The following is a 72,089-nucleotide window of genomic DNA, read 5'->3' as shown; positions in this document are numbered from 1 at the left end:
GGTGCCTGATTGTGTCCCTAGAATTGATTAGGTGTGGGCGCATCACTAGACGGTGCACGACTACCTCGTGCCATGTGGCTAGGTCTACCACATTGGTAACAGACAACAGCTCTAACTCGGAAATCACCCTAATGCCTTTGGTAACACCTGGGACAAGGAGGGCTTGATGGATTCCCCTAAGAAACTCAATGTCCAACTTTCTGTCAGTGGCCCACATTGCCTCTCCCCCACTGACTTAACTGGTACCTGCCTGAAAACCAAGAGGCATGGGCCTTTTCCTCTGACTCTACAACTCTGTCCTTCTCTGCCAACTTGTCTAGCTACAGTGGTTTTATCCACCAACTTTAAAAAATCCCAAACTTGTAAGATTGCCACCTGCTCGTAGATCTACTGTCTCATGTCCTTCTCAAACCTCTGCACCTTTTTTGCCTCATTTGGCACCATATATGGGGCAAAACAGGACAACTCAACAAATTTAGCCAGATATTTTTGGACTGTCAGGTGTCCCTAGGTCAAACTCAGAAATTCCTCTGTTTTAGCATCTCTAGTGGAGGCGGGCAAATACTGATCATATAAGATCTCTTTGAAGCAATCACAGGTCAGTGTTGCAGGTACGAGCCTCTACTTCTCCAGTAGCTTCGTAGCTAACTACCACTGCCCTGCCTCTCCTGTTATCTTAATGGCATAGAGAACTTTTTGCTCATCAGTGCAATGCAGCACTGCCAGTATCTTCTCAATCTCATGCACCCAATTCTTTGCAATAAATGGGTCGGCTCCTCTTGAGAAAGCTGGGGGATTCATCTGGGTAAACTACTCTATGGTGCAGCCCTGATCTGCGGGTGGGCAATCCTGCCCCCAGGAGTTCCATGCAATCTCCGCCATAACTTTCTAGGCTACACTACACAACACTGCATTAGAATCACTGCCATCCGCATTGGAGGTCCCCACATTGCTACTACCTCTAGAATTTGTGCTATTACCCCCATGATCCATCCTGAAAATAGGACAGAAAACAATCTTGGAACCCTATATCATAACATGATTGGTATAATTACTTAACTAAGAAACTATAAAACATACTACATCCTCATACACCAACCTGTCAACTTAACGTCCATGATCCCAATTTAGGGTTCAGTCTTACCACTCAAAAACAAAAATTGACAATAGTTTGTCATGGCTTTCCTGAAATCGTCATTTCATGAAAATCACTGAAACCTTCATAGAATTCCTACCTCTAGGCTGCAAGACAAAACCCCAAATTCCACTTTGATCTCCAATAATGACTTACTAGATTCCTAATTTACCCATTTCCTACTCTCATCAGAATTCATTCCTATAGTCTAGTATTGCTATCCGCTAGAGTGTGCATAACCTAGCAACCTAGGCTTTGATACCAAACTTGCAACGACCCAAAATTCTAATAATAAAAATAATAAAGATAATAAATACAAGCTTTGATATCACAATTGTAGCGCCTCGAATTCAGTGGGGGCCCGGAGAACTATTCTCTATGCGTACATCTCTGATTCCAATTTATACATCCCGAAACCCAAAGAGGGCATCAGTCACACCTGTCCATAACTCAATATAATAAGTGCAGCGGAAAACATAAATACTATAATTGCTATACCAGAGTTCTAATACCACCATAATAACATATATACACCTCAAAATCCAGAGTATTTACATCCTAATTGGTCAAAAACATATCTACCTATGCATATCAGTATCTCACTAAAACTTACCTACTTAACACTAATTAATCCCTCCCTTAGGCTCCCTGGCCTTGGTTCCTGGTACTTCCTGAAAATGTTAAAATATTGGGGTAGACACTTCTCAGTAAGGTGGAATAAATTATTATCAATGTGTGGCAATATGAGTTTTAAAGTGGTATAAGCTCATCATTTAAATAATTAACTTCAACTGATAAATATCATATAATTCTTTACTCACACTTATACGTTTGAAAACACATATTTTCCTTTCTAAAGATGCTTTATCATAATAAATATTTCTCTGCATATGTAAATCATCATATATATATATATATATATATATATATATATATATATATATATATACATGAGAAATTTTCCCTTGAATGGACAATTGTATTCCATCATGTAATAACCCCATATAATCAGGTTGTGTGGCCCGAAGGCGAGACTTAGTCATGGCTGGCCTACCAGTAGGCTAAGTCAAAATTCCTTATATGCAATACGATTTGCCTACTGCATCCTGGTCCGGACTCCAGGGGTGGTCAACATCTCTTCACAGGTCAAATCAACTTCCATTACCAACACTTCGCAATACAGTGTAGTTGCACTGACTATATCAATCTAGCTACGGTACTGTGCTCTGAATCATATACTAGTCCATCAGGGTTCTGCTACTATATAATACAATTCATATAGTAAAACAATATAATGATCACATTTCCATAAATATGTCATATCATATTTCTAATAAAACTGTTATTTCATAACTCGGCACACAACCGTCTAGAATCGGCATATAGTCATTTGAAATCGACACACAGCCGTATGAACTTGACACACATCCATCTGAACTGTCATTTCATTATTCCACATTATTCCTAACATTTTCTGAAATCATTATAAAATCATACTTGTTCTATATTATCATAGAATGTTCTAACATGCTTATTTTTACAATAAAAACAATCTACTCATGCCATACAATTTGAGTGATAATTCATAATATTATAACTGCCTAGAATGAATATATATATATATATATATATATATATATTGTTGAGAATTAAACTTATAGTTATTTCTAGAATTTGCTTGAACTCAAATACCTGGTTTTACCCAAATACACACATATATATAGTAAATCAAATTAACATTTTCATATGCTTGATTATTTAGAAAATCATATATAATACTTCTATAATCATCATTTTAATCGGCTGAATTCTTAAAAATACCTAACATAATCTATTTCCCTTACCTTGTTCCTAGAGTAGTGCCTAAGATCTCCAAACAAGAAATTTGCTCTGGTTAAACTGCTAAGGATTGTCACTGGGATCCTAGGATGGTGTTTATCCTTCAATTCGGGTTGGAATTGGGTGAGAAATTGAGGAGAGAGAATGGGAGAATTGCAGCCCTAAGGGGGGGGGGGGGGAGAGAGAGAGAGAGAGGGAGAGAGAAATTTCCAAAAAAAAAAAAAAAAATTAGCTTAAGTCTATTTATAGGTTGTTGTCCCTGGACAAAACCGTCGGCGATTTTCTCTGCGTTCTCCAAACCGTCGACGATTTGCCTTTGCACCAAACCAATTTCCCTTTTTCTTTATTATTTTTATTACTTCTATTTTCTGGGCCTCTACAATTATTATTATTATTATTATTATTATTATTATTATTATTATTATTATTATTATTATGGGGGCCCTTATTGCATTATAAACATTAAAGAAATTAAAATTTTAAAAAAAAATTGCAAAAAAATCTAAAGATTCTTGAGTTGCTTTCTAGGGCTTCTAAGGTTTTACTTTCATGTTTGCACAATATTAGGGTTTAAATTTGATAAAATAAAAAAATTTTAATATTTAAAAAATATAAAAGAAAAGGGTTCTCTGTCTCTTTGCTCTTTCTTGCTTTAGAAAATATTAGAATCATTTATGTAGGTGTTTGGTAAACTATATTTTCTGAGGTTGCATTGGTGTGCGGAATATTAGTTTCCTTTTTATAATATGGTATTGCACTAGCTTTTTGCTAATATGATTTCCTTTTGGGAGCTTCAAGCTAAGATGAATGTCTTTATTTGATTAAAGGATTTTGTTTGCTACATCTGTACAATGGTTCACTCTTTGTGCTTCCTTGATAGGTCTATCTTCATTATTTGATTTACTTTCACATGATTGCATCATATTTTTTCTTGAAAACTCTAATTTAGTTATTGGTACGATGGAATTCGAAGATGGTGACAATGGCCTTGTAGGATCCTTGAGGTAAGAGAGGTCTTATGCTGTTGACCGGATGCTAGATGATCATCGGGTGGATCAACATTTAATGGGATGATAACCTAAAATTCATAATGAAGAATTGAAGTGCATGCTTGATTTATGTTCGGAAAATTTTGAAGTTTTTATTGTTCATGGAACGAGTATGTTGGTATTTGGTAGATTTTGGTGCAAAAACACTTTAATAAGGTTGGTGATGGTGAAGAGATGGTGTTTAAATGTCGAGTTATGGAAGGATGGTGAAATTTGGATCTTTTGCCTACCTCCTAGAGGTATAGGGATATGCTCTTACTAAACAAGGGCATGCCTTGTGAAATGGGTTATGAAGAGTCATAAAAGAATAAAAATCATAGAAGAAGGTGGAGAAAGTAAGAAGGTGAGCATACTTAGATTAGAAGAGATAAAATAGTGAGGAGAGGCATAAAGAGAATTTGTGTGTGTGTGTGTGTGTGTGTGTGAAAGAGAGAGAGAGAGAGAGAGAGAGAGAGAGAGAGAGAGAGAGAGAGAGAGAGAGAGAGAGGTAAATGGCATCCATGGGGGAGATTGTATTAGCACTGAGCTAATAGTAATATGGTTGAACGATTTTTTACAAAATTGTTACCAACTTACCATGGTCATTTATACTCTTCCTAGGTTAACCCTTTAGATTACAAATTCCTCTTGATTGACTTTTATTGCATAAATGATTGCAATTTCAAAAACCTTCCCAAGAAAGATTCCCTAGATACCACTATTTGTAGCCTTAACCATTTCTAAAATCTTTTTAGGTGGCACCTTTCTTTTGGAGACTATGCATAGTTAACTTCCTCTTATTTATTTTGTTTGCAAGTTGTGATCATGCAGAGTCAAGATTTTAGAATAGTGACCCTTTTATTGAAGTCACTTCTAATCTCTACTTAGTTGACCTATCTTCCTTTGGATGACCTTAGTGTAGGTCTTTCATGGGTGACTCAACTGCATGTCGATGCTCCTTTGGGTTCCCTTGCAAAACATCATCTCTTCCATTATCGTGTATAATGGTGAGCCCTTACTTGTTAGTCTTCCACGATTGATTCACAACAGTTCCTTGAGAAGGGTGTATAAAGATTGTACAAACTACGCCCCTCACAACCACTTGTTTTGGAGAAATCATTTCTTATAAATAGGCCGTCACCACTTGAAATTGGTACCTTAAACCATAGGGCCCATCACTAGCCATGTAACTTGGGAGATCATTAATATTCCCTCTGGGTATCATGCCATTGCAGATGCTAGGCGTTGTGCATCCATACCCCTAGAGGTTGCATCTCTTGGATTTCTCATGGAAGTTAATTATTGAGGTTGTCTTTCTCCCTAAAATTTGCAAACCTTCAAAGCCTATTTAAAGGTTTCTTCTTCTCCATTTTCTCTTCTTACATTTCTTAGGTGCCATTGACACCCATTCCCAAGCTTATCATGCTTCCATATTTTGTGCAACAAATACTTGTTTTACCTCTTTTTCCTACTCTTTTTTCCATGATTTTCTCTCTCTCTCTCTCTCTCTCTCTCTCTCTCTCTCTCTCTCTCTCTCTCTCTTCATTGATTATTTTTTGAAGTCATTCATTTTCATCTTTTGCTACAACTATGGCTTTCAAAGGTAAAACTCTCATTTTTGATAGTTTAAAGGATTCCACTCCAACTTAGAAAGGAGCCTCCTCTTATATGACTGAGGATCTAGGATGGAACCCCATAGTGATAGTGTTTGAATTCAAAGAGAGGAATCCAAAGACAAAAGACTCACACTAGCCTTACTATGGAGGTAAGGTCATTCATCTTATTTTCTTTCCTTAGATGACTTCCTTTGTCCAAATTTATGAAGTACATCTTGCGTTAGAAACAAGTCATCTCTTTGGCCATGGACAACAATGCCTAATGAATATCTCCAATGGATGGATTGTGTGCAGGTTCCCTAGTGAGGGATTAGTGGAAAGAGACTGGTATTTATGTCTTGATTTAGTTTACCAGGACTTACATTCATTGCTTTCTCGAAGTCATGGGTTTGCTGTCCGATTTTTGGTCGGACATCACCAACACCTTAATCTTTTGGTTTGCCTACTTGACCTTGTCCCTTCTAGATTTGACTAAACTTTAGGCTTTTGCCCTCATGGGAAAAACATTTGTGCCTTGATTGAGCTCAAGGTTAAGGTAGAGCTCTCCTCCTTGAACACCTTGTACTTGGGCTTTCTAGCCTCCCATGTAGGCAAAATAGACTTGGTGAGTGATAGAGCACATAACCTTCCTCCTATACTACCTGTACAAGTTTTTCTTTTTCTTGACATCTAAAAGAATTGTTAAGGCTTGTGAGAACTTAGCCATTTTCCTAATTGAGGATCAGGAGATTGGTTTTGGCCCTCAAGTGCTTTACCACCTTTATCAAGGTTTGGTTGATCTAGTGGCTCCTTTTCACTATCTTTCTTGCAATTGTGGTTTTTCTCATATTTCTAACATTATCTTATAAATTTCCAACACCTTTGGCCATTTGATCTACTCCCATCTACGCTTACTCCTCCTTCCCTATTGCCCTCAATTTGAAGGAAAAATTTTAAAGCCTCTACAATTGGGAAGCTAAAGAAATTTTTATGTGGTGCCCCTCGCTTCCCTTCAGCTAGGCCTTGAATGGATCCAAGAAGCTAGCAAGGAGATCTGAGTGAGCATCTTGATAATCCAAGACCTACACTTTAGATAGTGATCATGAGATAAAAGAATAACAAATTTGCTAAGAGCTTTATAAGCGTCACCTAATTTTTAAAGATTTAACCGATATTGAGTGGCACCAATGCTTTCTTCCAAGCAAACTTCCACTTCCTGCTCTACGAGTTTCACTAGAGACCACCACCCTTTACAATAAGTGGTGGTCTTTCTAGGAAGTTAATTGGGGCCATTAATTAGTGTTAAACAAACTAAGCAAAATTTGTGTGTGTATGTGTGCGTGCGCGGAATCATAAGATGACATATCTAAAACATAATTGAGTGTTAGAATGGAAGATTAATATAAAAATACTTTCTTCCATGACATAAACAATACATGCTTTGATGCTTGTCCTAAGAGGTTTCTACGGATGTGAACATTTTAACTTTTTGGACAAATTGTTTCAACATATTCACAAAAAATATATATATAGTCATTGGAGTATCAACTGGCAAGGAAAATTATATTCACGAAATGTATTAGAACATGTCACTATTCATGCTCCTTCGATTTGAGGCAGTGGTGATTCTTTGATCTTGGAACATGTTCAAGTTGGGTGATAATAATTAAGTGAATTAGTAAAAAAACAAAAACAAAAAAAATAAAATTGTTTCATGAGAAGTAGTGAGTTCCCTTGGAAATCTCAATCTACATGATTTACTTATTCAAACATGTGGCACAAATTAGACATATTGTTAAACACATGGAATTGCAAGTCAAGAAAATGAATGCTAGTAAAACACTTGCAACAACACTAGCAAATTAAATGATCGCCCTATACAGACCTTAGTAGCCACCTTTGACTATCACAAAATTCACCAAATCTTTAAAGTGCTTTGTTATAATTTACTAACTATACAATCAATACACATTTAATTGTATTACATACAATTTAAATGTTTATGATGACTTCTCAATCATTTCTATCGATAGTCATTTTTACCGCACAAAACAAAGGTCAAGTTGAATATATGAAAAAAGTTAAGAAAAAAGTGCAAAAAGAAGAAAAAACAACTAATGTGGTCAACTAGCCACTTTAGGCAGTCGACTAGCCCTTTTTCCACCAAAACTGGCTAGTACCTTAACAAGCGATTGATTGACTTCTTCATACAGTCAATCAACCCATAAAAATTTAAAAATTTGAATTGTTTGCTTATGATTGGTTAGGAAATTTGGGTATGCCACATATCTCTTTAACTCCATATGTAAAGTAGTGACATTGTCAATTGGTAGTTGATCTTAATGTGATTTCAAGGCAAGTTTGTGGATCTCCCACCAAAAATCCACAAAAGTTTTCAAAATTTTTTTACAATAAAAATCATTCTTTCAAAGCAATCACCCATGAAGTGTCTTAAGGGTAGAAAAAAGTGATTTTCAAAGTGTTTAAATTGATTTCAATATTTGTTCTTTTACAAAGCATTATTGAAAATTTGATTTTCTAACCAAAGGATAAAATATTTTTCAGTATGGTTTCAAGTATCTACAAGAGCTTTCAAGTAATTTTAAATAGATTTTTTTTTTCAAAAACATTCACCAAAAATATTTTTAAAAACTTGTTTTGAAAACGTTTTTGGAACTACAAGTACCTTGATTCCTCCAATGGAGGATAATGTAGGCAATCTACCTTGATAGATTAAGTTAGAACAAAAAAAAATCCTTGTTTTTCTTTATTCACTTTATCTTCTCTTTTTTCTTTCTTTGTTAATTTCATTTGGGGGTTTGTTACAACATTAGTAGTTGAATTCACATTGGCTTTACGCTTCTGTATAAATTCTATGAAAGTCTCTTCAAATAGGATAAAGAGATGAGAATCTTGAAGTTGTTAAAAGAAAAAAAAAAAAACAGCAAAGGCTAATTGACTGTTTTCTACGAACAATTGACCGCCTAATGTTGCAAGCAAAAATTTGGGCTATTTTTTAACCCTTTATTCAAAATCCTCATTTTCAAATTGAAGAGATTTGAAAGCCTACCTTCCCTATTTACAATGGTACTCTTGAACTAGAACTTTGAAATTTTTCTTTTTATAAGTCACCAAATTTTGGCAACCTAAAATGGGTCTCACAACTCAATGTCGACAATTTCAAATGATTGTAAATTTTGAAATTATTTCCAAACAACAATAATAATGACAAAACCAAGCCTTAAACCTCACTAGTTGAGGTCGGTTAATCATTTTTCACTAATTTGTACGATCATAAGCAATTTCCACCAACAATTTAAGGGCTATTAAATCCTTATTCATTGTCTTATTTCAAATTAATTTAGGTCTACCTTTATCCCTTCCGTTGCCATTAGTACTATCTCAATCCTCCTTATTGGTGAGCTAGCCTATGTTACAGATGTCAAAACCATCTAAGTCACCCCTCCTCTATTTTATCTTTTACATGTGTCAATGCCTAACTATATTTTCAAATTATTCCCTAACAATAATAATAATGACAAAACCAATCTTAAGCTCACTAAGTGAGGTTAATTACATGAATTCTTTTTTGCTAATTTATACAATGGGGAGTAATTTCCTTTGACAATTTTAGGCTATTAAATCTCTATACTTTATCTCATTCAAATTAATTTAGGTCTACCTTTACCTCTTCTAGTGTCATTAATAGTAACTAGCTCAGTCATCTTTATTGATGCACTAGCTTATGTCGCAGATGTCCAAACCATTTAAGTCACCCCTTCCTTTATCTTATCTTCTACAAGTGTCATGCCAAACTGACTATGGATATGTCCTTCCTTTTTTTTTTTTTTTTTTATCTTTTAATCTTCTAATGTTATATCACACATCCACCTTAACATTTTTATATCAACTTTTACTTTTTGGAAATGTTCTTTCTTAGTTCAACATTCTATTTATGATCACACAACACACCCTTTACCTACCCTATTTGAACTTTATAATTAACATTTTCTTCGATTTCTCCTTCAACTTGCATCATAAATCTAAGGTATCAAAATCTATTAGTGCTGTTACTTTTTTTACCATCAAATTTAATCTTTTCTCCAATATTTCTCCCACCATAACTGAGATTACATTTAACATATTTTGTCTTATTTCTACTTATCTAAAACCTCTAATTTCTAAAACTTCTCTCCATAATTCTAAGATTCTACTCCATTCCTAGTTTCATTAATCAAGACAATATAATTAGCAAACAACTTGCACCATGCAACCTCTTTTCGAATACTTCAAGTAAGTTCATCTATCACTAATATAAAAAGATAATTGTTCAAAGCAAATCCTTGACGTATGCATATTACGATAAGAAATTCCCTATACTCTTTGTTTGTAGTCCTAACCCTAGTATTTCCTAATTATTCTAAAATGTCAAATTCTAACATTTTCTTGTATCCTTCCCTTGAGGTGCTCACCACTAAGTTGCTAGAGACTCATCCTTGTGGACGTGCTAGAGCCATTTCCCAATCAATACCAAAACTCTCAGCTATTGATATATTATAATTTTTCATATCGTTGCTTACAATATTCACACAAATACAAGTCGATTGATAGATCGAGTGGCTAAAGTGCTTTAGATTTGCGGAATGAAATTGACTAGAGTGCATAGTTGTATCTTAGAATTGATTATATGCATCATTAAAAATCTAAAAGGAAAACTAATTAAATGGATGTAAACAAATGCTAACCTAAATAATAACCCACTCTTAGAAAAAGTAAAAAAATTCTCTTAAAAAATATAATTACATAGAGAAAGACAACTCTGTGCATTAGCTAATCTTTTTGGATATGTTATATATAGAATGGTTTTCAAGGATTAAACTATTCACTCTCAAATTAAATGATACTTCAGAGCAAGCGTAATTTTCTTTTTAGCGTCCCACGGAATTCCACAATGCTTGACATTCAAAAATTTGCTCTAAAAACATTAGTTTAGGGATGAATGTGGTTTCAATAAAAATGATTGGAGATCTTAGATTAGGGTTGGATAAAAACACATTCCTTTGGTGTATTCAGAAGAGAAGATGTCATCTCTCATTCTTTCCTTTATACATGGATGATGCCTTTTTTACTTTGATAGAATTTCTATGTATTAGGAAAAAAATTGATAAAAAATAACAAGAAGTATTATTAAAAAATTTAGATTGATTTGTAGAATTTGATACTTAGATTTAGTCAAATCACAATGTATCCACAAAATATAATATCATAAATTTACTTGTTAAAATCAAATGATTTGTAAAAATTGCATATATAAAGGAGGAGTGGGTTTGAGACTTTGGAATAAAGAAGGGAAGGGAAGGAGATTTTGGTAAAATCGAGAAAATTCATGCTTGAAGTTAGGGCGGAGAGAGAGAGAGAGAGAGAGAGAGAGAGATTTATGTGACATGTATTGGACAATAACCAAAAAGTTTCAACCATTCAAAATTTTGTTTAAATTTTTTAAAATGTGAAATTAGGAATTGGATCTTGAATGGTCTTGATGCACGGGCGTTCTACCTTTTTTCTTTTCCTAGTATTATGAAATTGCAAAATAGAATCCGCCTAAGAAAAATTACGCCAAATTTGTTAGATTCAAAAAATAACTCAACTCAGATAATGATGTTACTTGTCTTGCAACATATCTAACATTAGTATGCAACTTTTGGTGAAATTAGTTTGCAAAATTTTGAACTTTAATTGCACTCATATAACAGTTTTATCTATCTTATATTAATAATATTTTATGTATTATTATGTTACCATATAATATAATTCAACATTATAACATAATAAATTATTATAATACATTTGGATTAATTAATTAACATTGTATGATGGTCAACATTTTATAAATAGCCACATGTATTTTTCATTTATTCGTAAAAAAAATCATACTTAACAAGTTTTTAATAAATATATGAAATTATAATTATTTTTTGAAAAAAATTAGACAATCATGTTATTTTTATTCAAAATAAACGTCCTTATATAGTGGCGGATTTAGGACCTATAGTTAGTGAGCTGTTGAGTCTCCCATACGCAAGGAACTTTTAACTTCCTATTTTATAATATTAAGTTTTTTCAATCATTCATAAATGATTATAAAGTATTCTAATAAATTTGGACATATCATTATAGTAAAAAACAGGATAGGGAAAAAAAAAATACACCTTATAATTGCCCTTTACAAGTTTTCATGTCTTGAAATCGTTCCATAATTAATTTATTTGTAATTGTTGTAATGATGATCGGATAAATGATGCACAACAGAATAAATAAAACAATAACAAGCAAATGAAACACAATCAATAAATGAGAAACAACAAGAATCAACATGAGAATTAACGTGGTTCGGCAAAACCTACATCCACAGAAGTATTTGACACAATAATTTTACTAAGATATGTCAAAGTATACAAGGCACTTCACAATGATCTCTCTCTCCAGTCAATACACGCCCAGAAGAACATAAATAAGACTCCCTCAGAAGTTTCCCTCCGAATTCCCAACCACCCCAACGTTCCAATTCAAAATTCAAATATTTTCTCGCAGCCCATTGCACTCGTCTACAAGAATAGGGCACTCGTCAACGAGCCAGAGAATGACACTCGTCGACTAGTACAACCACTCGTCGACGACCCCATTTTTCTACTCTTAGTATCTTAGAAACTCTGAACTTTTGGGTCTCTCGGTATCTATTCGTCGACGAGGACAGGGCACTCGTCAACGAGTCCCTGCTGCGCTGCACCCTTATATTTTTCTTCCTTCCTTTGTATATGAAACCCCAAGTATAAGAGCCACACCATAAACAACAATCTCCACTTTGGCAATTATACGCCTCTTTGGAGAATCCGAAAAATATATCTAACTACTCCACCTTGAACTTGAAACGCTCTTTTGGGTTTGTCTCCCTTCTATCAATTGGAGACATAGAGTAAGTTCAAGCAAAGCTTGAACTTTTCACTAGTCACCGATTTTGTCAAAATATTCACTGCATTTTCAGATGTGTGAACCTTCTCTAATACGAGTTCACCCCATGTAATCAATTCCCGAACTCGGTGGAACCTCACACCAATATGTTTGGTTCTAGCGTGGTACACTTGATTCTCGCTAAGTAAATAGCACTCTGACTGTCACGTGCAGCACAACTCCATTTTGCTATAATCCCAGCTCTTTAACTAAACTGGTAAGCCATAAGGCTTCCTTTGCAGTTTCGGCAACTACTATATACTCAACTTCAGTCGTGGATAGTGCTACCAGAGATTGAACCATAGATCTCCAACATATAGGTCCTCCTACATTGTAGACCTTTTGTCATCCATATCTCCTACATAGCCAGAATCAATGAAACCCATAACTGAAGGACAACCCTATTACTTGCCGAACATGATGTCATATCCCGATGTACCCCGTAAGTATATGAATACTCATTTAAAGGCTTCCCAATGTTGTTTTCATGGATTAGAGAGAAACTAACTCACCACGCTTATAGCATGAGCCAAATCTGGTCTCATATACACCATGACATACATTAAACTCCCCACAGCACTAGCATAGGGGACCTTTGACATGTCCCAGATATCTTCATCCGTACTTGGGCAATCTGTAGTGGACAACTTAAAATGACTCGCTAGAGGTGTACACACTAGCTTGGAACTAGCCATGTTAAACCTTTCCAACACCTTCTATACATAATCGCCCTGAGATAACCATAACCTCCCTGCATTTCTGTCCCGGTGAATCTCCATCCCAAGTATTTTCTTGGTTGAACCAAGATCCTTTATGTCAAATTCCTCATGCAATAGTTTTTTTAAACTAATTCATCGTCATACAATAGCAAGAAAATAAGAGAACCGTCATCAAGCTTATTCACATATACGCAGTAGTCATACTCACACCTTTTGTAGCCAATCTTGATCATGTAGGAATCAAATCTTTTATACCGTTGCCTTGGAGACCATATTAACCCGTAAAGAGATTTCTTCAACTTGCAAACTAAGTTTTCTTTTCATGGTTCACTGAATGCCTTCGGTTGTATCATATAGATCTGTTTCTCCAAGTCATCGTGAAGAAACTATGTCTTCACATCCATTTGTTTCATATGAAGATTATAATGGGCTACTAACCCCAACACTATTCCGATCAAAGTGTGTTGGATCACAGGTGAAAAGATCTCATCATAGTCTACCCCCTTCTTCTGTGAGTACCCTTTTTCCACTAACCTTGCTTTGAATTTTTCTCATTCCTTTTGTGAAATTGCTTCCTTCTTCCTATATACCCATTTGCAACCTATCGATCTCTTCCCATCTAGAAGCTCCACCAATTCCCAAATTTGGTTCTTATGAAGTGATTCTGTCTCCTCAATAATTGCACCCATTCACCTACTTTTCTCATTACTGTACACTGCCTCTTGAAATGTAGTTAGATCATTGCAACTAGTAAGGAAAGCATAAGATACTAACTCTTCAAATCCATACCTTGGTGGAGGTCTGATAGTGCGTCTGGATCTTCGTATAGGAATATCGTCAACTTGCTGCTTTCCCGAACTAAAGCTCTATACAACCAAAGGACCATGATCATTGTCGTTGCCTTGAGCTTCCAACTCCACCTGCATAACATGTTCGTCACTACCCCAGCTTTCTGGCTCCTATTTTTGTTCATCAAAATCTTGAGTACGTTTCACTATAGTCTTTTCATCAAAGACTACATTTCTACTAATCACCACCTTGTTTGCCACTAGGTCTCATAGCTTGTACCCCTTCACACCCTTCAAATATCCCAAAAAGATGCAACGACTAGACTTCGGGTCAAGTTTAGACCTATCCTCACTAGACACGTGGACATAGGCTAGACATCCGAATACTTTCAATTCGAAGTAGTCTACTGCATTTCCTGTCTATACCTCTTATGCCACTTTACCCTCTAATGATTCCCTTGATAATCGGTTTATCAGAAAACAAGTCATACTAACTGTCTCGGCCTAGAAGTTCTTCGGTAGCCCTGCATTAAGCCTGAGACACCGAGCTCTTTCAACCAAATTCTGGTTCATCCTCTCTGCCACACTATTTTGCTGAGGTATCCCGCTGACGGTAAAGTGTCTCTTAATGCCCTACTGCTCACAAAAATTCATAAATCGAGAATCAGCGTACTCTGTCCCATTGTCCGACCTTAAGCATTTAATTCTCCTCCCCTTCTGGTTTTCCACTTCAGCCTTCCAAATCTTGAACATAGCAAACATATCAGACTTGTGCCACATAAAGTATACCTAGAATTTCCATGAGTAATTGTCAACAAAACTCACATAATACACATATCCACCCTTTGAAGCAACTGTAACCAGACCCCAAACATCAGAATGCACATAATCAAGAATACCTTTCTTCTTGTGTACAATTGGTTTGAATTTTTCTCTGTTTTTTTTTTTCCAAGAACATAAATCCTGCAAAAGTCCAGCTGACATGATTTCAAACCCTTCAAGAGTTTCCTCTCGTGTAATTCTTTCATACCTTGTTCCCCCATATACCCAAGACGCATATGCCACAAGACAGTTTCATTTGATTCAGCATCTACCGTTGCAGCTCCACCTGCAACAGTAGTTCCCTGCAATGTGTAGATACTCCCATCTAGTTTTTGCCATTTCATCATCGTTAGATTTCCTTTCCATACTTTCATATCTCCACCTTCAAACTTGTAATTGAAACCTTTACTTTCATAACTCCACCTTCAGACTTGTAATTGAAACCATGACAATCCAAGGTGCCTAGTAATATCAAACTCTTTCTTAACTCTGGAATATGCCTTACATTGCTCAAGGTTCTCATAGCACCATCAAACATTTTTATCTTAACATTTCCTATACCAATGATCTTACAAGAAACAGCTTTACCCATAAGAACTGAACCTGAATTCACTAACTTGTAAATGTTGAACCATTCCTTGTTTGGAGTCATATGGTAAGAACATGCCGAGTCAAGTATCCAGGTGTCCGTAAGGTTATCCAGAACATCACCATCACTACAAACTGAACCTCCTTCTTGAACAACATTCACTGATTTTGAAATCCCCTCTTGCTTTTCAACATTCCCTTTCTTCCAATCTGGACACTCCGATTTGACATGTCCCTTTTTACCGCATTTATAACACAAAATTTTCTTTTTCTTCTTGGATTGAGTGCGAGATTTCTAACTTGACCCACTTTTGAACTTTCCTTTGCCACACTTATTATTACCTTTTACCACAAGTCCTTCTCCTTCATCACATATTTTTCAGCCTTTGATGAAAATTCAGTAAGGCACTTGTTACCTCTTCTAGATCAAGAGTCTCTTTTCCCCACGTAAGGGTGGTAACTAGATTCTCATAGGTATGACTCAATGGTAAGGAATTTAGCAATATCAAAGTCTTATCATCTTCATCAAACTTAACATCAACTCTCATCAAAACACTTATGATTTGATTAAAGGCATTGATATGTTGATCTAAGTTTGACCCTTCAACCATCTTAAGCCAATAAAGATGCTGCTTAAGAAAAAGTTTATTATTGAGTGATTTGGACATGTGCCAGCTTTCTAACTTTCACCATATAGTCACTGGAGAATAATCCTCCATCACACAATAGAGCACTTCGTCAGCCAAACACAAGCGTATTGTAGAAGCGACCTTTCCTTGCAATTCTCCCCATGTTGCCTCATCTATTCCATCCGATTGGACGTCAAGTAAAGCCTTTCCTATTCCTTCGTTGCACAAGTATGTCCTTAACTCTCCTCTGCCATAAACCAAAATTTTCGATTCCATCGAATTTGACAATCTCAAATCTTGTAGAAAATGATCTTGATGCCATACCAATATATTGTAATAATGATCGGATAAAGGATGCACATCGGAATAAGTAAAAAACCAACAAGCAAATGAAACACAACCAATAAATGAGAAACAACAAGAATCAACATGAGAGTTAACATAGTTTGGAAAAGCCTACATCCATGGAAGCGATTGACACAATAATTTCACTAAGAAATATCAAAGTATACAATACACTTCACAATGATCTCTCTCTCCAGTCAATACATGCCCAGAAGAACATAAATGAGACTTCCTCTTAAGTTTCCCTTTGAATTCCCAACCACCCCAACATTCAAATTCAAAATTCAAATATTTTCTCGCAACCTAGAAGCACTCGTCTACAAGAATAGGGTAATCGTCAACGAGCCAGAAAAGGACACTCGTCGACTAGTACAACCATTCATCAACGACCCCATTTTCTGCTCTCGGTATCTCATAAACTCTGATCTTTTGGACTTGTTGACCTCATAGGTCACACTCGGTTTTGATAATGACAAATACTCAAGTATTTGATGACTATCTAGTTTATATACAGGTATATAATTAGCAAATCAAATTGATAGCACATGAAATAGAGCTTGAAGACCCTGAAGACTATATTTTGTTGTATTTCAATTCATTTCTTATTTGGGTCTGTAGTAGTAAATAGGAAATAATTTGTAATAATCAATGCATTACATGCATGATTAGATAGATAAGCTCAAAAAGACCTAGACTGACCTTAGGTCCCCTATGCATGCATAAAAGAGTGTCGTATTAAAATTAAGTTAATCATCATATGAATATGGACAACATTATAAAGAGAAAAAGGACTGAAAATGCCCAAATTGGCATGTTCAGTCGACCCAACTTAGTTACACTAAGATCTTCGGTCGACCGAACCCCCACCAGGTCAACAAGTTGACCCCTCGATTGACCGACCAGAAACATATAGGCAATGCCTTGATCAACCGAACCCCCACGTGGGAAATTCCAACTGCTTGGTCGACCGAACCCTTAAGTTAAAAACATCTCGGTCAACCAAAGTTCGACTAATTTGTTCAACTAAACTGAGTACGATCAACTGAACTGCGCGGATAAGAAAATCTCCTTCCACTTGGTCGGCCATATTTTCAGTTCAAAATACTCCCGGTCGACCAAACTCATACACTCGGTCAACCAAACCTTAAGTTCATTCGATTGGTGCTCTCAAGTTGGCGAATTTCACTGAGGTTAAAACACAGTTAAATTTTGTTAACCTCATTTAAACCTTTTCTAAAATGACCAATATGTCTTGAACGGTTATAATCTTAGGGAATTCTATATATACCCCCTTATTTGTAAAAATTAGTATGAGATTAGCAATCTTAATTAGCAAAAATCCTCTAAAACTCAAAAATTCCTACTCGCATTTTCAAGCATCCTACACTCATTCTTACTCACTCTTATTGCTAAAATCACTTTGTAAGTGTGCTTGAGTGTTCTTCTTATTAGGTTTACACTCTCACTTGTTTGGTGTTGATTGAAATTTCTTTATCTTGAGAGTAAGCCTTAAGTGTTTCTAGGAGACTTTGTTAATAAGTCTTCCTTAGGAATACTTCAGTGAGCTTTTGGGTTTTCCATTGTCATTGAAAATACTCAAGGAGTTCACATTGTGTTTTGGTTGCTAAAAATATTTTACAAATCATTTTCCAAATTTCTCTTTTTCTTATCTTTGAGAAATACATTTTGAGATACTTGCTTGAGTGCTGAAGATTTTTGTTGCTATATTTTTTATTGATATTATCATTTTGACACAAAGATCAAATAATTTTTACAAACTACTTTTGAATATCTTTTGTGGTTTATTTTGAGAAAAATATGTGTTGAGATATTTGAAGTGTGCTTGTGATCTTTGTTGCTACATTGTGATTGAGACTATTATTTTGACACAAAGATCCTATTACTTACACTCTCAAGTACTAATTGCAATATTTGCATAAATCTTTGAGAGTAGAAACTAAGACTACATTGAGCTTATCTTATTATATCATTCGGTAGTGTATTGATTACATTGGTACATAATCTGCTTAGTTGAGAAGCATATTGGTTGTATGCAAATTTTATTGTGAAATCTATTGTATTACGGGCGTAACCTGAGGGGGCAGTAATCCAGTCAGGTAAGGATTGTATGTAAAGGTTGAGGTCAGTCCTGTGCTAATTGACCTGATTGTTTAGGTGCCGCTCCACTCATTAAGTGAGTTTATAGTTGTAATCCTTGTGCTTGTTAGCCTAGGTGGGGACGTAAGCAGTTTGCCGAACCTCGATAATATTTTTGGTGTTGTCTCCTTTACTGCTTTATTGTGCATGCTTGGTTAATTTATTTGTGCAATTTAATTTTCGTTGTATATTTATCTTGATTTACTTTATCTGCACTAGATTGACCTTAGGCTTGTGTAATACTGCTGTTAGGGGATTGACCTAAGGGATAAAATTTGGTATTCCATTAAGATTACAATAAAGCTAACAATTGGTATCAGAGCCACGTAGCATAGACTTAATAGTTATTTTGCAAAAGATCTAGGATGGCTCATAGCACCATGACCCCTTTCCCTGAGGGACCCTTTTCCACACGACCTCCGGTTTTCAGTGGTGTTAATTACACTTTCTAGGAATAGAGGATGCACATCTACCTTTAAAATATAGATTGGAAGGTGTGGAGGGTTGTCTCTAAGGGAAATTATGTTCCTATGAAAACAGAGGGTGAGACTAGTGTTCCTAAAACTAAGAAAGTATATACTGATGATGACATAAAGGCCCTTAGTATTAATGCTACTGCTATGATAATTTGTATTGTGGTCTTGATGTAAATGAGTTTAATAAAGTAATAGCATGTTCTACTGCGAAAAAAATTTGGGACAAGTTAGAAGTCACATATGAAGGTACTAGGGATGTGAAGGATAGTAGGATAGATATGCTTACTAGTGAATATGAGGCTTTTAGGATGAATGCTAGTGAGTCTATTCAGAGTATGTACACTAGATTCACATACATTATAAACTCGCTGCATGCATTAGGAAAGACCTACCCCACATATGAGTTGATTAGGAAAGTCCTTAAAGGTTTGCTTCCTGTTTGGGAAGCAAAGGCTACGACCATTTCTGAGGGTAAAGACCTTAAGGCCATGATATTAGACAAATTAATAAGTTCACTAATTACCTATGAATTAGTGATAAATGAGAGATTCAATGAACATAATAAGACGAAAAAGGTGTCTGCATTAAAAACTTTCACTAATACATCTAGCGAATGCAGCGAACCTAATTATGAGGATGATATGGCCATGCTAACTAGAAAATTCAGTAGATTCTTCAGGAAGAATAGAAAGCCATACAAAAGATATAGGGAGTCCGCATCTGATAAGGGAGAGTTGAGTAAAAAGAAAGGAAAAGTCAAACACTCCTATGTGCCATAACTGCAACAAGGTTGGGCATATCAAGCCAAATTTCCCATTACTGAAAAAGGATACTAGGAAAAAGAAGAAAGCCATGAAAACAGGCACTTCATGGGATAAACTAAGTAGTAGTGACTCAGACTCGGACCACAGTGACTTAGAGGTTGCTAAATTGTGCTTGATGACATATGATGATGAGGTATCGTCTTCTTGCTCTTTATTTTCATATTATTCTTCTGATGATTGTGAATCTGATAGCATGCCTACTTTTTGAGAATTGCAATTTGAATATATTTGTATGTCTAAACTGTTGAATAAAATGACCAAGGAGAATGATGTTTTGTACAAGAAATGCGAGAATTGGTCAAAATTATTTGAAATGGAAAAAAATTCTTATACTTCGATTCTTAAAGAAAATGATTTGAAAATTGATAAGCTTGAAATAAAATTGGAGGATAGCTCCAAATTTGTTTTTAAATTCACCGAGGGCAAATGCAATTTTTAAAAACTACTTAGAGCCCAAAGAAATTCTCTTAGTAAGGAGGGTCTTGGTTTTAATGGCGTTGAGAATGTTAGACGACCTAATCTTTACTTGGGACATTTCACACGTGAATCAAAATCTCAAATCCCACCTAAAGATCCTAAGTGGAGAATGAAATTTTTCAAATGCAAGCAAATCGGTCATATTCAATTTGATTGCCCACTTAGAAATAGGCATGTAAAAATTAGAAAGGTGTGGGTAGTTAAGGGTGATCCTGTCACTAACTCCCATGGAACCAATAGAATTTGGGGACCATTGTTAGTCACTTAATATATCTTGCAGGTATATTTGAGATCGTCCTCCTCCAAGGATAGGTGGTACCTAGATAGCGGGTACTCATGGCACATGACCGGTGATAAGACAAAATTCGCTTCAATCACTCCCAAGGATGGAGGGTACGTGACGTTCGGCGACAATGCAAAGGGACGCATCATCGGCATAGGTAAGGTCAGTAAGTATTCTTCCCTGATTATTGATAATGTTCTATTAGTTGATGGTTTGAAGCATAATTTGTTGAGCATTAGTCAATTGTGTGATAAAGGATATAAGGTTTCATTTGAAAATGATAAATGCATAGTTGAAAGCAAATCATATCATAAAATTCTTTTCACTGCAGATCGCCATGAAAATGTATATACTACTCGTAATTCCCCGACCCGTTATATGACCCCAGAATGCTACTACACCTGTATATTACACTTGACACTGATAACATACATATACAACCCGCCCTGAATAGAGACATATGGGTATTTCATACTGATATGCAATTTCATGCACAGCGGAAAAATATAAACATCCATATGGGAATCTAAAAGACATACCAGAGTTTTCTAACTATATCCTCGTATACTTACATCCATACTTAAAACATAATCAATTCTTACAACCCCAAAAATGTTCTAAACTAGTCTGTAGCATATACAAAATAACTTACGTAAGCTAAAGACAAAGCAACCCTTTCGGGTTCCTCCAAAAACTAGGACCGACGCCCTGTAGGACCTAAAACAAAGGTTGTATGTTGGGGCGAGACACTTCTTAGTAAGGTGGAAGATATTACATCAGTGTGTGATCACATGCATTTATTCCAATTGAAAACGGATACATATAAGGAATATTCTCAATATTGTAATATAGGAGATATATAGACATAAACCCTATGATAGATGATTTAGCATCATAACAAGTGAGAGTTCCCGAGGTTAGAGTAAGGTACAAACCCATACACTGTACGATCTCTCCGCTAGGTACTCAAACCTGTGACTTTGCCCATTTTAGTTTTCAAATCATAAATATGCATATTTAGAACATTGTCCAACTTAGATACAATAATAACAATTGCCAACACATTACCCCTTAGCCTACAAGTTGTGCAATTTACTTTAGTCTGACTGGTACCACCTGGTCCATTAATCCACTAGTGGCCACTCCAATATCTAGCTAACTATCTCGATACCCACACTGAAAAGCATGTGTGGTTGCATTGTATCCAATATATATAAAGCAACGAAATCGTGCTTAACGTTGAGCTTTTTAAGGCTCTCTTACAACGCTGAGCTTTTTAGGGCTCTAATAGTAATAAGTTGCGGTTTCCAAATATCATATATACAATTTACTGTAAAAACGAATTAACTTGTTTCACATTCACAAATCACCTGTACAGTTCCAGTATTTTCACAAACTCATACAATCGTACTGTGGCATAAACCGGCAGACAACCACTCGGTTTAACCATTTTTATGTTTATAGATCGGTACATAACCGGCACCTATTTTCCATATTTTTCACATAGTAAAATGTAACTTTAGTTCCCGTAGTTCATATATATATTTAAACAGATTTACGTATTCCTTTTCATATCATATGTCACACTCGTTTAATAAAAAATTTACTATATAATATATAACTCAACAAATATCATTTAAATGGAAAATAAAGGGTTCAAACATCTCCTACGTTAAGATTTATGTAAATAAAGAAGTTTTGAAAAGTTTGGAAATCATATGTAAAAACCATCATTTTTACCAAAATCGTAAAATCGTAAAACCGGCATTTTTACTAGGTGAAACTTTGCAAATAAGCAGTCATATCATATGCATAAACATAAGCTAACTTTTTAGCGGTTTAGTTTTATAAAAAATCTGATGTAAACAAATCCCCTTACCTAAATCCCAAAAACAGAAACACGAACCAATCGGTCCAAAACAACGACCCGGGATCCCTGAAACCTAAAAACTAGAGAACGATACTTTACTATAATCTCGACTACTACATAACTACCAAATCAGAAACGAAATCAGATTCTTACCTCGATTTTAGGGACAATCCAGAAAATATTCAAAAACAATGATCTAATCCGCTACAACTATGGAGTTTCCTCCCCTGATCCACGCAGAAACCTCCGATCATAAAAACAGATGATGAACGGCCCAAAAATGATATTTATAGAGCCTTTGATCGAGTCAAATTCATTGACGAGGCGGCGCCTTCATCGACGAACCAACTACTCAATTTGTGGATGAAGCTCTACCTTCGTTGACGAACCCCATCCGGATATTTTCTTTGGCTCGTTTGGCACTTCTTCGTCGACGATGCTCTGAATTTCGGCAATGAAGAACTGAAGGGACTTCGTCGACAAACATACTGCCTTTATCAACGAACCCTGCTGTAATTCCCTTTTTACCTTTTTTTTTTTTATTTATTTTACTGGTTTGGGTCTCTACACTACTATTTTTGATAATTTAGCTTCACAAAAAGTAACTTGTTTTTCTGCAATAAATGAAGTTAGTTGGTTATGGCATAGGCGCTTAGGACACGCTAGCATGGACTTGTTGTCAAAACTAGTAAGGAAAGATTTAGTGAAAGACTTGCCTAAAACACCATTTGTGAAAAATAAAATCTGTGATGCATGTCAAATGGGTAAGAAAACAAAATCCAGCTTTAAGAAGAAGAAATTTATATCTACCACTAGACCACTTGAAATGCTTCACTTGGATTTGTTTGGTTCTAATTCTGTGCAAAGTCTTGGTGGAAAATCATATGCTTTTGTCATTGCTGATGACTATTCTAGGTTCACATGGGTGTTATTTCTCTCACATAAAAATGAATCATGTGAATAGTTTACTAAGCTTTGCAAGAGAATTCAAAATGAAAAAGGCTATAAGATAACTCACATAATAAGTGATAGAGGCACTTAATTTAAAAATGAAGGCATAGAAAATTATTGTGACCTAGAGGGTATATCACACAACTTTTTTGCACCTAGGACCCCTCAAAAAAATGGTGTGGTAGAAAGAAAGAATAGGTCATTGCAAGAAATGGGTAGGACCATGGTGAATGAACATAAGTTACCTAAATATTTTTGGGTTGAGGCTATAAATACTGCATGTTATGTCATGAATAATGTGTTGATTAAACCTCCACTTAATAAAACCCCTTATGAATTGTGGAACAACCATAGACCTAACATTTCATACTTTCATGTTTTTGGTTGTAAATGCTTTGTGCTTAGGGATAATGAACATCTAGGAAAATTTGATTCTAAATCTGATAAAGGCATTTTTCTAGGTTATTCTCTTAATAGTAAAGCATATAGAGTTTTCAATAAAAAACTTTAACTATCATTGAATCTATTCATGTTGTATTTGATGAATCTAATCCATTTTCTAAGAAAGATGATGAAGATGACATTGACATTAGAAAATTCTTAGACAAGTTGAAAACAATGCAAGTGAGAATTCAAAAATTAATGATAAATCATCTGAAGATAATAGCAATGACAATGAAATTCAGGAGTTGCCTAGGGATTGGAAATTCATTAGGAACCATCATATAGATCAAATCGTAGGTGAACATTCCTGTGATATAGCCACAAGATCTTCCTTGAAAAACCTAGTGAGTCATTCTGCTTTCTTGTCCCAAGAAGAGCCTAAAAATATTAAAGAAGCAATAGAGGATGAGTCTTAGGTGATGTCCCTGCAAGAAGAACTTAATCAATTTGAAAGAAGCAAAGTATGGACCCTAGTTCCTAGGCCTAATGATCATACAATTATAGGAACTAAATGGGTATATAGAAATAAGAAAGATGAGAATGAGGTAGTAACTAGGAATAAGGCTAGATTAGTTGCCCAGGATTATAATCAAGAAGAGGGAATTGATTTTGATGAAATCTATGCTCCTGTTGTTAGGATGGAAGCCATTTATATGCTACTTGCTTATATCGTTCTTAAAAACTTTAAATTGTTTCAAATGGATGTTAAAAGTGCTTTTCTTAATGGCTATATTAATGAAGAAGTGTATGTAGAACAACCACCCAGTTTTGAAAATCATAAATACCCAGATCATGTATACCGGTTGTCTAAAGCCTTGTATGGATTGAAGCAAGCTCCTAGAGCTTGGTATGAGAGACTTAGTGGTTTTCTACTAGAAAATAAGTTTTCCCATGGCAAAATTGACACTACACTTTTCATCAAATCTAAAAATGATGATATGTTTATTGTTTAAATTTATGTTGATGATATCATTTTTGGAGCCACTAATGATGAGATGTGTAATGAGTTTTCCAAATGTATGCAAAGTGAATTTGAAATGAGCATAATGGGTGAACTCAATTTCTTTTTAGGGTTGCAAATTAAACAAACTAAATATGGAACTTTCATATGCCAATCTAAATATGTCAGGGGCTTGCTAAAGAAATTTAATATAGAAGATAGTAAAATTCTTGGTACTCATATGAGTTCTTCCATCAAACTTGATAAAGATGACCAAGGAATCCCTATTGATGTGAAATTGTATTGTAGCATGATTGGGAGTCTTCTATATCTTACAACTAGTAGACTTGATATTATGTTTAGTGTGTGCATGTGTGCTAGGTTTCAGGCCGCTCCTAAGGAATCTCATTTATTAGCAGTTAAACGAATCCTTAGGTATCTAGTTGGAACCATAGAGCTAGGATTATGGTATCCTAAGCATACGATCTTTGAGATTGTTAGCTATACTGATGCTGACTTTGCCGATAGTAAGGTTGATAGGAAAAGCACTAGCGACACTTGTCATTATTTAGGACAATCTCTCGTTTCTTGGTTCTCCAAGAAACAAAACTCGGTTGCCTTATCCATAGCCGAAGCTGAATATATTGCAGACAAAAGTTGTTGTGCTCAAACCCTTTATATGAAACAACATCTTATGGATTTTGGATTGCACTATGATGCTATACCGATTAAATGTGATAATACTATTGCAATCAATATTTCGAAGAATCCTATCTCACATTCATGAACTAAACATATTGAGATTAGACATCATTTATTTCATGATCATGTGCAGAAAGGTGATGTGATACTTGAGTTTGTGTGCACAAATGAACAATGGGCAAACATTTTCACTAAACCACTTCCAAAGGATAGGTTCATACAAATTAGACGTGAACTAAGTCTCATGTATAGTATAGATGCCTCCTAGATATTTGATACATTACATAAACTTAGGGGGAGCTTTCTAATAAATCTTAAGTCTAACAATTAATATAACAATTAGTATCTTTCATTGGTTTAGACTTTATGGATTTGTTTGTGTTTTGCAATGTATAATTCTCATATCTACTACATGATGATGATTTTATTTATGTTTTACATCTTGATCATACTGGAACTGTTTGGGTTAAGTAGTTGTGGATAAACTGTTAATCTTAAAACTCAAAATAGGTCCTTTTTATATAGGTATTTTTGGAAAAATGTCCTATTTTCCCAAACTTATCTTGTGTATTAATGTATCATACCCAATGCCTATGGCTATTTATTTAATAACCTTTTTTGTTGTTGCCAAAAGGGGGAGATAGAGATGAGAGGCAAAAATTGGGTAGTAGTACTTAGTCCTTGAAAAATTATTTGCATTGAATTTTTTTTTTTTTTTTTTGCATTATGCATATTGTCAAGGGGAGTCTTTCAAAGCTATACCCACTTTTTGTATGGTGTATTTTTCATCATCAAAAAGGGGGAGAATGTTGACCTCATAGGTCATACTCGGTTTTGATAATGACAAATACTCAAGTATTTGATGGCTATCTAGTTTATGTGCAGGTATATAATTAGAAAATCAAATTGATGGCACATGAAGTAGAGTTTGAAGACCCTGAAGACTATATTTTGTTATATTTCAGTTCATTTCTTATTTGGGTCTGTAATAGTAAATAGAAAATAGTCTGTAATAATCAATGCATTACATGCATGATTAGATAGATAAGCTCAGAAAGACCTAAACTGACCTTAGGTTCCCCATGCATGCATAAAAGAGTGCCGTATTAAAATTAAGTTAATCATCATATGAACAGGGACAACATTATAAAGAGAAAATGACCGAAAATGCATAAATTGACATGTTCGATAGACTGAACTCAGTTACACTGAGATCTTCGGTCGGCCGACCAAAAATATATAGGCAACGCCCTGGTCGACCGAACCCCCGCATGGGAAATTCCAACTACCTAGTTTACCGAACCCTTAAGTTCAAAACATCTGAGTCAACCGAAGCTAGACCAGTTCGGTTAACCAAACTGAGTACGGTCGACTGAACCACGTAGATTAGTAAATTGCCTTCCACTTGGTCGACCATCTTTTTAGTTCAAAATACTCCTAGTCGACCAAACTCAGACACTCGATCAACCGAACCTTAAGTTCGGTCAACCGGTGCTCTCGGGTTGGTGAAATTCACCGAGGTTAAAACATGGTTAAATTTTACTAACCTCACTTAAGCCTTTTCTAAATGACCAATATGTCCTAAACGATAATAATCTTGGGGAATTCTATATATACCCCCTTATTTGTAAAAATTAGTATGAGATTGGCAATCTTAATTAGAAAAAATCCTCTGAAACTCAAAAATTTCTACTTTCATTTTCAATCATCTTACACTCATTCTTACCCACTCTTAATTGTTAAAATCACTTTGTAAGTGTGCTTGAGTGTTTTTCTCATTAGGCTTACGCTCTCATTTGTTTGGTGTTGATTGAAATTTCTTTATCTTGAGAGTAAGCCCTAAGTGTTTCTAGGAGACTTTGTTAATAAGTCTTCTTTAGGAATATTTCATTGAGCTTTTGGGTTTTCCATTGTCATTGAAAATACTCAAGGAGTTCATATTGTGTTTTGGTTGCTAAAAATATTTTACAAATCATTTTCAAAATATCTATTGTGCTTGTCTTTGAAAAATACATTTTGAGATATTTCCTTGAGTGCTGAAGATCTTTGTTGCTATATTTTTGATTGATATTATCATTTTTGACACAAAGATCAAATAATTTTTACAAACCATTTTTTAATATCTCTTGTGGTTTATTTTGAGAAAAGTATTTGTTGAGATATTTGAAGTGTGCTTGTGATCTTTGTTACTGCATTGTGATTGAGAACATTATTTTGACACAAAGATCCTATCACTTAAACTCTCATGTACTAATTGCAATATTTACATAAATATTTGAGAGTAGACACTAAGACTACATTGAGCTTATCTTATCATATCATTCGGTAGATCCTATCACTTATACTCTCACGTACTGATTGCAATATTTGCATAAATCTTTGAGAGTAGACACTACGACTACATCGAGCTTATCTTATCATATCATTCGGTAGTGTATTGATTACATTGGTACATAATATGCTTAGTTGAGAAGCATATTGGTTGTACGCAAATTTTATTGTGAAATTTGTTGTATTCTAGGCGTGGCCTGAGGGGGGGATAATTCATTCTGGTAAGGATAATATGTAAAGGTTGAGGTCAGCCCTATGCTAATTGACCTAGTTGTCTAGGTGCTGCTCCACCCGTTAAGTGAGCTTATAGTGGTAATGTAATGACCTACTTATCTAATCACATAATAAAACATAATAAGTAAAAAAGTCAACCCGAACCCGTGGGTAGCAGGGACACCTGTCATACACAACGAAACTTAGGTAACAGTAAATGTAAATCATCAACCTCATACCACAAAATACATAATACCAAAGTTAACGATAATCCAAAACATTGTGTTTATATACAATCTCCCAAAATATCCAAAAATACCAAAAGTATTTCCTAGGATCCTACAACAAGACCGTTGATCCTAGTTTAAACTTACCCTCCTGACGGGGTGGTACAATGGGCTCAACAGCGGCCACGACCCGCCGGTCCTTTTGGGTTTCTTAAAAATTATTTAAGTTCAGGGGTAAGACACTTTTTAGTAAGAGAAAATAAACTAAATACTGCTATGTGGCAACATGAATATTTAATGATAATATAGATATACAGTACATTCTTTATACGAGAAAACATTAATCATTTAATAACTGCATAAACGTATACCTTCATATTTTTAATAAATCATAATAATCATAACTGTCTGGTATAACTAATAATACTAAAAACATACCCAAGATGAATAGCTAGTTGATGTCATGTATTACCCCCCATGACTGGTTGAGCGGCCCGAAGGTGGGACCCGACAATGGCTAGCCGACCACCGCTGAATCAAAAATGTCTATAAGTACGATGGGCTCGCCACACCCTGGTCCGGACTGCCAGGTGGACGTTTACAACTCTACACTGAAAGCCACATCGACTATCCATCTCCCACCTCCTCGTGGGGTGGTTAGCACCAATCTAAACATAGATATATGATCTATATAGCTACGGTACCATGCTCCTGAAACTGAACTAAACTAACATCCGGGTTCTAATAACATATAATACATGATAATATAACGTTTAACATAAATGGATTGATAGCATTTTCTATAATTTCATAAATACGGCCTTGCGCCGAACATTTCATAGATACGGCCTTGCGCCAAAATCATACGTAAAACACGGCCTTGCGCCGACTATCAATCACAGCCTTGCGCCAAATATCTCATACATATCATTCTAATTAAATAAATTAATTATCATGTATTTTCAAAATCATAATGTACTGTATTATTTCATAATTCCTGAAAACATGTTTTACTTGTAAAATTTGCCATAACATAATACTTATCATGTAAAATAATATTCATGCCATACATTACAGAGTAAAAACATACATTTCATTCTAAAATCGTATTTCCTGTATAACAGCAGTATTTTCCCAAATGTGCATTTTCTCAATAATATTCAAATATAATACATGCTTCCCTGAAAATTAATTTGTTGATAATAATAATAATTCGCATGAAAAATAACTGCTTTAGTTTATTTCCTTACTTGACACTGGAAAGAAACTCCCCAAAAATTTCACTCGTCCTGCACCCGCAGGGTTCCCCGTTCAACATCCTAAATTCAACAACTCTCAGAACTAAATTTCAATATTTTCATGTGAATATCATTTCTTATAACAATGAAAATACCAAATTTGGCATAAAAGGTCATACCTCAACTCAGGGATGAATCTCTACTCGCTTCCACCCAGGAGCGTCATGGTCGCCTAAGATCGTCGATTCGGTGAACGGTAGAGCCGAAATCGAAGAGAGAGGAGAGAGAAATCGTAGAGAGGAGAGAAAGAGAGAGAGATTTCTACTGATTTTCTGTGTAAAAACTAAGTTTTAGGCTATTTATACTAGGGGTTTCGTTGACGAGCCACGCCATCTCATTGACGAGGTCAAAAGGAAATTAGTCAATGAACTTTCCCCTTTGTCGACGAAATTCAGAGTTGCCCAAAACAACCTCTCGATATCTTCTCATCGATTAGCCACGTCACCTCGTTGACAAGGTTAAGAGATAATTCATTGACGAACTTCCCCTTAGTCAACGAAGTCTGCTGCCACCTTCTATTTCCCTCTCTCTTTAATATTTAAATACCATTATTCTTCGGGTCATTACATTCTCCCCTCCTTATAAAATTTCGTCATCGAAATTTACTATTCATATAATTCATCATCCCTTAAAGGAAAAATGGTCTACTTATTTTATTACTTACCCTCACTTATGGTGGAGGAATATCGTGGTTACATTCCAAGTCCTGGGAGATTACATATACAAAAGAAAATTCCCCCAAAACTAAAATACCACTTACTAATTAGAGTATTACATGTACTTGCAAAAGAAATACTACATATTTACTTACATTTTCTAACTACATCTGAACTTTTTGGAACAATTGCGGGTACTTTTGTCTGATCTGTTCCTCGAGCTCCCAAGAAGCCTCTTCTACTGCATGATTCCTCCATAGGACCTTTACCAGAGGAATCTTCTTATTACGTAGTTCATGGTTTTTTCTATCCAGAATCTGCATGGGTACCTCCTCATAGACTAGTGAATCACTGAGCTTTAATTCACCATAACTGATAATATGAGAAGGGTCTGGGATGTATTTCCTCAACATAGAAACATGGAATACATTGTGCATCCTGGATAACGTAGGTGGTAAAGCTAACCTATAGGCAACCGGTCCCACTTTTTCTAGAATCTCAAACGGACCAATGAACCTAGGGCTAAGTTTACCCTTCCTTCCAAACCTCATAACCCCTTTTAACGAAACTATCCCCTTTTAATGAAACTATCTTCAGAAATACATGATCACCAATGTCAAATTCTAACTTCCTGTGCGATTATCAGCATAACTCTTCTGTCTGCTTTAAGCTGCACTGATTCTATCTCTGATGAGCCGAACCTTATCATACGCCTACTGCACAAGCTCTGGTCCCACAACTTGCCGCTCACCCATCTCATCCCAATATAACGGAGAACAGCATCTCTTACCGTACAAAGCCTCAAACGGGGCCATGCCAATGCTGGCCTGATAACTATTATTATATGCAAACTTTACCAGCGGCATGAACTGAGTCCAACTACCCCCAAAATTTAATATGCATGCGCGGAGCATATCTTCTAATATCTGTATCATCCTCTCAGTCTACCCATCCGACTGAGGATGGAATGTCGTGCTAAACGATAGCTAAGACCCTAAGGCTTCCTGCTAGCTTCTCCAAAATCGTGACATGAAACGCGAGTCTCGATCTAACACAATAAATACTGGCATCCCATGAGAACGAACTATCTCTTGAATGTAAATCTCCGTCAAATGATTAAAGGAATAGCTGATCTTGATAGGGAGAAAATGGGTGGTCTTAGTCAATCGATCTACTATCACCCAAATTGCATTCTGGCCATACGATGTCGACGGTAGCCCTGAAACAAAGTCCATAGATATATGATCTCATTTCCACTCTGGGATAAATAGCAGCTGCAATTGACCCACCGGCCTTTGGTGCTCAGCTTTTACCTGCTGGCACGTCAAACACTACACTACATTCTCGGCAATTTCTCTCTTCATACCACTCCACTAGTAAAACTCTCACAGATCCCTGTACATTTTCGTACTGCCGGGATAAATCATATACAAAAATCTGTGAGCCTCCTCCAAAATAATCTTCCTAATGTCAGCATCAGCAGGAATACATAATCTGGTACAGAACCGTAAAGCCCCATCATCTGAAATGTAGAATTCCTCTCCCTAACTAGTATGCACTCTATCTATCACCTCTGCTAATTCTAGATCTTCCTTTTGAGCAATTTTAATTCTTTCTTGCAGAGTAGGTTGCACTACTAAACTGACGATACATTCTAGAGGATTAGTTTCTACCAACTCTATGTCGAGTCTCTCAAGATCTATCATGATCAGATACTGGATCTCCATAGCTACCATCACTGGTCTCGCAGACTTCCTACTCAACGCATCAACTAACACATTTTCTTTTCCTGGGTGGTAACTGATTGTACAATCAAAATCTTTAATTAACTCTAACCACCTTCTCTATCTCATATTCAATTCCTTCTGAATAAAGAAATACTTTAAACTCTTGTGGTCGGAGAAAATCTCACACTGCTTGCCGTACAGGTAATGCCTCCAAATCTTCAATGTGTGTACCACTGCAGCCAATTCAAGATCATGGGTAGGGTAGTTCTTCTCATATTCTTTCAACTATTTGGACGCATACGACACCACCCTACCATGATGCATCAATACACAGCCAAGTCCCTTCAAGGATGCATCACTGTAAATAGTATAACCCTTACCCCCTGATGAGATGATCAATACAAGCGCTATGACTAGCCTCTGCTTCAGTTCCTGAAAACTCTGCTCACAGCTGTCATCCCATTCAAATCTGACATTCTTCTTAGTCAGTCATGTCAGGGGCCCTGATAAGGCTAAGAATCCCTCAACGAAACGACAGTAATAACCAGCTAACCCCAAGAAACTCCTGATCTCCTAGACGTTCTTAGGTCTAGCCCAATTCACTACTGCTTCAATCTTACTAGGATCCATAGAAATTCCATCTCCTGAGATAACATGCCCTAAAAACACAACTTTCTCGAGCCAGAAATTCACATTTACTGAACTTGGTGTAGAACTTATTTTCTCTAAGCGTCTTCAAAAATTGCCTTAAATGCACGTCATATTCCTCATAGCTCCTCGAATAGACCAGTACATCATTAATAAAAACAACAACAAACTGATCTAAATATAGATGGAAGGTCCTATTCATCAAATCCATAAATATTTCAGGAGCATTCTTCAGACCAAATGGTAGAACAAGGAACTCGTAATGCCCATATTTGGTCCTAAAAGTGGTCTTCAATACATCCTTTGCTCTCACCTTTACCTGATGGTAGCCTGATCTAAGGTCAATTTTAGAATATACCCGTGGAGCTGGTCAAATAGATCATCTATACAAGGTAGAGGATACTTGTTCTTGATTGTGACCTTGTTAATCTCCCTGTAATCTATGCACATCCTCATAGACCCATCCTTCTTCTTCACAAATAGTACTGGGGCTTCCCATGAAGATAAACTAGGTCGTATAAAGCCCTTATCAAGTAAATCCTACAACTGATCTTTCAATTCTGCCAACTCTGCCGGCGCCATTCGATACGGTGCTATAGAGATCAACGTTATACTCGGAAGTAGATTAATGGGAAAATCTACCTTACGATCAGGTGGTAAACCCGGTAATTCATCCGGAAACACATTAGTAAACTCCTTTACTACTGGCGTACTAGTGAGCTTTACTTCATTCCCTGTAGTTTCCTTCACGAAGGCCATCCCTGACAACCACTTAGAAGTAGCCTCCTCACCTGAACAGCTAAGACCATCTGATGTAGAGACTGCACTCGTGACCCTATAAATCTGAATTATGGTCTTCCTAGTGGTCTGAATATCACTTCTCTCGCACGACAATCTATACTGGCAAAATTAGTCGCTAGCCAATCCATGCCGAAGATGATGTCAAACCCATGCATATCTAGCACCACTAAGTCAGTAGATAAAATTCTCCTTGAACATCAACTGGACAACCACGAAGCATCCTACTACACCTCACTGCTGACCCGATCGGTGTAGCTACTAGAAGTTCAACATCTAATATTTGTGTGCCTACCTCACATAATTTAACACACTCCGAAGACATGAACGAGTGCGTGACACCTGAATCAAATAATGCAATAACTTTAAACATAAACATACTGACCATACCTGTTACCACGTCGCCGGCTGCCTCAGCATCACTCGGCGTCAGAGCGAAAACCCTTGTAGGAGCCATATTCCTCTGCTCGCCTCCACGTGGTGCCTGATAGCCTCCTCGAGCAAGTCTAGGAGCAGAAGCAGCACCAATCTGAGCTTAAAATTCCCTCATCATATGCCCTGGCTCCCCACACCGGTAGCAAACACCTCGCTCAACACGACACTCCCCCAGGTGTCTCTTCCCACAAGACGGGCAAACTAGAGATGGCTGCACACCCTGGAAACCGCGATTCTTAGTCTCCAGCCTCCAAACTCTGTAGTAGCCACCTCTTTTCCACGAACCACGGCCGACTCCCTACTGGGAGTCAGAAGGTGTAAATCTCTTCTTCTGTCTCTGCTCCTTAGCCTCTAACCGCTCTCCAATCTCTGTTATAGTCGCTCTATCAACCAGCTCGGCAAAATCCTGCAACTTCAGTATCGACACCTACTTATATATTTCTCTCCTCAGACCTCTCTCAAACTGCCACACCTTTTTCACCTCATTTAGTATAATGTACGGGGCGAAGCGAAATAGTTCAATGAACTTCGCCGCATTCTGCTGCACAGTCTGCTATCCCTGCTTCGGATTCAGGAACTCCTCTATCTTAACTTCCTTGGAGGAAGCCAGAAAATACATGTTGAAGAATATCTCCTTAAACCACTCTCATGTCATCTCCACAGATACTGTCCTCTACTGCTTAGGAGTTTCACCGCTGTCCACCACCTCTCAGCCTCTCCAGTCAATTTATATGTAGCGAATAGTACCCTTTGCTCCTTTGAACACTGCAGTACTGCAAACACTTTTTCTATCTCCTACACCCAGTTTTTAGCAACTGCAGGATCAGTTCCTCTTGAGAAAGCCGAAGGATTCATCTTAATGAATTTCTCGATCCAGTTACCGTGGCTTGCTAATGGACCACCATATTCCCTCGAGCTCCTGGCAATTTCAGCCATGACTTGTTGTGCTACGTTGCGCAAAATTGCATCTGAATCTCCACCCACAGCGCCTGAGGGTCCAGCTCCCTCATTCCCACTAGCATGGGCACTACTTGTAACGACCTGCTATTTAACTGGGTTTTTTTTTTAATTTTTTATACTATAACATTTATAATGTTCTAATACCAAACTAACAACCTAAGCAGCAAGAAGATGAGTTCATATAATCATATCTAAAATATACAATACCAAAGTGCTAAGATGTTCCTAAAATATACATGTACGGTTGTTTCCCAAAATACCCTCAACTAGGCTGGGGCTATACAGAAATACTCCAAAAACATACTGACTCTCTACTGACAGGGCAGTGCTGAGGCCCCTCTATCTACGAGTCTGGTCTGCTCGCCTACCTCAATCGCTTGAAAAATGTTAAAAGTAATGGGATGAGCCAATGCTTAGTAAGATGAAATATGCTATTGCTAGTGTATGGCAATTGAGTTACAATACTGTGAAAATCTATTACTATATAATCATGAATCACTAAAACTGTAAAATACAATACCAGTAATATAACCATTATTTTTCTCCTGTTGCTTAACATTTCTGTACTTTAGGTTTCTACTCAAAATACTTCTAATACATATATATATATATATATATATTGTCTTTGTAAATCTATATAAACATAGTAATAACTGAAAACTTCCCTGTAGATAATTGTGTATCATGATTTAACCCCTCATTATAGGGTTATGCGGCCCGAAGGCTGGATCTACCCTGGCTGGCCAACTAGGAATAAATCACTATACTCCATAGGTCTGATCAGCCCTCCTCAACCCATATATGATGGGGAGCCTGTCCACTCATGGGATCTATACAATCGACATTTATACCACGTATTATCTGAATAGGTGGTTGCACTCTATATACTGTATGTAGCTACAGTACCGTGTTCTGTAATTTGTAATGGTCCAACAGGGTCTAATACTATATAATACATCTCTATATATAACTATCTATTTTACCATGATTCTGTAATAACTATATAAACCATAATGCTGTGATAAACTATATCTGTATCAACTGTATTCTCTGAAATAAACTATATAACTGTATGTCATGGTACTGTAAATTGTATATGTATCAACTATATAATCATGGTATTCTTTAATTACTATAAAATATTTCCTCTGTCTGTATTTTTTATAAAACATAGCTCTAAAAAATACTGTAAAACATGTATCTGTACTATATTTATATTCTCAAGTCACACAGTAATTTAAAACATATTATACATAATGAATAAACTATAAAACTGTATTAATTTATGTTGTGAATAACAATCTGGTATAAAATATATATATTATATGGAAAATCATACTAAATTTGCCTAGCATAGCATATTTCCCTTACCTAACATCTGCTAAAATCCCCCTACTGAGACGGGTCCTACACCCGCACGGTTCTCCACTCAACACCCTGAAAACCATATGTCCCAGAACAAAATGTAACTATTTCTATGTCTACAGCATTTCCTACAACTTCTAAAAAATCAAATTTCGAATAAAAGACCTTACCCTAGATTTGGGATGAATTCCAACTTCGTCCCATCGACGATCCGCCCCAGCAGACTTGAAGAAAACTCCACCCGAAGAGTCGTGGTGGCCTCAGATCGTCGATCCGATGACTGACAAGGCTGAAATTGAAGAGAGATGGAGGAGGAGCCGTAGAGGAGAGAGAGAGAGGGTTGCAGCTGAAATTTCTGCAATTAAAATCAGTTTAGGGCTATTTATACTACGGGATTCGTCGATGAGTCACGTCACCTCATCGACGAGTCCTGCAAAAAGTTCGTCGACAAACCTACACCCTCATCGACGAATTTCAGACTTCCAAAAATCCTCTCTCGATATCTTCTTGTCAATGAAACTGGCCCTCGTCGACGAGACCCTTTTGTCCCCTCGTCGACGAATCCCCTGTGTTCATCGACGAATTCGTCGACGAGGCTATGAGAAAATCCCTATGTTATTATATTCAAAATGCAATTTCGTCGACAAACACGAAGCATTCATCGATGAAGTCGACTGCCTCCTTCTATTACTGTTTCCATTTCTCTTCCTCTTTATTATTTAAATACTATTATTCTTCGGGTCACTACATTCTCCCCTCCTTATAAAATTTCATCCTCGAAATTCATTTATTCATATGATCCTTCCTCCTCAAAGGTAAATGGTCCACTTATTTTATTACTTGCCTTTACTTATGGTGGAGGAATACGGTGGTTACATGGGTAGTCCTGGGAGATTACAACCATAAAAGAAAATTTCTCCCAAAACCAAAATACTACCTATCCTATACACTACATTACAATTCCACTATGTTAAACAAGATAAAATTACTATTACTTTATGTTGGCCTTACAAGGTTTAAAATCTTGTTATCTTATTTTGATACTAACAAACAAATGAAATTTAATGTATTTGTATGAGTAATGATATTTTAGGGCTCATATATGAGAAATCAAGGTTGAAGTGCTCACAAGGATCAAATGAAGCTTAAAAGAGTCAAAGCATGGATTTAAAGATGATATGTGAAACCTTGAAGAATATAAGGACATGAATGAGTTGTTGAAAGCCAAGGCATATTAAAGTCAAAAGAGCCAAAGAAAGGCAAAGTGAGAAAGCTCAAAGAATATGGAAGTTTGAAGAAAAGATGGACTCAATCTAAGGACAAAACATGAAGACTCAAGAACCTAGAATGAGAAAAGTTTTAGAAGTTTTCATGTAAGTACTTTGATGTTTAAAATCGTTTGAAATATTTTGAAGCTCTTAGGTTAACTTCTTGGACCTAGATACCTTTTAAAATATATGAAAAATATTTTTATAAGGTTAAAAATTATTTTAAAAAGTTTAGAATCATTTTTGGAATGAAAAGCATCAAAAAAAGTTTTCCCAAATGCTGTCAGTTTTTATATAGCCACATTGAGGTGAATTTTTCTCTATTACAATCTCATTATTTTAAAATGTGATCAACATAAAAGTTGTAGGATATTCTCTTAGATTTCTTTTGACACCAAGAACATCTACTTTGAAGTTATACAGAAACATTTATGGCCAAAACACTGAAGTAGGGTCACTACTGTCAAACATTTGAACACTGTTCACGGGAGGGACTTCAGATGACTGAACAAACGACCTCAAATGTCTGAAGATTAAGTTCAGATGTTTGAAGATTTTCTGGACAGAATATAAAGAAGGTAGTAGCAGTTCAGACGTCTGAACACTGTTCAACGGGCAAATTTTTTAAATTTTAATATTTTAAAATATAGCCGTTTGAGCTCTAAACTTTCTAAAATTTTGGGAAACACTTAAAGGAAACTTTTGCAACATGGAAACAAGTTTGAAAGCCTATAAATACATGGTTTTGAAAATCAAAATATATTCAAGAATTGAAAAATCTGTTTTGAGAAGCTGAAAGCACTCTTGTTCTTCCAAAGTTCTCTTACTTACTCATTAAAAAATTCTTTTACTGAGATATTCTGAAGTGCTAATCCTTCCTCCACTGAATTCCTACTACTAATCCTCATCTAAGAAGGATATTGGTGAATTCTACACTTGAACTTCATTGTATTTCATATTGATATTTTACAGTCAAGTATATAGTGCTAAAATTGTACTAACTTGCTCTTTGAGAGAGTATACTTGTACGTAGATTATACCTTGTTTTCTTGTAGTTTTTTTATGTTCCAAGGATTGTTTGGATCATTGGCTAAGCAAGGGGATATTGCTTAGAGAGGTGGGCTCTAGCCTATGTAAGGAGTGACCGAACGAGGGAATATCGTTTGGAGAAGGCGGGCTCTAGCCTTAACCAATGAGTGTTGTAAAGGTTTGTTCCACCCGTCAACGGAACAAGTTTAGTGAATCCTTTGATGGTTTGCCAAAGACGAGGACGTAGGCTACGTATAAGCTGAACCTCGTAAAAATCTTCGTCTCACTCTCTCTTTCCCTATTCTTTATTTTCAGTGCATATTTAAATTGCGTGGATGTTTAAATTTGAATATCATATAAACTACATATATTTGAAAATCAAACAAACTTAAGGTTTAATTTTGATTTGGGTTGTGGAAACCGAAAGGGAGTACGTTGGTTACACCATATCTTGCTGAAACTATACGGGAGTACGTTACTTGGTTAACATCCCAAAGATAAATTTACCAAGAGTTTATTTGAGTTCTAAATATTTGGAAAGAATGATTGGATTCATCTATACAGGGCTTTACATCAGCAAGCATAAATTCTCATTCAACTACAGGGCTTACAAATTCATAATCACAGGGCTTATATAAACAAACAAACTATCTCAAGATCTTATATTACCAAAGTGCTGAATACTTTATATCTTGGTTTGGTTGTTCGCTATTTAACTTGTACTTGACAAATAAATTGATTGTTTGGTTTGAAGATTGTGTTCAGTTGATTGGTTTGATTGAATGATTGGATGTTTGTATGTTTGTATGGTTAAGATTAAATAAAGAAACTAAGTTCTTAAGTGCTTAACAAATTAAACAAATAAGTCACGAATTGGTTAAAAGAAATAAAATAAGTTAAGAATTCTAAAAGGAACTAAAACGAAAGTTTTAAAAGCCAATTCACCCCCCCCCCTCTTGGGAAGCTATTCCAAATTTCACTTTAATTATACATTACTGCTATAATCCACTAAACAGGTGGGAGTATTTCTGTCTAATTTCATCTTCAAGCTTCCACGAAACTTCTTCTACCGCATGATTCCTCCACATGACTTTTACTAGTGATATTCTCTTACTGCGCAATTCCTGTTCTTTTCTATCTAAGATCTGTACTGGAGCTTCCTCATATGGTAGATCACCCCTGAATTCTAGTTTTGCATAGCTGATGATATGGGAAGGATCTGGGACATATTTCCTTAACATAGATACGTGAAACACGTCGTGAATTATGAATAGAGATTGTGGTAAAGCCAGCCGATAGGCAACTGACCCAATCTTCTCGAGTATCTCAAATGGGCCAATGAACCTAGGGCCCAACTTACCCTTCTTCCCAAACCTTATGATTCCTTTCAGCGGTGCTATTTTCAAAAATACATGATCACCTACTCCAAATTCTAGTTCCTAGCAGCGAGTATCTGCGTAGCTTTTCTGCTGACTCTGCATTGCACTGATTCTATCTCAAATGAGTTGGACTTTATCGTACGCCTGTTGTACTATCTCTGGTCCCAAAACTCGCCTCTCACTGACTTCATCCCAGAAAAGAGGAGATCGGCATCTCCTACCATAGAGTGCTTCATAGGGAGCCATGCTAATGCTAGCCTAGTAGCTGTTGTTGTAGGCAAATTCCACCAATGGCATGTACTGAGTCCAGCTACCCCCAAAATCTAATACACACGCTTGTAACACATCCTCAAGTACCTAAATCGTTCTCTCTGTCTGACCGTTAGTTTGAGAATGGAAAGCGGTGCTGAATGCTAGATGAGTCCCTAGTGCCTCCTATAAACTCCTCTAGAACTACGATGTGAAACATGGATCACAGTTTGAGACTATGGATACTGGCACTCCATGAGGTCGAACAATCTTCTGTATGTAAATCTCTGCTAACCTGTTTATAGGGCAGCTGATTTTAATGGGCAAAAAGTGCGTTGCCTTCGTCAACCTATCAACCACCACCCAAATGGCATTTTGACCATGAGGCGCTGGCGGCAGCCCAGTAACAAAATCCATGGATACATGATCCCATTTCCATTCGGGAATGAAAAGTGGTTGCAACTGACCAGCCGATCTCTGGTGCTCAGCTTTAACCTGCTGGCACGTCAAACACAGCTGCACAAATTATACTATTTCCCTTTTCATGCCACTCCACCAGAAATACTCCTGCAGATTCCTATACATTTTCGTATTGCCAAGATGAACTGTGTATAGAGATCTATGTGCCTCTTCTAGAATCGTCCTCCTGATACTGTTATCTACAGGCACACACAATCTAGTGCGAAATCTCAGAGCCCCATCATCAGAAAAGATGAATTCTTCCCCCTGACCATCCTATATTCTGGCTATCACTTCTACCAATTCTGAATCATCCCTCTAAGCAGTTTTAATTCTCTCATAAAGTGTAGGCTGTACAACCAGACTGGCAATAAGCACCTAAGGATCATCTTCCACTAATTCCACACCAAGTCTTTCCAAGTCCATCAAAAATGGGTGTTGAACTACTATGGCTAGCTATGCTATATTTTCTGATTTACGGCTCAGTGCATCAACTACCACATTTGCTTTACTTGGGTGGTAACTGACGGTACAGTCGTAATCCTTGATGAGTTCTAACCATCTCCTATGGGGCATATTCAACTCTTTCTGTGTAAAGAAGTACTTTAGGCTCTTGTGATCAGAGAATATCTCACACCTATCACCATAAAGGTAATGCCCCCAAATCTTCAGTGCATGGACAACCGCAGCCAATTCCAGATCGTGAGTAGGGTAGTTCTTTTCATACTCTTTCAACTACTTGGACGCATACGCCACCTCCCTACCATGCTGCATCAGTACATAACCAAACCCTTTCAAAGACATGCCACTATAAATCACATACCCATCACCTCCTGATGGAATCGTCAGCACTAGTGCAATGACGAGACACTGCTTTAGTTCCTGGAAGCTCTACTCGCATTCTTCATCCCACACAAATCTAGCATTTTTCCTAGTCAACCGCATGAGTAATCCTAACAAAGCCAAAAATCCCTCCAAAAATCGACAACAATAACTTGCGAGTCCCAAAACCTTACCCTGGATTTGGGATGAATTCCGACTTCATCCCACTGATGATTCGCCCCAGCAGACTTGAAGAGAACTCTGCCCGAAGCATCGTGGTGGCCTCAGATCATCGATCCGATGACTGATGGGGCCGAAATCGAAGAGAGATAGAGGAGGAGCCATAGAGGAGAGAGAGAGAGAGAGAGAGGGCCTCAGCTGAAATTTTAGCGATTAAAATCAGTTTAGGGCTATTTATACTGTGGGATTCGTCGACGAGCCACATCACCTCATCGAAGAGTCCTATAGAAAGTTCGTCGATGAACCTACACCCTCGTCGACGAATTTCAGACTTCCAAAATCCTCTCTTGGTATCTTCTCGTCGACGAAACTGGCCCTCGTCGACAAGACCCTCTTGTACCCTCATCGATGAATCCCCTATGTTCATCGAAGAGGCCATAAGAAAATCCCTGGGTTATTATATTCAAAATGCAATATCATCGACGAACGCGGAGCATTCGTCTACGAAGTTGACTGCCTCCTTCTATTACTGTTTCCATTTCTCTTCCTCTTTATTATTTAAATGCTATTATTCTTTGGGTCACTACACTACTGCCACTAGGGTCCATCCTGAAAAACAAATAACTTAACTTAGAATCCTTTCACTATACATATCATCCAACCAATATAATATATACTCTCAATTAATTCATCTCTCCTGATTTTAATTCAAGGTTCAATCCTGCAACCTAGACACCCAACCCAACGATAGTTTACCATGACTTTCCTGAAATCGTCACCCCAGGAAAATCACACAAACCACCACGAAAGTCTCGCATCTAAACTACAAAACCAGACCTCAAGCTCCCTTATCTTATACTCTGGTATTATTATTGCTGCATTCTAGAGTCTGCAGAACTGTAGGCTCTGATACCAAACTGTAACGACTTGCTTATCTAATCATATAATAAAACATAATAAGTTAAATAGTCAACCCGAACCCGTGGGTAGCGGGGACACTTGTCATACACAACAAAACTTAGGCAGCAGTAAATGCAAGTCATCAACCTCATTACCACAAAATACATAATACCAGAGTTAATGATAATCCAAAACACTGTATTTATATACAATCTCCCAAAATATCCAAAAATACCAAAAGTATTTCCTAGGATCCTACAACAAGACCATTGGTCCTAGTTTAAGCTTACCCTCCTAACGGGGTGGTACAACGGGCTCAACGGCGGCCACGACCAGCTGGTCCTTCTGGGTTTCCTGAAAATTATTTTAGTTCGGGGGTGAGACACTTCTCAGTAAGGGAAAATAAACTAAATAATGTTGTGTGACAACATAAATATTTAATGATAATATAGATATACAATACATTCTTCATACGAGAAAACATTAATCATTTAATAACTGCATAAACGTATACCTTCATATTTTTAATAAATCATACTAATCATAACTGTCTGGTATAACTAATAATACTAAAAACATACCCAAGATGAATAGCTAGTTGATGTCATGTATTACCCCCCATGACTGGTTGAGCGGCCCGAAGGTGGGACCCGACAATGGCTAGCCGACCACCGTTGAATCAAAAATGTCTATAAGTACGATGGGCTCGCCACACCCTGGTCCGAACTGCCAGGTGGACGTCTACAACTCTACACTGAAAGCCACATCGACTATCCATCTCCCACCTCCTCGTGGGGTGGTTAGCACCAATCTAAACATAGATATATGATCTATATAGTTACGGTACCGTGCTCCTGAAATTAAACTAAACTAACATCCAGGTTCTAATAACATATAATACATGATAATATAGCATTTTTAAATGGATTGATAGCATTTTCTATAATTTCATAAATATGACTTTGCGCTGAACATTTCATAGATACGCCTTTGCACCTAAATCATACGTAAAACACGACCTTGCACTGGCTATCAATCACGGTCTTGCGCTGAATATCTTATACATATCATTTTGATTAAATAAATTAATTATCATGTATTTTCAAAATAATAATGTGCTGTATTATTTCATAATTTCTGAAAACATGCTTTACTTGTAAAATTTGCCTTAACATAATACTTATCATGTAAAACAATATTCATGCCACACATTACTGAGTAAAATCATACATTTCATTCTAAAATCGTAATTCCTATATAACAGCAGTATTTTCCCAAATGTGCATTTTCTCAATAATATTCAAATATAATACATGCTTCCCTGAAAATTAATTTGCTGATAAATAATAATAATTCGCATGAAAAATAACTGCTTTAGTTTATTCTCTTACTTGACACTGGAAAGAAACCCCCCAAAAATTCCACTCGTCCTACACCCACAGGGTTCCCCGTTCAACACCCTGAATTCAACAACTCGCAGAACTAAATTTCAGTATTTTCATGTGAATATCATTTCCTATAACTATGAAAAGATCAAATTTGACATAAAAAGTCTTACCTCAACTCAGGGATGAATTTCTACTCACTTCCACCAACGATCCGCTCCGGCAGATTTGGAGAGAACTTCCTTAGGAGCGTTGTGGTGGCCTCAGATCGTCGATCCGGCGAACGACGGAATCGAAATCGAAGAGAGAGGAGAGAGAAATCGTAGGGAGGAGAGAGAGAGAGAGAAAGAGAGAGAGAGAGAGAGAGAGAGAGAGAGAGAGAGAGAGAGAGAGAGAGAGATTTCTGCTAATTTTTGCGTAAAAACTAAGTTTTAGGCTATTTATACTAGGGGTTTCATTGACGAGCCACGTCACCTCATCGACAAGGTCAAGAGAAAATTCGTCAACAAACTCTCCCATTCGTCGATGAAATTTAGAGTCACCCAAAACAACCTCTTGGTATCTTCTCGTCGACGAGCCACGTAACCTCGTCTATGAGGTTAAGAGATAATTCGTCGACAAACTTTCCATTCGTCGATGAAATTCGTAATTGCCCAAGTTGCCACGTCGTCGACTAACACAAAGCGTTCATCAATGAAGTTTGCTACCACCTTCCATTTCCCTCTCTCTTTAATATTTAAATACCATTATTCTTAGGATCATTACAGGTAATCCTCGTACTTGTTAGCCAAGCCGGGGACGTAGGCAGTTTGCCGAATCTCGATAACATTTTTGGTGTCGTCTCCTTTACTGCTTTATTCTGCATGCTTGGTTAATTTATTTGTGCAATTTATTTTTTGCTATATATTTATCTTGATTTACTTTATCTACACTAGATTGACCTTAGGTTTGTGTAATACTGCTGTTAGGGGATTGACCTAGGGGATAAAATTTGAAAATACCAATTCACCCCCCTCTTGGGATTACGATAAAGCTAACAGGGCCTCTCGGTATCTACTTGTCGACGAGGATAGTGCACTCGTCGATGAGTCCCTACTATGTAGTACCCTTATGTTTTTCTTCCTTCCTTTGTATATGAAACCCAAATATAACAACCACACCATAAACAACAGTAATGCTATTGAAAATTTCTCTCTCAACATAAGTGAAAAACAATCATTGATCCAACTATCTTCTATTCAATTATATAGTCGATTATTCATAAGTTTTATTTCCAAAAATGTCTTCTCTACACTTACTGTAACAACCTACTTAATTTATCATAAAATAAACATATTTAATACTAAAGACAACCCGAACCTGTGGGTAACGGCAATACCTGTCATACACAGCAAAACCTAGGCAGCAGTGAATATAAATCATCATTCTTATAACCACAAAATATATAATACTAGAGTTAACTATAAACCAAAACACTGCATTTATATACATCTCCCAAAAAAAAAATAATACAAAAATATATCTCTAGGATCCCACATCAAAACTTTTGATCCTAATCCAAACTTACCCTCATAGCGGGGTTGTATAATTGACTCAACGGCGGCCTCGATCCGCCGGTCTTTTTGGGTTTCCTGAAAATTATTTAAGTTCGGGGTGAGACACTTCTCAGTAAGGGAAAATAAACTAAATACAACTGTGTGACAACATGAATATTTAGTGATATAATACATATACAATATATTTCATATGTTGGAAAACATTCAACATATCGTATTGGAATAATCATACACTTTCATAATTTCTAGTAATTCATACTGATCATGAAATGTATGATATAACTGATAATACTGAAAATTCACCTAAGATGTATAACTAGCTGATGTCATGTATTACCCCCATGATAGGTTGTGTAGCCCAAAGGTAGGACACGATAATGGCTGGCCGATCACTGTCGAGTCAAAAACATGTCTGTAAGTACGATGAGCTTGCCACACCTTGGCCCGGACTGCTAGGTGGACGTCTACAACTCTACACTGAAAGCCACATCGACTATCCATCTCCCACCCCCTTGTGGGGTGGTTAGCACAAGTATGAATATAATATCTGATTTGTATAGCAACGGTACCATACTCCTGTAACTGAATTGAACTGTCATCCAGGTTCTGATAATACATAATACATGATGATATACAATTTAACGTAAATAAATTGATAGCATGTTCTTTAATAATGTAAAAATATACGACCTTGCGTCGTTTACTTTCATATCTGTGGCCTTGCGCCAAAATCATTCATACGGTCTTGCATCGAAATCATATATCATACATGGCCTTGCGCCGGCTATCAATCACGGCCTTGCGCTGAACATTTCATAAATTTCGTTCTGAATAAATAATTCATTTATCATGTATTTTGAAACCATAATGTACTGCATTGTCTCATAATCTGTAAAACGTGCTTTATTCATAAAATTTCCATAACATAATACTTTTCAGGTAAAATAATATTCATGTCACACAATGTTGAATAAACCGTACATTCCATTCTAAAAATCATATTTCCTGGTATATCATACTAATACATATGCATTTCAATATAATAGCATTATTTTCCCAAACATACATTATTACCAATCTCTTCATATATATTATACATGCTTCCTGAAAATAATTTGCTGATAAATAATAATAATAATATAATTTGCATGGAAAATAACTGTTTTAATTTATTCCCTTATCGGACACTAAGAAAAAACCCCCTAAAATTTCACTCATCCTGCTCCCGCAGGTTCCCCGTTCAACACTCTGAATCCAACAATTTCCAGAACAAAACTTCAATATTTCTCCATGAATAACCATTCCTATAACTATGGAAAGACCAGATTTTGTATAAAAAGTCTTACCTTAAACTAGGGATGAATTTCAACTCTGCCACACAAACGATCCGCTCTGGTAGATTTGGAGAGAACTTCCCCAGGAGCGTCGTGGCGTCCTTAGATTGTCGATTCGGCGAATAGCAGAGCTAAAATCGAAGAGAGAGGAGAGAGAAAGTGTAAGGAGGAGAGAGAGAGAGAGAGAGAGAGAGAGAGAGAGAGAGAGAGAGAGAGAGAGAGAGAGAGAGAGAGAGAGATTTATGCCGATTTTTCTGCGTAAAATCCTAGGTTTGGGCTATTTATACTAGGGGCTTTGTTGACGAGCCACATCACCTCGTTGACGAGGTCAAGAGGCAATTCGTCAACGAACTCTCCCCTTCATGGACGAAATTCAGAGTTGTCTAAAACCCCCTCTCAGTATCTTCTCGTTGATGAAGCGCACCTTCATCGACAAGCCCAATATACAATGTCGTCAACGAACGCAAAATTGTCACCCTTTTTCTAATTCCATTTTCCTCTCTCTCTTAATTATTATTTAAATATCATTATTCTTCAGGTCATTACACTTACAGTAGCAGTGGGTAAAGTCAATGTTAATTTCACAAGAAAATAAACTAATGGATAGAAAATATCTTTTCTTATCTCAACCAACTTTTTGTAATACTATCAATCCATTTTAAGTCACAAAATTTAGTGCTATTATGCATATCGAGGATGCAAGTCTTATGTTGAATATTAAGTGACTTGATGTTCACCAAAGAAAATTCAAGGGGGGTAAAATTGAGTAAAGCAAATCAACTTTTTATTATTAAAATAAAATAAGGAAATTCAATATATACCTTGCTAAAGTGATTATTACTCCGAAGTTGCATATCCTCAATAAAATAAAATAATTCAATGTAGCGATGTAGGTTGTAACATATCGAGTTTTATGTCATGCTCACCTGGTGATAACAAATATTTCATCCATGTCAATATCATGACAATTGCATAATAAGGATACTAATCTAATAAAGGTTCCCACTTTTTATCTCTAAACATCTGCGGTTGTTTCTTAGATATCTTAACTAGCTAGTTTCATAACATTGATGATGTATTTGTCTTTTTCTTTGTAAAGCTTGTGACACTTCATAAATCAAATAATTGTATTGAGTTTAACAAGTTACGAACTTTTTAGCCTTTTACTCAAAAGAAGAACCTTTTATGATAATTTCAACAACATTAATCATAGAAGAAAACGTGATGTTGATTTTTTGAGTCTGATCTCTGTTTTGATGCTGACAAAACACATGTTTCTTATGTGTGTATTTAGTATGTGAATAGGTTCATTAATTTAACACACACATAAGGAAACGGTGATAGAATCTTGCAAGTCTTAAAACCTATACGATCTAACGCATTTGATGAAGTCAAAAAAGCAAAAAGATGAAGAAGACATTTATTTCTCATTGTAATTGCATTTATTTTTATTATTTGGTCTGTAATAATGCATGCATCTACATGATATGGTTATTTGCGCAAACATAACCATAGATTGACCATAGGGAGTCATAGGACTGTAGAGTGACCTTAGGGTACTTCGATTGACCGACATCTGATTTTTGGGGTTAACTCAAAGATCATAGATCAATTATTAGGTCCCTTAATATCACTTAGAAAATCCCCCCAATCTTACAAATCATAATGATGCAATTAGAAGTAAAAATATGACTTAGGCTTTAAAATTGAAAGGGCTTCAAACGACCAAACTTGTGCGTTTAAAATGCCTCAGTTGACTGAATGTATGAAAAGTCAAAATTGTTGACCGAGCTCGGGTGACTGAACCAAAATGAACTAAACTTTCTCGGTCGACCGAACGTTTAATGCTGACTTTCTTACCTTCCCCGGGCACCCGAACTTCACGTTCATTTTTACCTCGAGCGACCAAAATGGCAAGTTTGGAAAACCGAACTTAGAACGGGGCGAACTGAACCTCAAACACTTTGAAAATCGCCTTGGTTCAGCCACCCGAACTCTTCACCGGGCACCCAAATGCATAAAATGCACTTTTCTTTCTATGAGTGTTCGGGCGACTGAAACTCTTGGGTTTGCCTATTTTTACCACGGGTTATTAAGGGTTAAACAAGTTTAATTTTTATTAAACATAATTAAACAATTCCCAAAATTTTCGTTATATCCCCAATGGTCATATTTTTCTCAATATCTATAAATACCTCCTCATAATTCTAGATTAGTAACTTTGATTAACTCTAAAATTCTCTCTAAACCTTTGTTAATCAAAGTTCCCTCAAACCAATTTTTATTAATAAAATCATTTCTTTGTGGCATATTTGTTATCAAAACTCTTCCACTCTTTTTTCACTTATTTATTTCAAAATCATTTTGAAAGAGAGCATATTTATTTTGGGCATTTATTTTACATTCATATACACTTACTCTCATTTGCATATTCACTTATTAAAATCATGTTTGAGAGTAGCCTTAACATTTCTTCCTATTATTTTTCTTAATAAACATTTTTGGAAGAAATCTTTTATTGCACAAATATTTTCTTGAGCTTAAATTCCTAGATTCTCCAAGTATTCTTTATTTGCAAAAATATTTATAAGAGAACAATAATATTTATTTTTCATATACATTTTATTTGTGTAAAATTATTTGATAGCACCCTTACTCTATTGAGCATAATGCATATCATTAGAGAGCACATTTATTTGAGTTTAAACGTGTACATTTTAACTTGTATTTTCAAAAGTATTATTTTGTACAAAAATAATTTTAATGTATCAGTTGGGTTTAGTCCGGAATTGAATTGGGGAGTCTTAACCCTGTAAGTGGGATCGATTTGGTTCAGTCCGAAAATTGAATCGGGGTTTTCCTCACCTTGTAAGAAGAGGATATAAACGGCTTCTGTTCGGTCCGTTTAAGTGAGCAGAGATAGTGTAATCCTTGGGGGGTATGCCCAAGGCAGGGAAGTAGGCTGGTTTGGCCGAACTTTGACAACAAATATTCTCTCTCTCTCTCTCTCTCTCTCTCTCTCTCACATTTAATTTCAGCACTTTAATTTCCATATGTGTATATCTGTTCATTTAAAGTTATAATTATTTGCATGTACATTTATTTTAAATAAGATACGCGTGTATGTCTGCACTGATAACTTAATCGTTTTACATACACGCTTTCAATATTGAATGAGATATGAACTGTGGTGAATCGACGAAACATTTAAATTAATCGAAAAATTTTAAAAACCCAATTCACCCCCCTCTTGGGATCATACCAATTTCAATATATGAGAATTAAGTTCATTATTGAATCATAATTTGATCCCAAATGCGTATCTTCAGGTTGTTTTAGGTCTTATCTCTTAATTCTAAGTCTCTTCCACTCAAAAGTTCTCTATTTCCCAATGTTCACTAAGCTTAGCAAGCTGCTTCTGTTGAAGGGTGTTGTGTTGTTTACATGAACATCCAACAATATATATATAAAAAAAAAGAAATAAAGTGAAAAAGTGAAGCAACATCACTGTGATTCTTTGCAGTGACAGTACTTATGAGTTGAAGTTGATGAGTAAAGCAATGGACAAAAAGTAAAGGGCTTTCTCTTAAAATAAAAATTCTAAGACCAGTAAATTCACCTTGCATATTTCTAGCACCATCATAACCTTATCCCAATATCCTTGATATACTCAGTTTATTTTTGTACAATAGTGACTCAATTCCCGTTGTAAGTGATATTTCTAACCTGTACAATTTCAAGGAAAAAGATAACAATATAAGGCTTACATCAAATTAGGATTGGTCGAGGGGAGAGTGTGGGGCAGTCGTTTACCATCAAAACAAGTCCTTCCTACTTTGTATTTAAAATTTTGAAACAAGCCCTTCAACATTGCTACTATATAGACTCTAATCTTTTGTTCGGAAGAGGCCTTAAATTTATAACATAAAGTTATATTAAATTTTGTTCAAATATACCTAAATTCAAATTTAAAGTTTAAAATTCATACCGCTAAACTCAGGATAAGGAGGAATTTTGTGAATTGAGTGGACCTATAGCCTATATTCATTTAGGATGGATCTATCATTGTCCTTGAATTTTTACAAAGTGTAAAAAATTACAAGTTACTTAATTTTAATTGACAAAAAAAAAAAAGATAAAACCAAATGTCCTTTCAATCAATCAATCAATTAAATGAGAATATTTAATTATTTGTAAATTTGATTACTATTTACACAAAGTTCATTGCTTCCTCTCTCACCATCAACAATCACATCAAATTAATACTTTAAAAATATCTACTTGTCAGCTTACTAGTGATGACATCGTCAATAATAACAGATATGTTTACGATAAGTAATTTAACAATAAAAGATTTACTAATAAAATGACGTCTATTTAAAATGCAACTAATAAAATGATGGGAGTGAAGAAGAGACATATAAAGATAACATAAATGTAATTAATTAATATTTTAATTTAATTAATTATTTTGTAAATATTTTAGTATTTTTAAACACCTTTGTTTAAGAAAATCAAGAAATTATAAACAAAATAAGATAAAAATAAAAATAATAACGCGCATACACATGGAAAATTACAAAAATCTCCTTCTTTGATTTGATTTACAAAAAAGAAAGAAAAAAAAGAAAAGAAAAAGAGAGAGAGTTACTTTGCGGTTTCATTATGACCACAAACCACATTTTATTATTTATTTATTGGATGAAAATGAAAATAGAAACTTTTGTTTGGACTTGCCCTTCCCCATACCCAAACGCTGTTCGTAGGTCGTAGAGATACTGCCTACAAATTCAGTTGGTTGGCCGTCACTGCTTCACGTCCCTTCTGTGCTTCCTCGCGCCTTTCGAAGAAGGTTGAGTCCGATTAGCGAGAGGCTAGGGTTTGAATTGCTATTGCCACTTTGGAAGGTATGTCGGGCTCTCTTCCTTCTCTTCTTCCCATCTCCCTCTTCCTCATTCTCGTTGTTGTTAATTAGGATGATAATCATGGTTTGCGTTACACTCTCATTGAATCGCAATCTAAAAGTGACTAATAACTCAAAAGGGTATCAGCATTACTGCATTGTTGTTATTTTTTACCCTTCCTTTGTGGATCAAGAAATCCAGATCATAGCCACTTTGTTCCACGAAGGTGTTTCGGTATATTCAGATTCTAAGTTGATTTTCTTTGGATAATGTGGGCGATAGCATAGTTTAATTTTGCTTTATTTTTCAGACGGTGTTATTCGGAATAATTAGGGTAGATTAATCTGTATATCATATTTAAAATGCAATACAAAATAATGTGTTTAAATAAAAATAAATTTGTGCAAGTCTGTGAATTACGGGAAAGGCCATTCTAATGACGGGATCACCTCCCCTCATAAGGTTGGTACCGGCTAACTCCATCTCCAAGATCAAACCGAGGTTAGCTCGTAGTTGTCTTGCTCTATTGGCATGTTGTCAGAGAGACGAGGCTAATAGTCCAGATTGATGCGTAAATAATATTAGTATAAAAATAAAATGATATTAATGATTCAGAGGAAGAAGAAAAAGATAAAGTAGAGAGGATAAGGGAGAGGGAATGGTGTTGTTGTATTTGATTAGTCTCCTTCAAGATAGATAGAAGCATAGAACACCCCTTTATGTTTGCAGAGAGCTGGTAAATGATCACAATGAGAAACAAATAGCTTTTAGAATAAGGATAAAACCGTAAAATGAATACTGAAAAGAGCGATATTGTGTTAGGTTTCTAGAACTTCTCTTAGATTTCCATCATTTGTGTTATTAGTTAACGTACATTGATAAGATGGTTGGGGATGATCAATAATGATCACATGTCATGTAAATTGCATTTATATTGTTCTTTGTTTAAATAAAATAAAATAAATAAATAAATAAAAATAATAGTTTCATGAAAGTAAAGTGTTTGTGTAAATTATATAAATATAATCCTCTGTTTATCTACAAAACTTATGCTTCATGTAAATCAAAAGGCCATTTGAGTGCAATGCTACCTAGTTTAGTTTTTATGAGTATAATGATAATGGTAATTCTCGTAGGTCCCTATGATGTTAGTGTTGTTGTTGGGCTTGATATATATATATTTATATTCCTGATTGATTATTTTTTCTCAGGGCAAAAGACACTGACCTCTCCTGAGGTTTGGTAAAAAGACAAAAACCTCCCATAGGTTCCAAAAATCCCATGGCCTCCCTCGAGTTTGTTTAAAAAATGCCACAGATCTCTCCTGAGCTTTGCTAAAAAGATACAGATTTTCTTCAAAAAGTTTGTTTTTTTGCAAAATATAAGGGGAGATTTGTGTCTTTTTTGCAAATCTCAGGGGAGGCCCCTAGGATTTTTGAAACCTCAAGAGGGGTCATTGTTTTTTTATCAAACCTTAGGAGAGGTTAGTGTCTTTTGCACTTTTTCTTATGAAGAAGCTAGTAGTGTTGCTTGGCTAGAAAACAAGAAGTTAAGAGCAGTGGAATACCACGTTTGGATTAAGGATGAATTGTAGGGTTATTTTATTTTATTTATTTATTTATTTATTTTTTATTTTTTTTATGTCCATAAATGAGTTTACATTTCCTTTAGGAATCACTGATGCCAACATGAGACATGGGTACAACACGATACTAAAATGGCGGTACAAGAATTTTGAAAAAATGACACAACACATCAAGGATCTATTAATTAATTAATATAAATTATATATTTAGGCATGCTTTTCCTTTTAGATGATAAATATTTTGTTATTTTGATTTAGCTTAAATATGAGCACCATTCTTGCAAAAATATCCATTACAATTTACACATTTTGCAAACTTCACTTATGCAGTCATCAACTACATTCATATTATAAACTATTGATACAACAACAACAAAACCAAGCTTTAAGTCCCACTAGGTAAGGTTGGCTACATGAATATTTTTTCGCCAATTTATGCGATCATGGACAATTTATTTCGACAAATTCAGGGCAATTAAATCCTTACTCACTATCTCATTCCAAATTATTTTAGGTCTACCATTTCCCATTCTACTACCCCGCACAATAACTAATTCACTCTTCCTCATTGGTGCATTATATGACCTACGTTGCAAGTGCCCAAACCATCCGAGTCACTCCTCCTTTATCTTATCTTCTACAAAATTTATGCCTAACTTACAATGAATATGTCCATTTTTTTAATTTATCTTTCAATATTATATCATTCATCCATTTAAGCATTTTCATCTCAGCAACTTTCACTTTTTGGATATTTTGTTTCTTAGTTGTCCAACTTCTGATCTATATAGCGTAACTGGTCTTATAGTCGTTCTATAAAAAATTACTTTTAATTTTAAGGGTATTCTACAATCACAAAGCACACTTGAAGCAGTTTTCCATTTTACCCAACCTGCTTTAACTCTATCCATTACATCCTCATCAATTTCTCCTTACTACTTGCATAATAGATCCAAGGTATCGAAATCTACAAGTGCTTTATTTCTACATCATAAAATTTAACTTTTTCTTTAATGTTCCTCTTGCTATTATTGAAATTACATTTAATATATTTTTTCTTATTTCTACTTATCCTAAAACCTCTAGATTTTAAAGCTTATTTCCATAATTCTAACATAGCTTCTACCTACTCCTAGTTTCATCAATCAATACAATATCATTTGCAAACAACATGCACCATGGAACCTAATTTTGGATGCTCCCAGTCAGTTGATCCATCACTAGCACAAAAAGATAAGGGTTCTAAGCAGATCCTTGATGTACGCCTATTTGTGATTGGAAATTCTCTAGTCTTTCACCTATAGTCCTTACACTAGTCATTACTCCATCATACATATCCTTAATAACATCATTATACCTACTACATACACCTTTTTTTTTTTTTTTTTTCTAAAACCCACCTTAGAACTTCCCTAGGTACCCTATTATACGCTTTTTCTAAATTAATAAATACCATATGCAAATCCCTCTTCTTGTCCCTAAACTTTTCTATTAATCTTCTTAAAAGATATATAGCTTCTGTAGTACATCTCCTAGGCACAAAATCAAATTGATTTTCTAAGACCTTTGTTTCTAGCCTTAACTTTTGTTCAACTACCCTTTCCCACAATTTTATCGTATGTCTCATAAGTTTAATTCCACGATAGTTATTACAATTTTAAATATCTCCTTTATTTTTGTATATAGGTATTAAAATGCATTTTCTCCACTCATCTGACATTTTCTTAGTTTTTATAATTGTGTTAAATAAATTAGTTAATCATATAATTCCATTATCACCTAAGCATTTCCAAACTTCAATTGGAATGTTATCTAGTCCTCTAGTTTTTCCACTTTTCATTTTTTTTAGTGCAAACTTAACTTGCTTAACTCTAACCTTGTGAATAAATCTCATATTTTTAGTCTTTTCCTTATTTGTCAATTCTAAGTTTAAGTCTTCTATTTGATTTTCATTAAATAGCTTACGAAAGTCACTTCACCATCTTTCTTTTACATTACCTAAGTCCTTAACTTTTTCTTTCTCTAGTTCTAGCCAGTTTAAATGTATCTCTTTCCCCTTCTTTTGAATCTAATATATCATACAAATTATTAAATGATCTATGTTTAGCTTCACTAATAATCTTTTTTGCATCTTTTCTCACCCCTTGATACTTTTCAAAGTTATCCATGTTTCTACATTTTTGCCATATTTTATACTAAATTCTTTACGGCTTTTTGAACATCTTGATCCCACCACAAACTTTCTTTACCATTCGAGAATCTTCCTCTTGACTCACCTAAAATCTCTTTTGCTGGTTTTTTAATAGAGCTAGCTATCCTACTGCAAAGAGTGTTTGTATCTACATCATTCTCTATTGTCCAATCACCATCTTTGATTATTTTATATTTAAATTTTATTATATTTTCTCTCTTCAGGTTCTACCATCTAATTCTTTTACACTGTTTTATTTTATCCTTTCTCATCCATTTTTTAATACATATGTTTAACACTAAAATTATATGTTGTATGGTTAAGCTTACACCTGAGATAACTTTACAATCCTTGTATGATGAATGATCTACTCTCCTAGCTAAGAAAAAATCTATTTGACTTTTACATTGTCCACTTTTGAATGTTATTAAGTGTTCTTCTTTCTTCTTAAAGCAAGTATTCATTGTAATAACATTATATGACATAGCAAAGTCTATATCATCTCTCTAGGCTCATTTGTCTCCATATCATATCTTCCATGTATCCTCTCATAACCTTTATTGTCCCTTCCAATGTGTCCATTCATATATGCTCCTATGAATATTTTCTTAGTCCCTGATATTCCTTGTATAATACTATTCATATCTTCTCAAAATTGTCTCTTAAGATTTTCTTATAAACCTACTTGAGGAGCATAAGCACAAATGATATTATTATCTATTGGCTTAAGCCCATCTTGATTTTTATAATTCTATCCCTTACTCTATTTAGATCTACAACACTATCTTTCAAATTTTTGTCTACAATAATTCTTACCCCATTCTTATGTTTTTCTTTTCCAGTGTACCAAAGTTTAAATCTTGATTTATCAATTTTTGTAACTCTCTTCCCCATCCACTTAGTTTCATGAAGGCAAATTATATTAATTTTTCTTCTAATCATTGTGTACATAATTTCCATACTTTTACTCGTAAGTGCCTCTATATTCTAAGTTGATAATCTAATCTTAGTCTCTTAAACTAACTTCTTTACCCGCTGGCATCCAGAATAATGTGCGAACCCTCGCATATTTGACAACGTACCCGGGCTTCGACACGTCGCACCGCTTTGGGGTGACGACCTAGCGTACCCTTGCCCACTTTTCGTTACATCTGAGTGGTATAAATGCAATGCGTCACTAGTAAGGGATGCTCTAGTGAATATTCGATAAAAATTCATATCATGTTGATTTGAAAAGTTTTACACTAACTGTCAGCTACCTAACGCAACTCTCCTCCTTTATTCGGGCTTGGGATCGGCTGTGTGTGAAAAGATTTGGACATTAAGTGCATCAGACAAAGTTATATTATAAACTATTGATCCATCAAGAAAAAAACAACTCAAGGGCTTGGATGGTTGTGGGCAATGGACATGGTTTATCAAGAAATTAAAAAAAAAAAAAAAGAAAAGGATTTATTGTGGCAAACTGGAGGTCTTTAGAGATGGGGGGAATTCCCGAGGCTGGGAGGTCCAATAGTGCTGTATCTCAAACATATGTTGGATGCATTTTGTAGAATGTCGGACAAGTGTCAGTATCGAATATGTGTCAGACACTAACACTTCAGGCTTCTAGAAGTGTCTGTATTTCCTAGCATTTCCTTACTATTCATTGTTACCCCTCAATCTGACAGTTTATGCTTTTAGATCAAGTGGTTGAGTAACATGGTCTTAAAGCCATTGTACCATCAAAGTCTAGCGTCCAAATCCCAGGACCAACCCCTATTATTTCATAATATCCTTAAGTGGTTGTGTAACATGGTTGTTTGAAACCATTGTTACATCTCATTCTAACGCTTAGTCTTTTTTATCAAGTGCTTTCTAACAAATTCTGTATGTTTTAGCCTTCAACCTGCCATTGTGCATGCTTGTGGGATGTAAAAAATTTCAATTATTCAAAGCTATTTGGGATACTTTTATGGTATTAAGTAGAAAATGAAGATTTTATGAGATTTTCTGTCACTAGAACCTCTTAAATTTTCAATATTTTTGTTATCATACATTGATTAGATGGTTGGGGATGATCAATAATGATCACACATTATGTAAATTGTATTAAAATAGTTCTTTGTTTATTGAAAAAAAAAAAAATGGTTCATGAAACTAATGTGTTTGTGTAAATTGTCTAAACATAATTCTTTGTTTATCACTTAATCTAAATAATTATGTTTTCATATAAATTAAAAATCCATTTGTGTGCAATGCTCCCCAGTTTTGTCTTTGTATATAATGATAACAGTTGTTCTTTTAGGCTGTTAGGATGTTAGTGTTGTTGGGCTTTATCTGTATTCTTGAATGATTGCTTTTTCTTTTTTTGTGAGAAGCTAGTGTTGCTTGGCTAGAAAAACAAAGAAACTAAAAGTAGTGGGATAGGGGTGAGCATTCGGCCAGTTCGGGGAATTCAGTTAATGGGTGAGCATCCGACCGAATTACCATTGTTAACCGACCATTGCCCTACCGAACCGAACTTTTGGTTAATAGGTTAATTGAATTTAACCAAACCAGATTTGGGGAAAAGAAAACATGCTTTGTGAGACTTGCAGGAGACCAGAGGCTGCAACAGGACGGCAGTTGACAAGGGCGAATTGGCCACGGAGAGGGCGAGGGCGAGGGTGAAGTCTTGAACTGTGAAACCTAGAGGGCTGGAGGCTGCGACGGGCAGACTGGCGGAGTGCGATTGGTCCAGCTCCAGTGGCGCTGAAGTCTTGAACAGGATGGCACTGTGAAACCTTTTGCTCTCTTCTTGCACTGCTGAGGCTGGAGGACCAGAGGGTGGAGGCTGCGATGGGCGGAGTGCGACTGGTCGGTTGGTGCAGCGGCGCTGGAGCCTGTAGAAAGAGAAATTGGAATTTGGAAATTGAAACCTTAACATGAAATCCCCCATTCCCCTGCCCGGTTAGAGATGATATATTATTAATATATAATTTTTAATTATTATTATATAATTCGGTTAACTGAAATTAAGATAGACCCAAACTGAACTGAAAACTGAAAACCGATTTTCCACTAAAATTAAAACTGAACAGAGCCGGACTATTTTTAAACTGAACTGAATGATGAGTTGGCTTGGTTAATTCGGTTGATTTGGTTTTTACCAAACTTTGCTCACCCCAATAGTGGGAATGCCCCTTTTGGATTGAGGGTGAATTGTAGGGGTTTTTTTAATGTCCATAAATGAGTTTACATTTCCTTAATATTCATTGTTACCCCTCAATTTGACAGTTTACGCCTTTAGATCAAGTGGTTGTATTAATGCCATTGTATCATCCAGGTCCACTGTCCAAATCACAGGAACCCTTATTATTTCGGAATTTCCAAGTGTAATAAGGGAGCAAACACATGTGAGGTCAGAGGGGTGTATCAGTATGAAACAATTTTTACATCTCATTCTAACATCTTAGTCATTTTTATCATGTTGTTTGTAACAAGTTTTATTTGTTTGAGCCTTCAACCTGCCAGTCTACATGCTCGTGGGATGTAAAAAAATTTCAATTATTTGAATTTAATGGAATTAAGCAAAAAATAAAGATTTTATGAGGTTTTCTTATAGTAGAGTTTAGACATTGACTGTGTCCTTTCTTTTGTAAGGCTTTAAATTTTTTTCTAGTTCTGTAGTTTGGTGGCATAATGACTCCTGTTAACAATAGCCCAATCACTAAATTTCTAGTGCAATAGTTTGTTAGCATGAGGTCATCTTCTTTTATTTTCTAAAACCCTCTCAGTTATACTCCTTTTTTAACTCAAGAAACATACATAATGGAATATAATGGTAAAAAGAATTGGAATTTAAATTGCGCTAGGTAAGAACAATATGCAGACTCTGGGAAAGGAGAACAGAGTTGAGTTTATGCAGGAGGGATGTATAAGATTCTCTGGGTCTTGCCAATTTGGCTGCCCTTATATTCCAGATATTATGTTGGTGATGGACATGTATTTTGTGTATTTGATTTCTTCTGCTGGACTTATTTTTTCCTATATCCAGTAATGTTATAACTGCTAGAGTTTTATTTGTAAAGGTTCTAAATATTATAACTATAAAGTGGAAGGAGGTCGATGAGAATGAACTATTGGCCCTCTTGCACCTCTCCATAAGCTCACAAGTTGAAGTGAAATGAATAGAAAATGCTTGCTCAAATAATTCCTTTTCTTGGGAAAACAAAAATCTACTTTTACTAAAATATTCCAACACATGAAGCTCTCTGGAGTTACAATGACATCAGTGTTCTGGGCATTTTACTAATTCCTACTTCTTTGCTAATGGAATCTTGAATTTGTATCATGTTGTATTTGTTTAAAAAATATGTTCACCAAGAAAACGCAGCTGATTGCTCAGGTGCCCCAGGGGGAGATAGAAATGTTGTCTCTGTTTATTGTGAGGATGTATTTTTAAAACATTTTCTTGTTTTCCTTTGTTGGTGCTTATAATAGAGATTTTATTTAATGGAAAATATCTTCCTTCTTGCAGTAGACAACAGCTTTCTTAGAGAAAATAATTCTTTCTACATACAAACATAGAAAAACTAAGAATAAACTAGGCTGTGAACACTTGTAGAAAACAGTTTTATTTTCCATTTCTAGTTTTCCAAATAATTGCAAAAGTGTCATCTTGGTATCCTGTTTTCAGAATTCGAATGGAAAGACTGGAAAACATCTTTTTATTGTTTTCAAGATTTCCCATATAAAATTTGGAAAGCCCATAAATTAAGTTGGCATTTTTGTATTTATATGGAATCTGGAATGGAAGATGAAAACTTTTTTCCACTACTAAACAGACCCTTCTTTCTTGTAACAGTTTTTACAAATTACAGATGATATAAATGGTAGGCAAATTTATGATGGATAATATTTAATTTCTTACCCATCTATGTTTTTGATAATAAATTGGAAGTTCCTTGTGGCATCTTGGGCTTTAGGGAGTTCCTTGTTTTTTATTTTTTTATTTTATTTTATTTTTCTTTTTAGACCATGTTGGAATTGATCCACTTTTCATCTAGCTCTTTAGCACCTATTTAGTTGTAGAAAATAGTTTTCATTTTTCATATTAGTTTTCAAAAATTTACAAAAAGGTTAGTTGTTTTTTTTTTTATTTTCACAACATTTGTATGAAATAAATGAACAACAATAAACAATTTTGACATTATTTGCTTGTGGAAATAGTTTTATTTTTTATTTTTTATTTTCTGAATAATCACAAAAAAATGCTGTTTTGTTTTTTTTTCCCCCCCAATTTTCCAAATTTATATAGAAAAGTTGGAATTTTTTTTTTTGTTATTTTTCTAGATTTCTAACACTTTGCATATGGGAGAATGAAATTCAGATCGGAGACTTTAATTTGTATGAATTATGTATAGAGTTTCTTCTAAATCCATAACAATTCAAATCCAAGCCCCAAAATCTATGATTCCATATATTACCTTATATAAAATTTGGAAAATTGGAAAATAATATATTTTTTTTAATGATTTTTTGAAATATAAAAATGAAAAATGAAAAATTATTTTGCACATTTAAACAAATTCCTTATTTTCCACCCTTTTAAGAAGAATCTTGATAAATTAAATTGAAAAACAGAAAATGTTTTCCACAAATAAACGGACCCTTAGATTTTGTATTACTGCAGGTCATCCATCTTCTTTCTGCCTTAATTTGAGCAGTTGTGCTGTGGTAGCTTGTCATGTGGTTTAGTCATTAATGAGCTTCATAAGCTTACACTGATTTTATTGCTATTACAGAAATTATGAAGAGGAGGCGGACAAGAATAATGGATTTGAACTTCGATGTATTAAAGCATATCATATTCTTTGTAGCTTCATCATCCAATGGAGCGGTTAATTTTGCAAGGACTATATGCGTGTAAGACTTGGCTTTAGAAAAGATGTTACGAGCACGGTAGCCATTGCATGGTGGTTTTTGTTATTTTAAAATTTTCTGTTTGGTGAACTTAGAACAGAAGCCTTCTAGTATTGAATTTCATTTGCCAGCCTTTTGCTCATTTTGAAAAAAGGAAAACCAAAAAGATCAAAAAGAGGGCAACTTCTTCTGAGATTCCCTCTCTTGGTACTAATTTGGTCAATTTCTAACCCCCTTTTTATTATTGAAAACAAAATCTTGTTCTTGTTTGAGTTGTACTGTTCTTTATTCACGTGCTTGAACTTGGGGCTCACGTAGGAGCTCGTTTGCACTGGAAATTGTCCACTAGAATACCATGTAATTGTATTTGTCTTTTTGATTTTAGAAAGTAACAGATGGCAGCATGTTAGGTTATGACTTACGGTTACTTTATGGTTCTTTGCAGAGACACATAGAAATGGATACTTTTTGTGTATGCATGTGTGTGCACGAGCGCACATTTTAATGCATATTTTTTTTTTTGGAATTGAAGTCACCTTTCTCGTTGCAGCTGCAAAGAATTTATGAAGCTTGCTGAGGATGCAGATGTCTTGAGAGGTGTGGATTTTTATAATTTGAGGCTACCTGGAACGGATGGATCAGTCTGGAAGGCAAATGGCTTGTTAAATAGATGTGCATATGCTGGAAATTTGACTGCTTTGTACATGCTCTTAAAGGTAAATGTTGTGAAATGGATTGTATAATGAAGATGCACAGTAGAATAAATAACAACAAGTGAATGTAAATAACACACACAATCAGAACAAGATCAACACAAAGATTTACGTGGTTCGACAAAGCTTACATCCACGGAAGCAATAACTCACAAATTTCACTAAGGAAATCAAAATGTACACAATACACTTCAATAATGATCATCCCTACTCTCAAAATATGCCCATATGACATATATAAAAGTTACTCGGAGGTTTCCCCCCATTTGCCCAACCACTCAACATTCAAAAATTCAAAATTCAGAAAAACTACCGTAACCCAGGTGCCTCTCGTCGACGAATATAGGGTTTCGTCGACGAGACCAAGATGAACCTTTGTCGACGAATACAGGGCTCTCGTCGACGATGCTAGAAGTCTGAAAATTTCCTACTCTCGGTAATTGTTTGTCAACGAGCTTTAGAACCTTTGTCGACGAGCATAGGCTCCTCGTCAACGAGTCTTGCTGTGCTGTTCCCTTTATGTTTTTCTTCCTTCCTTTTTTGCTTATCAAAACAAAAGTATAAGAGTCATAAATAGCAATCTCCACCTTGGCGATTATACGCCCCTTAGGATAATTTTAAAAACATGAATTGCTTCACTTTGAACTTGAAAATGCTTGGTTGGGTATGTCTTCCTTCTAACACTTGGAGACATTAAGCTAGTTCAAGCAATGCTTGAACTTCTCTGAAGTAACTGATTTGCTCAGAATATCTGTTGTATTATCAGATGTGTGAACTTTCTCCAACATAAGTTCACTTGAAATAATCAATTCCTGTACTCTGTGGAACCTCACATCAATGTGCTTGGTCCTTGCATGGTATACCTGATTCTTCACCAAGTAAATGACACTCTGACTATCACAATGCAACAGCACACCATCTTGTTGTAACCACAGCTCTCTGACTAAACAAGTAAGCCATAAGGCTTCCTTTGCAGTTTCGGCAACTGCAATATATTCCGCCTCAGTTGTGGACAATGCAACCAAAGACTGTACCATGGATCTCCAATATACCGACCCTCCTACAAGGGTAAACATGTATCCCGTTGTAGACCTTTTATCATCCATATTCCCAGCATAATCTGCATCAACAAATCCCATAACTGAAGGACAATCTTGTTGCTTGCCGAACATGATGTCATATCTAGATGTACCCTGCAAGTATCTAAGTATTCATTTGACGGCTTCCCAATGTTGCCTTCCTGGATTTGAGAGGAACTTGCTCACCACACTCACTGCATGAGCTAAATCTGGCCTCGTACATACCATGACATACATTAAACTCCCCATAGCACTAGCATAGGAGACCTTTGACATGTCCCGGATTTCCTCATCTGAACTTGGGCAATCTGCAGTAGACAACTTGAAATGATTCGCTAGAGGTGTACACACCGGTCTTGCATTAGCCATGTTAAACCTCTGCAACACCTTCTGAACATAACTGCCCTGAGATAACCATAATCTCCCTGTAGTCCTGTCACGGCGAATCTCCATCCCAAGTATTTTCTTGGCTGAACCAAAATCTTTCATGTCAAATTCCTTATGCAACAGGTCCTTTAACTGATTCACCTCAATTAAATCTTTTGCAGCTATCAGCATGTCATCAACGTACAATAACAAGAAAACAAGAGAACCATCCTCAAGTTTGTTCACATAAATGCAACAATCATACTCACCGTTTGTAGCAAATTTTCATCATGTACGAATCAAACCGTTTATACCATTACCTTGGAGACTGTTTTAGCCTATAAAGAGATTTCTTCAACCTGCAATTTCCTGGTTCAATGAATTCCTCCGGCTGTACCATGTAGATTTGTTCCTCCAAGTCACCGTGAAGAAATGCCGTCTTCACATCCATTTGTTCCAAATAAAAATCGTAATAAGCTACCAACCCCAACACAACTCTGATAGAAGTATGTCGGACCACTGGAGAAAAGATCTCATCATAATCTATTCCCTTCTTTTGTGAGTATCCTTTTGCCATCAACCGTGCCTTGAATTTTTATCATTCCTTTTTCTGAAATTGCCTAATTCTTCCTATACACCCATTTGCAACCTATCTGTCTCTTCCTATCTAGAAGCTCCACCAAATCCCAAGTTTGGTTTTTATGTAATGATTCAATCTCCTCAATCATCGCTTCCATCCACCTATCTTTCTCCTAGCCGTGCACTGTCTCTTGAAAAGAAGTTGAATCATTGCAACAAGTAAGGAAAACATAAGTTACTAATTTATCAAAACCATACCTTGATGGAGGCCTAATAGTGTGTTAGGATCTCCGTATAGGAATATCGTCGACTTGCTGGTTTCCCGAACTAGAGCTCCCTGCAATCATGGGACCATGATCATTTTCGTTGCCCTGAACTTTTAACTCTACCTACACATCATGCTCATCACTGCCCCAGTTTTCTGGTTCCTGTTTCTGTTCATCAAACTCTTGAGTATGCTTCACCATAGTCTTCTCATCAAAGATTACATCTCTACTGATCACTACCTTGTTTGCCACTGGGTCCCACAACTTACACCCCTTCACATCCTTTGGATATCCCAAGAAGATGCAACAATGAGACTTTGGGTCAAGCTTAGACCTCTCCTCACTAGACACGTGGACATAGGCTGAACACCCGAATACCTTCAATTCGGAGTAGTCTACTGCATTTCCCGTCCAAACCTCTTCCGCCACTTTACCCGCTAGTGATGTCCTTGGTGATCAGTTAACCAGAAAACAAGCCATACTAATTGCCTCAGTCCAGAAATTTTTCGGTAGCCCTGCATTCAATTTGAGACATCGAGCCCTATCAGCAAGAGTCTGGTTCATCCGTTTTGTCACACCATTTTGCTAAGATGTCCGACAAACTGTAAAATGTCTCTTGATGCCCTGCTTTGCACAAAACTCCATAAATTGAGAATCAGCATACTCGGTCCCTTTATCCGACCTTAAATATTTGATTCTCTTCCCTGTCAGGTTTTCCACTTCAGCCTTCTAAATCTTAAACTTAGCAAATGTACTAGATTTGCGACGCATGAAGTAAACCCAAACCTTCTGTGAATAATCATCAATGAAACTCACATAGTACACATGTCCACCCTTTGATGCAACTATAATTGGGTCCCAAACATCTGAATGTACATAGTCAAGAATTCATTTCGTCTTGTGAGTAGCTAATCTGAATTTTGCCTTGTTCTATTTTCCAATAACAGAAAATTTGCAGAATTCTAACTGACATGATTTTAAACCTTTAAACAATTTTCTCTTGTGTAGTTCTTTTATGTCATGTTTTCTCATATGCCCAAGATGCATATACCACAAGACGGTCTCATCTGATTTAGCATCCACAGCTATAACTCCACCTACAATGGTAGTTCCCTGCAATGTGTAAATATTCCCATTTAGTTTCTGCCCTTTCATCACTGTCATATTACCTTTCCATACCGTCAAGACTCCACCTTTGGACTTGTAATTAAAACCATTACAATTCAAAGTACCAAGAGATATCAAACTCTTTATCAATTCAGGCATATGTCTTACATTACACAATGTTCTTATAGCACCATCAAACATCTTTATCTTTACATTTCCTATACCAACGATCTTGCAAGAAATATCATTACCCATAAGAATTGATCCATAATTTACTAACTTGTAAGTGTTAAACCACTCCTTGTTTGGAGTCATGTGATAAGAACATGTCGAGTCAAGTATCCAAGAGTTCGTTAAATTATCCAACTCCGCTGAAACTGATAGAACATCACCATTCGCTGGATCCTCTTCTTGAACAACATTCATAGATTTAGAAATTCTCTTACGCTTATTAGCATTTCCCTTCTTCCAAACCGGACACTCCAGTTTCACATGCCCTTTTTTACCGTAGTTATAACACCGGATTTCCTTCTTCTTCTTGAATTGATTTCGGGATTTTTGATTAGACCCAATTTTAAACTTTCCTTTGCCTCGCTCATTACTGTCTTTTACCACAAGTCCTTTTCTATTTTCAACATTTGATAAAAATTTAACAAAGCACTTGTTACTTCTTCCAAATCAAGTGTTTCTATTCCCACGTAAGAATGGTCACAAGATTTTGGTAGGTATGAGTCGAGGGTAAAAAGTTTAACAGCATCAAAGTCTTATCATCCTCACCTAACTTCACATTAACTCTCATAAGATCACTTATGATTTGATTAAACGCATTGATGTGTTTATTTGGACTAGATCCTTTTACCATCTTAAGCCAATATAAACGCTGTTTGAGAAAAAAATTGTTATTTAGGAATTTAGACATGTATCGACTTTCTAACTTTCGCTAGATAGCCGCTGGAGAATCCTCCATCACCCGATAGAGAACTTCGTCGGCCAAGCACAAGCGTATTGTCGACGCTGCCTTTGCTTTCAAATCTAACCATGTTGCCTCATCCATTCCTTCCAGTTGAGTATCAAGCAATGCTTTAGTCATTTTTTTGTTGCACTAGAATATCTTTCACTCTCCTTTGCCATAAGCTGGAGTTTCCGGTTCCATCGAATTTGACAATGTCAAATTTTGCAAAAGACGATCCCGATGCCATAACAACAATCGCTCTTATACCAATATGTTGTGAAATGGATCGTATAATGAAGACGCACAGCGGAATAAATAACAACAAATGAATGTAAATAACACACAACCAGAAAAAGATCAACACAAAGATTTACGTGGTTCGGAAAAGCCTACATCCACGGAAGCAATGACACACAAATTTCACTTAGAAAATCAAAATGTATACAATACACTTCAATAATGATCATCCCTACTCTCAAAATATGCCTAAATGACATATAGAAAAGTTCCTCGGAGGTCTCCCCCCGTTTGTCCAATCACCCAACGTTCAAAAATTTAAAATTCAGAAAAATTGCAGCAGCCCAGGCTCCTCTCGTCGACGAAGCCAAGACGAACCTTCGACAACGAATACAGGGCTCTCGTCGACAATGCTAGAAGTCTGAAAATTTCCTGCTCTCTGTAATTGTTTGTCGACGAACCTCTTTTGTTCCCTTGTCGATGAGCATAAGCTCCTCGTTGACAAGTCCTACTGTGCTGCTCCCTTCATGTTTTTTCTCCTTCCTTCTTTGCTTATCAAAACAGAAGTATAAGAGCCATAAATAACAGTAAATCCTTTCTCTAGGAGGATGTCTTGATTCTTTCACTGGTTATCTACACTAAAAAGAAACTGGGGTTCCCTGGCAATTGTCATTGGAATAAGCATAGAAATTCCCAGCAATGCAAATGTTACTTGTTATGGGAGACTTATTTGAGTCCACCTAAATCTTGAGACAAGTACGTCAAATATCTTCCTTGAACCTCTTCAATTATAGTTTGAGTAGCTCAAGTTTATATAGGAATTTAGTTATATTCATATATTCTAATAGCTCATTGTGTTCTTGTGCAGAACATTGCAGAAAGATTTGAATCTACACTGGAAATAATTCTTATTCAATCGTCTAAGATGGTAATACTGATTTGAACTCTTTTGATATTTACTTCTAAATTATAAGGTTTATATAATGTTCCACTGGCTTCTTTTTGGAGATGCTCACCAATGCATACGTGCAGGATATTGTGAGGCAGACGAACAGCAGATATTGCACTAGGGCAAGGAGGAGGGCTTTCAAATCAGTGTTGGAGGTGGAGAGACTTTGATACTTGTACAGCAATTTCTAATTTTCTTGCTTCTATCTTCACTAGGTCTACTGGTATAATCACTGATACACAGGTGCATGCAGGTGACCAGGGAGAAAATTGTAGATTTTGAGGGTGGCTATGAGAAGTTCCAGGAGATCCTTGAACGAGTGCAAGGGGTTATGTTGTCACTCTATGTGGAGCATGAACTAGCTCTTCCTTTGGTAGATAAAATAACAAAGCTAAAAAAAGTGTGTCGCCACTGTCCCCTTTTACCATTTAGATGTATTACAACTCACGAACATTAATCTTGTGTTTGGGAGCATGGAGTTTGGACCTTGGATTTGAACAAAACGTAGTTTAAATTTATATTGATTTTTTTTTTTTTTTTTCAAATTTACACAAATTCAAATCCAAGCTCTTAAATCCATGCTCTCAAACATTACCTAAGAGAGTTTCATGTAAAAAAATGACAGATTATTTTTGGTTTTTGATATTTGTTTTTGTGGATGCAGTCATTGCAGCACATTTATCAGGAGATAATTGAGTTGCTGGGTATTAAATTCTCTCTCCATCTGCAGCAAGAAGGAGCTCTGCCTGTGTTGGACTCTATGTAAAGGCCTGCGCAGATTTCATCTTGAAAGTTTTATGTGAACATTAGTTCCAATTTGGGACGTTTTTGTTTGGATGCAATTCTTTCTACCTTGCCGTCATGTATATAGTTAGCTCTTTTGTTCATTTCTTTATTGACTCTTGACTTGATAGAGAGAAATTTTTGCATCCTCTTCTCAGAGTTCAGGAGTTTAGTCAAAGCATTCACCTTCTGTTTTTTGTTTATGATAATTGTGTTCTTTTCCCCAATTTGACGCAAGATTTTGATCTGGAAAGGCTTGAGAAGATTAAGGATGTTGATCTAGTTTTGGATTTTGACTAAGTGGAGCAGCTGTTGAGTTTCACAAATGCCAACCCAGTGCATCCTCTGTGATGAGCACCATTTCTATTTTTGCAAGCTCCACCATCTGAAATGGAACATGTGATTTGCTATCAGCACAAGGGTGTATTTGAATCTAGTTGTGTTGACAGCGGATGTTTGAACTCAGCACCATGTGAGAATTTTGAATTTAGAACTTGAACTTGAAGGATATTAAATTACCGAATTCAAATTCAACTTGGCTACAATTTTTTTGAAATAGAGCTCGATTTGATTATGTTCAATTTGACTATAAATGAAAGCATTCTTATGAAACATGGATATTCTATTCCAACCTATTCGCATGGGTAAGTTTTATGAAAATCTTATTTTTTGGACCAAATTACCCTCACTATTGTGGCCAATAATGCTCTTATAATATAATATGATCACTCTGTTATTGTATTTTTAAAATAATAACTATTCATAAAATAATTGTAAAAATTTCAAATTAGCATAAATATTGATTTTTAATTAAAAAATATATAAAATGTTAATTAAAGGCATTATTTATAAAATTTTAATTAAAAATTTTGATTATTTTTTAATTTTTAAATATTAAAATGATAATTAAAAATATAAATTAACATAATATTAGTCAATTTGTTAATTATAAATATTAAAAATTTTAATTAATTTTTTAATTGCACAATATTTAAATATCTATTAAAAATGTTAATATTTATGTTAATTAAAATTTTCTTTTGACATTTGTAATTTATTAAATTAAAAAAATATTATTATTGCTATATAAAATTTAATATAATAGTTAATATTTAGACACTATAGTGTCCTCAATTATTTTGTCTAATTAATTATTAAGCATTAAATATTTTAATTTTATAATTGTCAAAAATTTAGTACATAGATTTAAAAAATACATAATCATAGTAGGTTTTTGTGTTGAAAACTATAATTATTCTTTAGATATATATTCACTACAAACACACATCAAGGATAGAATGATCATCTTTTTAAAATACATATAAGGATTCTCATATTAAACCAAACATTAATATTGGACTTCTTTGTACATTTTTAGGAATCGTATACAAAAGATCAAACAAAAATATTCTCATGAGACAAACATCCTATTTACAAGCAGAAATGTCATTCCATAAGAATTTGTTGATGTTGTGAATTAAATGCCCCCTAAGAAATAATTTTGGGAAGATATGGGTAGCATTATAGAAGGGATACAAGCAATTGACAAAATATTTATAAGGGAAAATTTGAATGAGTATGTTGAAAGGGATAAAAAAGGGTATGAGAGGTTACATGTGGGACATGAATTTAAAAATAAAATGAGTCTAGAGATATGATATTAGACTTTGCCATGTCATATGATTTCATTACAATGAATATTTATTTTAGCCCCCACAGACATGGCACGGTGGAAAGACATCAGCACGTAAGAAGGAACATCGGGAGTTCAATTTTAGGTAGATACACTCACAGAGCCAACAGTACTTGTGGATGGTGAGAATTTACTCTGTGAGCCAGCGGGGATTGTGGATAGTGAGAATTCGCTCTGTGAGCCAGGGGGACTGTGGATGGTGAGAGTTCTCTGTGAGCCAGAGGGACCATGGATGGTAATGGAGATGTGTCCCAGGGGTCGGATTGGCCGAACGTCCAACTGATGTACGGAAGTCGTGTCCGCATTCCGGACTTTACCTAATCAGTGAGACCTACGGGGAGGACGCTGATCCATAGGTTTGGTGTCGCACCAGGGGGTCCGAAGGGCTTGTTGGTGGCTGGAGTTCCTATGCAATAAAAAAATGAATATTTGTTTTAAGAAGATAGAAGAACATTTAATAAATAACTCTCAAGAGTGAACAAAATAAAAGTTAAATAATTTTTTTCTCAACTAGAAGGGTGGATCATTTACCATGTAAGATGTGATATTGGACTTTACCATGTCGTATGATTTCATTACAATGAATATTTACTTTAAGAAGATAGAAGGACATTTAATAAATAAATTTCAAGAGTAAACAAAATAAAAGTTAAATAGATTTTTTTCATAACTAGAAGGGTAGATCATTTATCATGTAAGTATTGTAAAGTTATTCAAGTAAAAACTTAATTACACAACGTAGAATTTTAGTGTTAGATACATGTTTTAAAAAATGGAAGAGAAAGGATAATATAAATAAGTGTAAAAGAACTAGGTGGTGAAACCTAAGGGAGAAAACATAATAAAATATAATGAGAAAATGATTAAACATGGTAATTGAATAATAGAGGATGGTCTAGCCACTAAACATTCTTTGGAGCCTATAACTAGATATATTAAGAAATAGCAAAATAAATTTTATTGGTGGTGGGATAAAGATATCTAAAAAGTTGTAAAGACGGAAAAAAGAAAAAAGAAAAAAATAAAAGGTATGAAAGAAAAGATGCAAAAAAAGGTCATCAATGAAGCTAAACATAAATTATTTAGTAATTTATGCGATAGAAGATACAAAAGAAGGAGAAAGATACACATTTAGACTTGCTAAAACTAGAGAAAGAAAGAGCAAAAGTCTAGGTAATGTAAATTGTATAAAAATTGAGAATGATCTTGTCTTGGTTGGCAAAGAAGATATAAAAGAAAGATAGTGAAGTTCCTTTAATGAACTATCTAATGAAAATGAAATAAAAATCTTAAACTTAGAATTGAAAAATGAGAAAAATGCTAAAAATATGATTTTTTATTTTTTATTTTTGCAAAACTAGAGTTGGAGAAGTTAAGTTTACATGAAGAAAATGAAAAATGAAAAATGAAAAAGTATAGGATCGAATAACATCCTAATTGAAGTTTGAAAATGTTTATGTGATAATGAAATTATATAGTTAGCTAATTTATTTAATAAAATTATAAAAACTAAGAAAAGTCAGATGAATGGAAAAAAAATTACTTTAATACCTATATACAAAAATAAAGAAGATATTCAAAATTGTAATAATTATCATAGAGTTAAATTTATGAGCCATACTGTGAAATTGTGGAAAAATGGTAGTTGAATAAAGTTTAAGGTTAGAAACAAAAATTTCAAAAAATAAATTTGGTTTTATGCCTAGGATACCTAATACAAATATTATATATCTTTTAAGAAGAATAACGGGAAATTTTAGGAAAAAGAAAAGGAACCTACATATGATTTTTATTGACTTAGAAAAAAAAAAGTGTATGATAGGGTATCAATGGAAGATCTATGATTGGTTTTATGAAAAAAATGAGCATATGTAGTAGGTATACTGATGTCATTAAAGGATATGTATGATGAAGTGATGATTAGCATTAGGATTACAAATGGAAAGTTTAGGGAATTTTC

The 72,089-nt window shown here is 35.4% G+C and overlaps 1 protein-coding gene across 1 annotated transcript; it reads left to right on the top strand.

Annotated features, from left to right (window-relative positions):
• Positions 1-51,564: 51,564 nt before the first annotated feature.
• Positions 51,565-68,639, top strand: LOC131162084 (uncharacterized). Its single transcript, XM_058118224.1, has 7 exons — positions 51,565-51,746; positions 61,288-61,408; positions 61,956-62,121; positions 67,573-67,632; positions 67,737-67,808; positions 67,907-68,053; positions 68,318-68,639. Exons 2-7 carry the CDS (start codon positions 61,293-61,295, stop codon positions 68,417-68,419), a joined length of 663 nt encoding a protein of 220 aa, XP_057974207.1. The 5' UTR covers positions 51,565-51,746; positions 61,288-61,292; the 3' UTR covers positions 68,420-68,639.
• Positions 68,640-72,089: the final 3,450 nt, after the last annotated feature.

The sequence above is a fragment of the Malania oleifera genome, chromosome 1 (genome assembly GCF_029873635.1).
Source record: "Malania oleifera isolate guangnan ecotype guangnan chromosome 1, ASM2987363v1, whole genome shotgun sequence".
Lineage (NCBI taxonomy): Eukaryota > Viridiplantae > Streptophyta > Magnoliopsida > Santalales > Ximeniaceae > Malania > Malania oleifera.
This window is presented reverse-complemented; position numbering and strand designations above follow the sequence as displayed.

Coding starts and splice junctions, on each gene's coding strand:
- LOC131162084 (XM_058118224.1), top strand. CDS start 61,293: ATGAAGAGGAGGCGGACAAGAATAATGGATTTGAACTTCGATGTATTA. Junction 67,633..67,736: donor TTATTCAATCGTCTAAGATG/GTAATACTGATT, acceptor GCATACGTGCAG/GATATTGTGAGGCAGACGAA. Junction 68,054..68,317: donor AAATAACAAAGCTAAAAAAA/GTGTGTCGCCAC, acceptor TTGTGGATGCAG/TCATTGCAGCACATTTATCA.